This window comes from Arachis ipaensis, chromosome B6, assembly GCF_059453495.1.
Source record: "Arachis ipaensis isolate K30076 ecotype BB chromosome B6, ASM5945349v1, whole genome shotgun sequence".
Lineage (NCBI taxonomy): Eukaryota > Viridiplantae > Streptophyta > Magnoliopsida > Fabales > Fabaceae > Arachis > Arachis ipaensis.
The window spans coordinates 29,346,554-29,418,642 of record NC_142441.1 but is presented as its reverse complement, the minus strand read 5'-3'; the positions used below and the strand labels follow the sequence as shown (position 1 = coordinate 29,418,642).

Below are 72,089 nucleotides of genomic sequence, written 5' to 3'. Positions count from 1 at the left end.
TTAAAAATACTTTCGAATACATTGTTCATGAAAGATTCGAAAACTTGCGAAAAAACTACTTTGCAGTCTAGAAGAAAAGTTGAGCAACAAACATTCTTCAAGAGAGTAGCAAAAGCATAAATGTGGCTTTACTTCAATACAATTTCATGTTGAAGTAGATCATGTAGAGTTTTAAAAACAAAATGCACACAAGTTTGGCTAAGAGCTAAAATATTTCCCCAAATATTTTAGAAAGATAATTAGATGCACAACCTAACCAAAAGCAATCATAAAACTCGGAAGAAAATCAAATGCTTGTTCAAAAATTCTCAAAATTCATATTCAAACAAGCGTGTATAACATTTATAGCATGGACGAAAGAGGAAGTTAAACTCTCTTTAGAAAAGAAATTCCGAGGTAGAAATTTGCTTACAATTTGGTAAAGAAAATAAGTGGTGCGTTACAAACGAACCGGTTTCCACTAAATAAGGAAGCTTTTCAAAACCTCATTTAAAATAGCGCATGCCAACTTTAAAACAATTTTGCCAAAAATTGAACAATGGTTTCAATCTCAATCAAGCAACAGAAAATAAATTCCGTTTAATATTTCTTCAAAGAGAATTCAAAACTTCTTTAAAAAGTTCAAAACAAGACTCCAAAAGTGTTCTTGAAATCACCATCTCAGAAGAACATTCAAGAAGTTTAAGATGTACTAAAAAGGAGTCAAGCCATGCAAGAAAAGATCTTAAACCAAGATAGTTCAAACAAGATCCACTAGGCATGAGACATCAAACAAGCTTTCAATTGATTCAAAAGAATACAAAAGTCATAGGAAAAGACAACTCAATCATTAGTAATTTCTCAAGATAAATCTTTGACTAAAAACTCTGGTAGAGACAATGAGATGATAAATGATGCACTATTTTGAAACGAATCAAACTGACTCATATAAGAATGAGATTCACCAAAGAAAGGAAAGTTGAGATTGATTGTAGTGTTCCCAAAAGGTAGATGTATAATTAAAAACAGAATCACGTATGACATTCATAGAGGTGAAAAGCTTAAGAAGGAACGAGTTCGCTCATAAGAAAGCCATGAGTCCAACATTTTCAAAAGAACAACAATGGCATAAACCATGTAGTATGCTAAATGGTGCACGAAATTATGATCATCAACAATGGCGCCAAAGACTTGGAGCTCTCAAACGTGAATCACACTTTGTCATAATTCCGCACAACTAACCAACAAGTGCACTGGATCGTCCAAGTAATAAACCTTACGTGAGTAAGGGTCGATCCCACGGAGACTGTCGGCTTGAAGCAAGCTATGGTCACCTTGTAAATCTCAGTCAGGCTAATTCAGATGGTGATGGAGAATTGATAATTAAAAGATAAATAAAACATAAAATAAAGATAGAGATACTTATGTAATTCTTTGGTTGGAATTTCAGATAAGCGTATGAAGATGCTTTGTTCCTCCTGAACCTCTGCTTTCCTATTGCCTTCTTCCAATCATTCATACTCCTTTCCATGGCAAGCCTTATGTTGGGCATCACCGTTGTCAATGGCTACTTCTCGTCCTCTCAGTGAAAACGTTCCAAATGCGCTGTTACCGCACGGCTAATCATCTGTCGGTTCTCGATCATGTCGGAATAGGATCCATTGATCCTTTTGCGTCTGTCACACGCCCAACAATCGCGAGTTTGAAGCTCTTTACAGTCATCCTTTCCCAGATCCTACTCGGAATGCCACAGACAAGGTTTAGACTTTCTGGATCTCAAGAATGACCGCCAATAATTCTAGCCTATACCACGAAGGTTCCAATCTTAGATTAGAAAACCAAGAGATATGCATTCAAGCTTGTTCATGTAGAACGGAAGTGGTTGTCAGTCACGCATTCATAGGTGAGAATGGTGATGAGTGTCACATAATCATCACATTCATCATGTTCTTGGGTGCGAATGAACATCTTAGAGAAGAAATAGACTTGAGTTGAATAGAAAAACAATAGTACTTTGTATTAATTCATGAAGAACAGCAGAGCTCCACACCTTAATCTATGGTGTGTAGAAACTCCACCGTTGAAAATACAAAAGTGATAATGGTGTAAGCATGGCCGAATGGCCAGCCTCCAAGGTCTAGGGACTAAACGTCCAAAGATGAAAATACAATAGTATAAAGTCCTATTTATAGAGAACTAGTAGCCTAGGGTTTATAGAAATCAGTAATTAATGCAGAAATCTTCTTCCGGGCCCACTTGGTGTGTGCTTGGGCTGAGCATTGAAGCTTCCATGTGTAGAGACTTTTCTTGGAGTTAAACGCCAGCTTTTGTGCCAGTTTGGGCGTTTAACTCCAGCTTTTGTGCCAGTTCTGGCGTTAAACGCCAGAATTCTTGAGCTGACTTGGAACGCCTATTTGGGCCATCAAATCTTGGGCAAAGTATGGACTATTATATATTGTTGGAAAGACCAGGATGTCTACTTTCTAGCTAAATTGAGAGCGTGCCAATTAGGCTTCTGTAGCTCCAGAAAATCCACTTTGAGTGCAGGGAGGTCAGAATCCAACAGCTTCTGCAGTCCTTTTTCAGCCTCTGAATCAGATTTTTGCTCAGGTCCCTCAATTTCAGCCAGAAAATACCTGAAATCACAGAAAAATACACAAACTCATATTAAAGTCCAGAAGAGTGATTTTTATTTAAAAACTAATAAAAACATAATAAAAACTAACTAAAATATACTAAAAACATACTAAAAACAATGCCAAAAAGCGTATAAATTATCCGCTCATCACAACACCAAACTTAAATTGTTGCTTGTCCCCAAGCAACTGAAGATCATATAGGATAAAAAGAAGAGAATATACAATGAATTCCAAAAACAACTATGAAGATCAATATTAATTAGATGAGCGGGGCTTTTAGCTTTTTGCCTCTGAACAGTTTTGGCATCTCACTTTATCCTTTGAAGTCCAGAATGATTGGCTTCTATAGGAACTCAGAATCCAGATAGTGTTATTGATTCTCCTAGTTAAGTATGTTGATTCTTGAACACAGCTACTTTATGAGTCTTGGCCGTGACCCTAAGTATTTTGTTTTCCAGTATTACCACCGGATACATAAATGCCACAGACACATAATTGGGTGAACCTTTTCAGATTGTGACTCAGCTTTGCTAGAGTCCCCAACTAGAGGTGTCCAGAGCTCTTAAGCACACTCTTTTTGCTTTTGGACCACGACTTTAACCGCTCAGTCTCAAGTTTTCACTTGACACCTTCACGCCACAAGCACATGGTTAGGGACAGCTTGGTTTAGCCGCTTAGGCCAGAATTTTATTCCTGTGGGCCCTCCTATCCACTGATGCTCAAAGCCTTGGATCATTTTTATCACCCTTGCCTTTTGGTTTAAAGGGGTATTGGCTTTTTCTACTTGCTTTTCTTTTTTTTTCTTTTCTTTTTTCTTTTTTTTTCGCATATATCCTTTTTCTGCAAGCTTTTTACTGCTTTTTCTTTCTTCAAGAATCAATTTTATGATTTTTCAGATTATCAAATAACATTTCTCCTTTTCCCATCATTCTTTCAAGAGCCAACAATTTTAACATTCATGAACAATCAAATTCAAAAATATGCACTGTTCAAGCACTCATTCAGAAAAATAATAGTATTGCCACCACATCAAAATAATTAAACTGTTATAAAATTTGAAATTCATGCACTTCTTTTTCTTTTTCAATTAAAAACATTTTTCATTTAAGAAAGGTGATGGATTCATTTTCATGGCTTTAAGGCATAGACACTAAGACACTAATGATCATGTAATAAAGACACAAACATAAATAAACATAAAGCACAATTTTCTAAAAACAGAAAATAAAGAACAAGGAAATTAAAGAACAGGTCCACCTTAGTGATGGCGGCTTGTTCTTTCTCTTGAAGATCTTATGGAGTGCTTGAGCTCCTCAATGTCTCTCCCTTGCCTTTGTTGTTCCTCTCTCATGGTTCTTTGGTCTTCCCTAATTTCATGGAGGAGGATGGAATGCTCTTGGTGCTCCTCCCTTAGTTGTCCCATGTTGGAACTTAAATCTCCTAGGGAGGTGTTGATTTGCTCCCAATAGTTTTGTGGAGGAAAATGCATCCCTTGAGGCATCTCAGGGATTTCATGATGAGGAGTTTCCTCATGCTCTTGTCCATGAGTGGGATCTCTTGTTTGCTCCATCCTTTTCTTAGTGATGGGCTTGTTTGCAGAGGTGACAAATGAGATGAGGGAAGGCTAACCTTGCTACAGTAGAGGACTTGTCTGCCACATTGTAGAGTTCTTGGGATATAACCTCATGAACTTCTACTTCCTCTCTAATCATGATGCTATGAATCATGATAGCCCGGTCTATAGTAACTTTAGACCGGTTGCTAGTAGGAATGACTGAGCGTTGGATGAACTCCAACCATCCCCTAGTCACGGGTTTGAGGTCATGCCTTCTTAGTTGAACCGGCTTCCCTCTTGAATCTCTCTTCCATTGAGCGCCCTCTTCACAGATGTCCATGAGGACTTGGTCCAACCTTTGATCAAAGTTGACCCTTCTAGTGTATGGGTGTGCATCTCCTTACATCACAGGCAGATTGAATGCCAACCTTACATTTTCTGGACTAAAATCTAAGTATTTCCCCCGGACCATTGTAAGCCAATTCTTGGGGTCTGGGTTCACACTTTGATCATGGTTCTTGGTGATCCATGCATTGGCATAAAACTCTTGAACCATTAAGATTCTGACTTATTGAATGGGGTTAGTGAGAACTTCCCAACCTCTTCTTCGGATCTCATGTCGGATCTCCGGATATTCGCCCTTTTTGAGCTTAAAAGGGACCTCGGGGATCACCTTCTTCTTGGCCACAACTTCATAGAAGTGGTCTTGATGCACCCTTGAGAGGAGTCTCTCCATCTCCCAAGACTCGGAGGTGGAAGCTTTTGCCTTCCTTTTCCTCTTTCTAGAGGTTTCTCCGGCCTTTGGTGCCATTAATAGTTATGGAAAAACAAAAAGTTTTAGCTTTTACCACACCAAACTTAGAAGGTTTGCTCGTCCTCGAGCAAAAGAAGAAAGAAGAGAGTAGAAGAAGAAGAAATACAGGAGATGGAAGGAGCTTTGTATTTCGGCCAAGGGGGATGGGTAGTGTGTATGTTATGTGAAAATGAAGGAGTGAAGATGGGTTTATATAGGAGTGGAGAGGGGGTATGGTTCGGCCATTAGGGGTGGGTTTGGGTGGGAAAGTGGTTTGAATTTGAATGGTGAGGTAGGTGGGGTTTTATGAAGGATGGATGTGAGTGGTGAAGAGAATGGTGGGATTTGATAGGTGAGGGGTTTTTTTGGGGAAGAGGTATTGAGGTGATTGGTGAATGGGTGAAGAAGAGAGAGAGAGGTGGGGTAGGTGGGGATCCTGTGGGGTCCACAGATCCTGAGGTGTCAAGGATTTCTCATCCCTACACCATGTGGCATGTAAAACGCCCCTTGCTGCCAATCCTGGCGTTAAACGCCAGTCTGGTGCCCATTTCTAGCGTTAAACGTCCAAAATGGTGCCAGACTGGGCGTTTAACGCCCATTCTGCTACCCTTACTGGCGTTTAAATGCCAGTAAGTTTCTCCTCCAGGGTGTTCTATTTTTCATTCTGTTTTTCCTTCTGTTTTTGCTTTTTCAATTATTTTTGTGACTTCATATGATCATCAACCTATAGAAAATATAAAATAACAAAAGAAAATAGAAATTTAACATAGATAATTAAAAATTGGGTTGCCTCCCAACAAGCGTTTCTTTAATGTCAATAGCTTGACAGTGGCTCTCATGGAGCCTCACAGATGTTCAGAGCAATGTTGGAACCTCCCAACACCAAACTTAGAGTTTGAATGTGGGGGTTCAACACCAAACTTAGAGTTTGACTGTGGGGACTCTATTTGACTCTGTATTGAGAGAAGCTCTTCGTGCTTCCTCTCCATGGTGACAGAGGGACATCCTTGAGCTTTAAACACAAGGGAGTCTCCATTCACTTGAATGATCAATTCTCCTCTGTCAACATCAATCACAGCTTTTGCTGTGGCTAGGAAGGGTCTGCCAAGGATGATGAATTCATCCATACACTTCCTAGTCTCTAGGATTATGAAGTCAGCAGGGATGTAGTGGCCTTCAACCTTGACCAAGACATCCTCTACAAGTCCATAAGCCTGTTTCTTTGAATTGTCTGCCATCTCCAGTGAGATTCTTGCAGCTTGTACCTCAATGATCCCTAGCTTCTCCATTACAGAGAGAGGCATAAGGTTTATACATGATCCCAGGTCACACAGAGCCTTTTCAAAGGTCATGGTGCCTATGTTACAAGGGATTAAGAATTTCCCAGGGTCTTGTCTCTTCAGAGGTAATCTCTGCCTATTCAAGTTATCTAGTTCTTTGATGAGCAAGGGGGGTTCTTCCTCCCAAGTCTCATTACCAAATAACTTGGCATTTAGCTTCATGATTGCTCAAAGATATTTAGCAACTTGCTCTTCAGTAATATCTTCATCCTCTTCAGAAGAAGAATACTCATCAGAGCTTATGAATGGCAAAAGTAAATTCAATAGAATCTCTATGGTCTCAGTGTGAGCCTCAGATTTCCATGGTTCCTCATTAGGGAACTCCATGGAGGTTAATGGATGTCCATTGAGGTCTTCCTCAGTGGAGATCAATGCCTCTTCCTCCTCTCCAGGTTTGGCCATGGGAGACGTGTTTATGGCCTTGCACTCTCTCTTTGGATTCTCTTCTGTATTGCTTGGGAGAGTACTAGGAAGGAGTTCAGTAATTTTCTTACTCAGCTGTCCCACTTGTGCCTCTAAATTTCTAATGGAGGACCTTGTTTCAGTCATGAAACTTTGAGTGGTTTTGATTATATCAGAGACAATGGTTGCTAAGTCAGAGTGGCTTTGCTTAGAATTCTCTGTCTGTTGCTGAGAAGATGATGCAAAAGGCTTGCTATTGCTAAACCTGTTTCTTCCACCATTATTGTTGTTGAAACCTTGTTGAGGTCTCTGTTGATCCTTCCATGAGAGATTTGGATGATTTCTCTATGAAGGATTATAGGTGTTTCCATAGGGTTCTCCCATGTAATTCACCTCTTCCATTGCTGGGTTCTCAGGATCATAAGCTTCTTCTTCAGAGGAAGCTTCCTTAGTACTGCCTGGTGCTGCTTGCATTCCAGACAGACTCTGAGAAATCATATTGACTTGTTGGGTCAATATTTTGTTCTGAGCTAATATGGCATTCAGAGTATCAATCTCAAGAACTCCTTTCTTCTGAGCTATCCCATTATTCACAGGATTCCTTTCAGAAGTGTACATCAATTGGTTATTTGCAACCATTTCAATGAGTTCCTGAGCTTCTGCAGGCATCTTCTTCAGATGAAGAGATCCTCCAGCAGAGCTATCCAATGACATCTTGGATAGTTCAGACAGACCATCATAGAAAATACCTATGATGCTCCATTCAGAAAGCATGTCAGAAGGACATCTTCTGATCAATTGCTTGTATCTTTCCCAAGCTTCATAGAGGGATTCACCTTCCTTCTGTCTGAAGGTTTGGACTTCCACTCTAAGCTTGCTCAATTTTTGAGGTGGAAAGCACTTTGCCAAGAAGGCATTGACTAGCTTTTCCCAAGAGTTCAGGCTTTCTTTAGGTTGTGAATCCAACCATGTCCTAGCTCTGTCTCTTACAGCAAAAGGAAAAAGCATAAGTCTGTAGACTTCAGGGTCAACCCCATTGGTCTTGACAGTGTCACAGATTTGCAAGAATTTAGCTAAGAATTGATGAGGATCTTCCAATGGAAGTCCATGAAACTTGCAATTCTGTTGCATTAGAGAAACTAATTGAGGCTTAAGCTCAAAGTTGTTTGCTCCAATGGTAGGGATTGAGATGCTTTTCCCATAGAAGTTGGGAGTAGGTGCAGTAAAGTCACCAAGCACCTTCCTTGCATTGTTGGCATTGTTGTTTTCGGCTGCCATTGTTTCTTCTTCCTTGAAGAGCTCTGTTAGGCCCTCTAAAGAGAATTGTTCTTTAGCTTCTCTTAGCTTTCTCTTCAAGGTCCTTTCAGGTTCAGGATCAGCTTGAACAAGTATGCCTTTATCTTTGTTCCTGCTCATATGAAAGAGAAGAGAACAAGAAAGTAGAAAATTCTCTATGTCTCAGTATAGAGATTCCTTGAGGTATCAGAGGAAAAGAAGAATAGAAGGAGGAGGTAGATAGAAGAGAATTCGAACATATAAAGAAGGAGGGAGTTCGAATTGCACCTTGAGGAAGAGTGTTAGTCCTTTAAATAGAAGGGTGTGAGAAGAGGGGAAGAATTTTTGAAAATAAATTAAAAAGATTTTGAAATAATTAAAAAAAAAATTGAAAATTTGATTGATGATTTTCGAAAACTAAGATTGGGAAAGAAATAAAGTGATTTTTTGAAAAAGATTTTGAAATTAGAAATTAAAAAGATATGATTGAAAATTAATTTTGAAAAAGATGTGATTGAAAAGATATGATTGAGAAGATATGATTGAAGATCAAATTAAAAAGAGAAAGTTTCAAAATTAAAGTTGATTACTTGACTAACAAGAATTTAGAAGATATGATTCTTAAAATTTAAAATTTGATCCTTTCTTAATAGGCAAGTAACAACTTGAAAATTTTGAAGTAAATCATTAATTTTAGCAAGGATTTTCGAAAATAGTAATAAAAAAATGGAAAGAAATTGATTTTGAAGAGATATGATTGAAAAGATATGATTTGAAAAAGATTTGATTTTGAAAAATTATGAAGATTTGAAAAAAATTTGAATTAAAAATAAAATCTTCCCTCTTGTGTCATCATGGTATTAAACGCCCAGAATGGTATCCATTCTGGCGTTTAACGCCCAAAATGCTACCTTTTTGGGCGTTAAACGCCCAGCCAGGTATCCTGGCTGGCGTTTAAACGCCAGTTTTCCTTCTTCACTGGGCTTTTTGATCGCCCAGCTTTTTCTGTTTGATTCCTCTGCTGAATGTTCTGAATCTTCAATTCTCTGTATTATTGACTTGAAAAGACACAGTTTTGAAAATATTTTTGAATTTTTAATGATGAGAAACAAAAAAAATTGCAACTAAGATAAAATAAACAATGCATGCAAGACACCAAACTTAAAAATTTTCATATAAGAGACACTAACAAATTGAGAATGCATATGAGAAACAACAAAACACACAAAACAAGAGAATTTAAAGATCAAAGCAATGAAATCATCAAGAACAACTTGAAGATCAATGGAGAACAATATGTATAAATTAGAAAAATTCAAGAAGAAGAAAGTCATGCAATTGACACCAAACTTAAAAATTGATACTAGATTCAAACAATAAACATAAAATATTTTTTATTTTTATGGTTTTATAAATTTTTTTGTGATTTTTCAAAAATTATATGGAAAAGAAAATAAAGGGATTCAAAACTTTTAATAAGAATTCTAGGAATCATGCAATGTTAGTCTAAAGCTTCAGTCTAAACAGATTAGACATGGTTGGCCAAGCTTCAGCAGGACATTACATTCAGCAGCTAAATTGATGAGAATCAATCAGCTTTTGTGATGATAAGAACATCACCTTGAAACTCTAGAATTCATTCTTAAAAATTCTGAAAAATAAAAAGAAAAGTACCTAATCTAAGCAACAAGATGAACCGTCAGTTGTCTAAACTCGAACAATCCCCGGCAACGGCGCCAAAAACTTGGTGCACGAAATTGTGATCATCAACAATGGCGCCAAAGACTTGGAGCTCTCAAACGTGAATCACACTTTGTCACAATTCCGCACAACTAACCAGCAAGTGCACTGGGTCCTCCAAGTAATAAACCTTACGTGAGTAAGGGTCGATCCCACGGAGACTGTCGGCTTGAAGCAAGATATGGTCACCTTGTAAATCTCAGTCAGGCTAATTCAGATGGTGATGGAGAATTGATAATTAAAAGATAAATAAAACATAAAATAAAGATAGAGATACTTATGTAATTCTTTGGTTGGAATTTCAGATAAGCGTATGAAGATGCTTTGTTCCTCCTGAACCTCTGCTTTCCTATTGCCTTCTTCCAATCATTCATACTCCTTTCCATGGCAAGCTTTATGTTGGGCATCACCGTTGTCAATGGCTACTTCTCGTCCTCTTAGTGAAAACGTTCCAAATGCACTGTCACTGCACGGCTAATCATCTGTCGGTTCTCGATCATGTCGGAATAGGATCCATTGATCCTTTTGCGTCTGTCACACGCCCAACAATCGCGAGTTTGAAGCTCGTCACAGTCATCCCTTCCCAGATCCTACTCGGAATACCACAGACAAGGTTTAGACTTTTCGGATCTCAAGAATGACCGCCAATAATTCTAGCCTATACCACGAAGGTTCCAATCTTAGATTAGAAACCCAAGAGATATGCATTCAAGCTTGTTCATGTAGAACGGAAGTGGTTGTCAGTCACGCATTCATAGGTGAGAATGGTGATGAGTGTCACATAATCATCACATTCATCATGTTCTTGGGTGCGAATGAACATCTTAGAGAAGAAATAGACTTGAGATGAATAGAAAAACAATAGTACTTTGTATTAATTCATGAAGAACAGCAGAGCTCCACACATTAATCTATGGTGTGTAGAAACTCCACCGTTGAAAATATAAAAGTGATAATGGTGTAAGCATGGCCGAATGGCCAGCCTCCAAGGTCTACGGACTAAACGTCCAAAGATGAAAATACAATAGTATAAGGTCCTATTTATAGAGAACTAGTAGCCTAGGGTTTACAGAAATCAGTAATTAATGCAGAAATATTCTTCCGGGCCCACTTGGTGTGTGCTTGGGCTGAACATTGAAGCTTTCATGTGTAGAGACTTTTCTCGGAGTTAAACGCCAGCTTTTGTGCCAGTTTGGGCGTTTAACTCCAGCTTTTGTGCCAGTTCCGGCGTTAAACGCCAGAATTCTTGAGCTGACTTGGAACGCCTATTTGGGCCATCAAATCTTGGGCAAAGTATAGACTATTATATATTGCTGGAAAGCTCAGGATGTCTACTTTCCAACACAATTGAGAGCGCGCCAATTGGGCTTCTGTAGCTCCAGAAAATCCACTTTGAGTGAAGGAAGGTCAGAATCCAACAGCATCTGCAGTCCTTTTTCAGCCTCTGAATCAGATTTTTGCTCAGGTCCCTCAATTTCAGCCAGAAAATACCTGAAATCACAGAAAAACACACAAACTCATAGTAAAGTCTAGAAGTGTGATTTTTATTTAAAAACTAATAAAAACATAATAAAAACTAACTAAAATATACTAAAACCATACTAAAAACAATGCCAAAAAGCGTATAAATTATCCGCTCATCACTAAATCAGACTCAAATCAAAATGAATTAAGTAAAGTTTATCAAATGAAACTCAACCGGGATAAAAGCGAGAAATCCCCTTTTTTTCCAGAATTTTGAAAAATACCCCAAATACATAATCAATTGAAGATGTGCATTGGAACTATAGTAAAATTACTAGAAAGTCCATTTACTTTTAAAGCAAGTGCAATTCCGTAAACCAGTAAAAGTACAGGCGAGATATTAAAAATAAGTAGTCGTTAAATTGTGTAAGAAATCTTTAAAGTTTCACATATAGATAAGTATACATCTATTCAACAGCAATTTTTATAAAAATCTCAAAATTGGCTGTGATCACTGTCAAATAAAAGGAAAACTTAATCAACAAGTTCTCTAAGAATGAACTCGGAACCCGAAGTTAAAAGTCACAGCACATTAAGATAAGTTCAAGGCTATATCAAAGAATACTTGAATCAAGAAGAACTCAAACAGAGGAAGATAGATGCAACAAGGATCTTAAACCAGCATATGCACTTAAGGTCAAACAAGGATGTATATCGATAGAGGAATAGAGTTGAAAAATCAAACTACTTTTCAAAAGGACTAACAAACAAGAACTTCAAGTTAGGATATAAAAGAACAGGTCGACTCGAACAAAATTCAAGACACACAACTGAATAGCCTCGAGAAAAGTTTCTAACGTTCCCAAAACCCGCGATTCGCTTTACTCAAAACTCGTATATCATCTATGATAACCCATCAGTGCTTTCATATACATAATTCACTAGTATTAAGCCGGCCAAACTTAATACCAAGAATTATGCAATGCAAGACTAACATCGTTAATCAATAGATCGTCATGTGCATAAAGCTCTAATTCTTGTCATTCGACAAGACCTAATACATGACAAACGCTCAGAGTATGCAACTGAAGCATAGTCGGTCCATTCCACAGGCTCTTCAAGAAGGACTGCTCTGATACCATAATGTAACACCCTAACTACCAAAGCTCACGCTTCCGGCAGTGCAACTCTGATAGCTCGGACATTACGACGACACTGCTACTATTTAATACTAAAATATGAGCCTGTTTGAAACTTTAGACCGCAATACCGCTCCAAAAATACTTTCATCCGATAACATACATCCATAGATACCATACAACTTACAAAACTCATAAAGAGTACATCCATATATATATATATATTATAAGCATTACCCAATACAATTCCTATCCCTCTTACAGAATGTATCAAGATAAAGGCGAGGGAACAAAAATATACTAAAGCAATACAGAGCATCTCAACAACAACTAAATGAACTCTTCATAACTTCTGCGCCATATCCTGAAAGGGTAAAATGTAGGGGGGTGAGAACATCATCCTCGAAAGGGTTCTCAGTAGAGGGTTTTTGGGAATTACTGTAATAGGATACGTGAAGATAAACCGTACAAGTGACTAATAACCGTCTTATGCCTCTTTTCAAAAACAATGGTTTACAATAAGAGTAAAGTCGGAAATATTTTCTGAAAGAGGAACCATTCAATTCTCAAAAACTCAAAAGCCTTTCAAAACGATTTATCTATGCTGAAACAAAATAGCCTTTCATATTTTATTCCAAACCAGAAACACAAAACCGAAATCAACCCTCGGTTCATCTCATTCCAACCACGGCCCTAGGCCCAAAAAATTCAACCATCAACCAATCACCACAGTCCAACAGAGTCCCAGTAGCAAACACAAATAGGAAGATGCAAGTACAGACAAACAGTTATTGCAAGTAGAACAATTAGCAATTAATCACATAGGCAAACCAAGTATGATATGCACGCCTAAGCAATGTCACATAGATGCATATGATGCATGCCTGTCCCTAGTGGCTGATGATATCATATGTCAGTTATAGAGCCAACCCGACAAGTCCTGGTAGCTAACCATTGGACTGTCCCTCTGTCGCGCATCCCCAACTCGAGTTATACTCATCATAAACTTGATCATAATCATGATTCATATCCATCACCCTCACTGGTGAATATTTACGGGGGCGAGCTCATCCGGGACTTTCACAGTGCCCGGCCACACTTACGACATAGGGTCAAAAGAGCTTCGAGTCTCAACCTGGAGCACGTGGTGGCTAGCCACTGCTTCCTACCAGGGAAACTCTCATCTCCGATAGTGGAAGTGCAACATTCACATTTATCAATGATTCAGCATATACATGCATTCAATCTCATCCATGGATCAACATCTATCTCAGCCATCCAGCTCACGGTTCAGTCCAGAACCAGCCAATATTCATATCATACACAGCCATTCCAGCTCACGGTTCAATCCAGAACCAACCAGTATTCATAATCATACACAGCCATTCCGGCCCATAATAAAACAGCACTTCCACCATTCAAAATCATCAAATTCATAAAATCGGCATTTAAGCCATAAATCACTTTTTCTCAAATCATTTCACTTTGAAATCAAGTTTCAACTCTTTTCAGCCTTGGCTTTAAAGATCTCATTTCTCAAATTATCTCAGGCTCATAAGCCACTTTTACTCAAGGAAAATTCCCTTTTTAAAATAAGCCACTCTCGGCTTCCTCTTTCCAAAACCATGGAAAGTTAAAGATTCCTTTTGAAACATTCAAAATCACCCATCCAACAATGGAATTTTTGTAACAAAAGTTTCTCGGCAGAGTCCCAAGTCCTTAGGGGAGAATAGCATAACTCATTTCGCCAAATTCATTTAAAATCATTAAAACCTTGGCTTTCCAATTTGAGTAATAAAATAAGATCTAAGCCAAACCAAGTCACGTAATCATTTACTTCCTTCAAAGCCGTTTCCTTTACTTAGGCAAAACCAGCTTCAACCCCCCATGACAAATTCTAAAGCGTTTCAACTGTTCAAAATTGTTTGTCTTGCAAAAGTTCAGAATTCAAAGAGTACTTAAAATCTTTCTCAAAACATTTCAAAATAAAACTTGTCAATAGACATTTAGGTTCTTTCAAAGTCATTGAAACTCCTCTAATTGAAACCCTCAAGTCAAATTCAAAGGCATTTCCCTTGTCACATTTAAAACAGCTTTAAAACATAAGTTTCACCTAAATAACTTTCTCCTGAAAGAGATACAATGCCTTTCTCACGAAGCAAGACTAAATCACAATTTCCTCTTTAATAATTCATTTCAAAAGCATGAATCATCCTTTTCTTGATAATTCAAATGAAATAGTAGAAGTCTTTAACTCATCATTTTTCCAAACAACATTTTAATAAAGACTCGGATTTTATAGAAATTCCGGCAGCATCTCCCCTAAAACTTGGACTTTGCCACCCGGTTCGGGTCCCAACAAAACCATTCCACAATCCTTTTCAACAACCCAAAATCCAAAATCAGTTCAAGGCAAGCCAAATCCAACAGTCATCTCAATACCATATTTCCAAAAAACCGTTTCAAAATTAACTCATTATCAGCCGAATAAACTCATTTCTAAAGCTTTAAAGAAACGGTTCAGCAACAATCATTTATCAAAAACCAGATCATTTAAAGCCAGCCAGGCTGAAATCAAGAGTGTATTCTATTTTACACATTCTCAAGAAAATCCATTCAATTCAAATAAATTTCCAACGGATTTAACTCGATTTCAAAGCTTTAAAAGAATCAATTTCAAAAGCATTTTGTTTCACAAAGCCACACAACAGTCGAGTCAAACAAACACCCATAATCATACAAAATTGCCAAACAATACATAGGACTGATACAATCACCAAATACACATCCTGACATCAGTACCCATATGTAATAATTCCAATATATAAGAATATAGTTTTTGGAAAGCGCCCCTACCTCAAAACGCAAATCCATAACCCAAACGCCTCATCAAGTCCTTTCTGCCTCAACCCGAACTGACGGCAACCAAAACCTCAGCTCCCAGTCACGTTCGCAATAACCATAGTAACACTAATCGCAACATACAATAATCAGGACTCGACCCCACGTTATCAAAACTCATTCATTAACCGAACACAACAGAATACTAACGCGAGATTTTCCGAAACATAAATACTTACTGAACTAGCGAAACGAAGCAGCTGCGATTTCGAACAGGCCTCGCAACAGCTCCGGCGGCGACCAAAAGCTCTGGTAGATCAACTATAAAGACTGCGCAGCGTTAAAACCTTCTCGAAATACAAAAGGCAGAAACCTCAAATAAAACTCTTACCGGCATACGTTTCCGGCAACGGCAGCAAGGTCTCAAGTAGCAGAAGCTCAGCCCGGAGCTCCGGCGGTGATCCCGGAAGTCACAGGACCATCCCCGGCGGTCAGAATCACAAAGATGTGGCTCCCTTCTCTGGCAGCGACACCTGCGGCGGTCGAAACCCCTTTCTACCGCGGCAGCTTGGCTCACCATCATCAGCAGCGGCGAACTCCGATGGGGGCATGGGCGACCCTAGCGACGGCAACCACCACGATGACAACAGCGATGGCAGCAACGTTGCTTTTCTCTCTGGCTGTCGCGTTCACTCTCCCCTAGACCCGATCGGCGACTGACCACCTTCAACGGAAAAGGAGCAAGTGACAGCGGTGGCTGGGCGGCGATGGATCTGAAGCAGGGAGGTTCGGCCGCATGAACAGTACCTTCCCTCCGCCGATCTCCCTCACAGTCGCGCATTTCATGGTGGTGGCAGATGCTTCATCCATGACGACGCTGCAGCGCGGTGACAGATCGGCAGCAAGGTGTGGCTCTACGGGACGGCGACGCATGCGAAAACGGCGGCGGTGAGGCAGCAGACGCAACCGACTGGATGACGGCGCGGCATTGTGGCAAACTGAACGGCGGCGCCAAGCCCTTTCCATCTCCTTCCCTTCTTCTGGCTCGATCCCCCTTTCCTGATTCTGTTTCCTTCCTCCATGGAACAAGAAAAGAAAATCATGGGTCCTGCTATGGGCTTCAATTTCGGTGAACTTGCTGAAGGTGAAAGGGAAGACAGGGCAGGGTAAAGGGGAAAAACTGTGTTGAGGGAGGTGAGGCTGCTGCCTGATTCCTTTTTCCCCTACTGCTGCTGCGCGTGAATGGAGATAAGGGGAGAAGAGGTGCGTTGCTGATGGGGAAACCGGGTAACTGGATTAGGGTTTTAGGGTTTCATTTTGAAAATTTGGGTTAAGGGCATTATGGTAATTTCACATAAAATTGGGAATAATATAGTAATTGAAACCCAATGTAAATCCAACACTAATTGTATATGGAAAAATACTATTTGCTCATCAATTTCACAAATTATTTTCTATAAAATACCCAAATCAAAATAATTAGAAATAATATAATTAAACCCTTTATTTTTCTAAAGTAGCAGTATTAATATTTAAAATATTACTTATCTAATCCAAATCATATAAAATCCTTATTATTTCATAACTACCAACTTTATAATTTGAATATAGAAAATATTCTAATAATTATAAAATTGGATAATAATTTCAATTTATTTCAAATTCAATAAATCAAAACTTGCTTTAATTTTCTTTAATAGAAAAATTTTCAAAATTAAAGCTACAGAAATACTGAATTTAAAATTAACTAATGATGACCTTTTTTCAAAAATTTTGAGTCTTACAGAACTCCTCATCGAAGTGTATTCCAAAAAATCTCTATCAGATAACTCCATGTCCCAAAAATGAACACACATCTACATTTTATTAAAATACTAACAAATCATCACACAAATTAACATTTCACAAATTTATAGACTAAAACCATCACCACTAATTCAATAAAACTACATTTATGCATCTACTCTACGCTTATTACATGATCTCTTTTCAAGATTTTTGCACTCAATCTATTAACACTTATAACAAACTTATCCAATAATTTATCAATTAACTCACCAAGTATTGTTCGTTTATACCACCCAATATTCATGCAATCCACTTGTCATCATTGCACCGTGTCATATGTTTCGGTGTCTTCTAACCTTTTTTCTAATTCCCAATAATAATAAACTAATTTTTTTTTTTTTTAATTTTGTTTTTCTATCTACCGTAACAACATAAACTATATGTTTCTCTTGACGTTCTCTTGAATGAAACAAATATTAATAAATAAAGATGATATATAATTTAAATTCATAATAAATAAAAATAATATATAAATACAGAGAAAGAAAAAAAAAACATAAATAATTAAGATATATTATATCATATGTCATATGAGGTTGGTTATATTCTACACATTAGGCATACATGTTTATTTGGAGCTTTACAGATTTTGAAGAACAATAAATTGTATCCTCTAAAATCCTCTGAGACCAAAGCTAACAAACCAAATGGTTTAATTATGCTACTTCTTGATCCATTTTATTTTTTTCTACATACTATTTATATAGATGATCAAGACCATTTAGATCTAATTATTATGCAGTTAGTTTAGGTATCTCAAACATCAATTCTGCAGCAACCTTTACAGTGCAAATTAAAAAAAAATGTAGCATGAATTAATTAGTTAACTTTACCTGTGATGCAGTGATGCCCGAGACTTGAACAATTGATCCACTAAGGAGATTTTTTTTAGTAATGTTAATTTGTTTATCGTGTACCTTTGCACAATTGCATCTCTTGTTTATATCTAGAATCATAAAGTTTAAACAGGTACAAATAAATATCAATTAATGAAACACACAAAATAAAATTATATGTAACATAGAAATTGCAGAAAGAGCAGTGTCTGAACTTAAAGTAACACAGTTTTCAAGCATGAGCAAGTAAACTTCTTCATAAAAATTAAACGTTCTAGTAAAATTAAATGTTCCATTCACAAGTAACAAAACAACACCAAAAAATAAGTACGATTGCAAGAAGATAAAGTAAAAAAACAAAACACAACGACAACCACAAGACAACATCAGCAACTATAACAATAAAAAAGCATTTAGAAAAATAACACAACAACAAGTTAGGTGTTTCTGAATCAAAATTACAGCTAATTTTTTTTCAATTACCTATTTGCATTTCAATCAACTCAGTTCGAACAAAATTAAAGTATGTAAAGCTAAAAAAAAGATAGAACAAAAACCTAATCTCAGTAATAAAGAGGTTGCAGGGAGAGTCACGATAACAACAAGAACAACAACAACCACTGCGACGAGACTTCAACGACATCATTAAGGGATATCGACAGCAGAAAGAGAGACCGCGTGAGAGGGCAGGAGATAGCGACGACGTCGGCACTGCTTGTCAAGACGGCGGCGGCGATATTTGGAAAGACGGTGAAGCTACGAGCGATGGAAATTCAACGTCATTAGCGGATGCATGATATATTTACGGGAGAAAGAGAGACCGAGTGAGAGGACAGTAGATAGCGACAACGTCGGCGCTTCTTGCTATGACGGCGGTGGCGATACTTGGAAGGACCGAAGCTACGTGATGAAAAAATAATGGAGGAGTGAAAATGTGCTTCAAGTAACGGGAGAAGTGTTCTTTTGATTTAGAAAAAAAAATAAATTAATTTTTTAATATTTTAAAAAATTATACAATTATCTATAAATAATAACTTAATTATAAAATAGTCTTTGTAACACCCTAACTACCAAAGCTCACGCTTCCGGCTGCGCGACTCTGATAACTCGGACATTACGGCGACACTTATATTATTTAATACTAAAATATGAGCCTGTTTAAAACTTTAAACCGCAATACCGTTCCCAAAAATACTTTCGTTCGATAATGTACATCCATAAATACCATATAACAACTCATAAAGAGTACATCCATATATATATATATATATATATATATAATATTACAAGCATTACCCAATACAATTCCTATCCCTCTTACAGAATGTATCAAGATAAAGGCGAGGGTACCATGAATAATAATCTAAGGCAATACAGAGCATTTCAACAACTAAATAAACTCTTCGTGACTTCTGCACCATATCCTGAAAGGGGAAAAATGTAGGGGGTGAGAACATCATCCTCGAAAGGGTTCTCAGTAGAGGGTTTTTGAGAATTACTGTAATAGGATACATGAAGATAACCCGTACCAGTGATTAATAACCGTCTTATGCCTCTTTTCAAAAACTACATTTACAATAGAAGTAAAGTCGGAAATCTTTTTCTGAAAGAGGAACCGTTCAATTCTCAAAAACACCAAAAGCTTTTCAAAAAGGTTTATCTATGCTGAACCAAAATAGCCTTTCATATTTTATTCCAAACCAGAAACACAAAACCGAAATTAACCATCTGTTCATCTCATTCCAACCACGGCTCTAGGCCCAATCAATCCAACCATCAACCAATTACCACAGTCCAACAGAGTCCCAGTAGCAAACACAAATAGGAAGATGCAAGCACAAACAAACAGTTATTGCAAGTAGAACAATTAGTAATTAATCACATAGACAAACCAAGTATAATATGCACACCCAAACTGTAACAGCCCAGACCACCCGCTAGCACGATATTGTCCGCTTTGGCACACAAGGCCTCACGGTTTTGCTTTTGACGATAGGGATGCTAGTCGAAACCCCACACACTCACTCGTCAAAATGCGTCATGCTAGGGAGAGGTATCCACACCCTTATAAGGCATGCTTCGTTCCCCTCCCCAACCGATGTGGGACCTTACACAAACAATGTCACATGGATGCATATGATGCATGTCTGTCCCTAGTGGCTGATGATATCATCTGTCAGTTATATAGCCAACCCGACACGTCCTGGTAGCTAGCCATGGACAGAAACACCCATCGCGGAGCAAGTAGGTTTGAGCTACAACCCCATTGCTACTACCCGCTCAACCCAGAGCCAGTGGAATAACCACTACTGCGGCTACTACCCAGGCGGGTGTTTAAAAGCTCAACCTGGAGCGAGTGGAATCACCACTACCACCGCTACTACCCAGGCGTCACAGTTTATGACCTGGAACAAGTGGGATGAACCACAACCCTTGCTACTACCCAGTATCTCAAGCATATATTCATTCAGTCCCAGCCATGGATCAACATCCATCTCAGGCATCCGGCTTAAATTCATAATTCATAGTCAGCCATACGGCCCATCACAAAACAGCACTTCCACCATCCAATATCATCAAATTCATAAAACCGGCATTTAAGCCATAAATCACTTTTTCTCAATTCGTTTCACTTTGAAATCAAGTTTCAACTCTTTTCAGCCTTGGCTTTAGAAATCTCGTTTCTCAAATCATCTCAGGCTCATAAGCCAAATTTACTCAAAGTGAGTTCCCTTTTTAAAACAAAGCCACTCTCGGCATTCTCTTTCCAAAACTTCCAAAACCATGGCAAGTTAAGGATTTATTTCAAAGTATTCAAAATCACCCATACAACAATGGGATTTTATAACAAAAGTTTCTCGACAGAGTCCCAAGTCTTTAGGGAAGGTCAACCTATATCAATTCCTTAAAATTCATTGAAACTATTAAAATCATGGATTCTCGATTCAAGTAAATGAAACTGAATTTATTATGAAACCGACCATACAAAATTACAAGTTCCAATCCGGTCCAAAAATCAACTCATTTGAAAAGGAACCGGTTCATTTGAATCAAACCACTTTCAGGTTTCTTTTTGGAACCCATTTTTCTAACTCTTCCAAAATGCTTCAAACTTAATTACTCAATCAAAAGTCTAGATTCCTTTGAAATCACTAAAAGCTCCTTTTTATATTGAAATCAATATTAGGGCATCATTCTTTCCTTCAGTGATTCAAACGGTAAAAATAGTTCATTTCTAAATAATTCAAACTCAAGGCATAAAGTTCACTAAATAAATTAAGCTTGAAAATATAAATATTCTCTTAATAAATCAAATAATACAATTTCTCAAATCCAATCCTTTTTAAATAACTTTTTAAACAAGACTAGAATTTTGTAGAAATTTCAGCAACACCTCCCTTAAAACTTGGACTTTTGCCACCCGGTTCGGGTCCCAACTAAACCGTTTCTCATTCCTTTTCAACAGCTCAAAACTAGAAATCAATTCAAGGCAAGCTAAATCCAACAGTCACCTCAGTAGCATATCTCAAGAAAACCATTTCAAAATCAACTCAATGTCAACCGATTTAACTCATTTCCAAAGCTTTAAAGAATCGGTTCAGCAATAAATCATTTATCAAAACCAAATCAATTAAAGCAACCCAGGCTGAATTTCAAGAGTATTCTATCTTTCACATCATCAAAATAATCAACTCAATTCAAATCAATCCTCAACGGATTAAACTCAGATTTCAAATATTTAAAGAATCAGCTTCAAAACATTACATTTCACAAAGCCGCACAACAACTTAGCCAAACCAACATCTGTAAACATTCGAGTCAATCAAATAATACATAAAGCCGATACAATCACCAAATACACATTTTCTCACATCAGTATCCATATGTAATAATTCCAACATATAAAAATATAGTTTTTGGAAAGCGCCCCTACCTCGGCAAGCAAAACTTAACCCAAGCGTGTCAACTGCACTCTTTTCGCTCTGTCCGAAATCACCAGCAATCAGAACCCAGCTCGACTTGCTCTCTCGAAAGCAGAAACAGCTACAAGCGGCATAAGTAAACCGGATTCTAACTCCTAAAACCATTAACATCGCAAATAATTTATTACACGGAACAAAGCACTAACGCAGGGCTTTCGAAACAGAAATACTTACTGAAACTAAGAAAGAGCGGCTGAATCAAGCAGTGGTAGCTCCGGCGGTGGTTCCGGCAACAACCGTGCCACACCCGGTGACCAGAACGGCAGCAATCAGAACTCGAACCTATGTTACCAAACCTCAGAGTCTTTAACCACGCATAACAGAATACCAACTAAAAGGGCTTTCCGAAACGAACATGCTTACCAAAACAAGGGAAGAACAACTACACCGAGTGGCGGCAGCTCCGATGGTGTTTCCAACAACACCCACGCCACACCCGGCGGTCGAAAACGGAGAGACGCAGCTCCTTCGGCAGCGACAACGTAACTTATGACAGCCACTTCATTAAACACAACAGTTTCGGTGACAGCTTCAAAGTAAAATTGAATTGGCAGAACTAGGAAGAACTAGAAACAGGGCAAGCTCACCAAAATGGTAGCGATTCTAACGGCAGTCTCCGACGGCAGAGGCGGCGTGCAGCTTGACGGCAGACCACAATGGCTCCTCTACCTCGCGGTTCTGCCTCCCTTCCTCCACGCCTCCGGCAGCGACGACCAAGGCTCAGTGACGACTTCGTTCCTCGCTCCTTCTCTCTTGGTCCATCGTTCCCTTCTGTTCGCGATTCATGGCATCGGCGAGGGCGGCTTCTACGGCGACGGCAAGGAGGCTCGCGACGGCAATGAGGATGCACGGTGATGGTTTCTCCTCGCGCGGTGACGGGTTGGGACAGATGGATCTGCGGTGATGGGTCAGACCCGCGCCTCCCCTTCCCGCGGCTGAGCTCTCTCACGCTCGTTCTTCCTCTCCTTCCCTTCGTGCTCGCCAGCAGTGGCACAAGTGGCAGCGACAAAACCCTAGTGGTGGCGGCGGCGTCATGTCCTTCTTCCTCTCTTCTTCCCCTTCCTGATTCTGCCTCCCTTTCTTTTTTCTTCGTTGTTTTCTTTCCCTCAGGTAGCCGTGTGTGTGTGTGTGTGTTGCGTTCTGTTGGGGAAAGGGGGAAAAGGTCCTGCTGAGTGTGGGTGAAAGGGGACCGGGTCAGGTAATGGGTCACTGGGTTAGGGTTTCTTTATTTTGAAAATTAGGGTTAAGGGTAATTCAGTAATTTTAAATAAAATTGGGAATTATATAATAACTGAAACCCATAATTAAATCCAACACTTCTTGTATATCGAAAATACTATTTTCTCATCAATTTTACGAATTATTTTCAATAAAATGCCCAAATCAAATAATTAGAAATAATATACTAAATTTCTCTATTTTCCCAAAACAGTAGTATTAAGTATTAACATTTAAAATACTAATTATTTAATCCGAATCATATATAAAATTCGTATTATTTCATAACTATCAACTTTATAATGCAAATAAAGGAAGTAATCCAATAATTGTAAAATTGGATAATAATCTCAATTTATTTCAAATTTAATAAATCAAAACTTGCTTTAATTATCTTTAATAAAATAATTTCTGAAATTAAGGTTATAAATAACTATATGATTTGAGACTTGATCATAAAAATATTTTTTAGAGATTCTGGGTCTTACAGTCTTACTATAGTTAAAATATTAACTCATTAAATTAAAGTAATTTAAATTAAAAGTAAATATCTAATTAAAAAATAATACATTATAAAAAATAACTTATATATTACTTAGCTTTAAAAAGAATTGAATAAAATTTATCTATTTTTTAACTAGTTAATTGTTATTATTGTGTCAAATTCACCACGAACTAATCGTGTTTGGTAAGAACTACGAATGAACCGTCAATTATTATAACATCAGGCCAGACTAACATTAATTATTTGAAGATATTTCCATATTATCTATTACTATAGGAAAATATGGCGTGAATTTGGTTGTTTTTGTCTACTTTAGACACCTTTATTTTCTTTACTCTTGAAAATAAAATAGCTAACTTTGATGTAATTCTAATCACATGTTAAAGTCAACAGACCATCAATTCAAGCAAAAACTTGCAATAAAATAATAAATAATCTACGTATATACCAATCAAATTGAATTGAAGTCATGCGATTCATGAGTAAAATGTTGATTAACAAGGGCCAACCAACGTTAAATAATTCGATGACAAAATATTTCGAGTAAATGGTCAAATTAATTTTTAAAAAATTATTTATTTTTAAAATAGGTTTTTGAAAAATTTTTTAAATTAAATTTATTTTTTAAAGATTTTAAATTAATTATATTAATTATGGAAAAGTATAGATAACTAACAAGAATTTTGAACAATGTGTAAACAATGTAAATTAATAGGGTTAAAAGAGTAAATTTAATTAGTAGTATTAAATTAGGTTGTAGTGTATTTTCATTTGATTGGTGGTTGTTTATGTTGTTCAAAATTTTCATTGTTCCCCTAGTACTCCTCATTAATTATTTTGTCATTTTTCTTGTTAATGGTGTCCAAATTTACTAACATGGCATGTTAAGTGACATCCTAATACATACCTAAAAGTCTTAATTAACTAGTAACATAATAACTTTATAAAATCGAAAATGTGTGGTAACCAAAAAAAATTAGCCAAAAACAGCCATAACTTGCTTTATTTAGCATTTATTAATTGTTGCAACAATTAATGAATGTTAAATAAGGCAAGTTCTGGCTGTATTTTTTGTCTTCCTAGCATTACTCTTACGAAATTAGATCAAATTAAAACCTAATTGAGGAAAGAACTTGAGGTATTGAAATCTTTTAATTTGGAGTTGATTTAATCTAATTTCATAAACTAATCATATTAACATTCAATTAAGATTCCTAGGTGTCTGCTAAGGTGTCACTTAACTTGCCAATTAGTAAATTTTGATACCATCAACAAAGAAAGTGACGGAAAAACCAACATGACTAATTTAAAATCTTTAAAGGACAAATTTGATGAAAAAAATCTTTCGAGAACCAATTTAAAAAACGAGTGATCTTTCATGAATTAATTTGACCATTTATTCAATGTTTAAAGCATGTGAGATAATATGTATCTTAAAATAATATAGGGGTGTATGCGTGTGCCTGTTAACACAAAACAAACATTGATATACAGAAGTTATATTAACGATTGTTGAAAATCGTTGCAATCTTATTCTCTGTGTTTTAAAAGAACAGTAATTTTCAAACTATTGATAATCCATTTTGTGATAGTTTAAAACGGTCACAAAATTCTAAAAAAACCATTGCTAGTTCCCGCTTTTCTTATAGTGGTGGTGTGTGCAAACGAAATTGGTTATATTAGTATAAATCTACCAATTTTTTTCGGGGAAATTTTGATTCTAAACCACGATTTATGAATATAAAACAAAATACATATAAATCCTTGTTCTAGATTTATGACTAAACAGTAAATATCGATAAATTTTTGTTTATACCATGATTTATGAACAAAATGAGAAAAACATGCTCCAAACACACTTTATAAAGAATAGTACTTATAAATTCCAATGAACCTATCTTAGAAAGAAACAGAAAAAAAAAAAAAAAAAAAACACTGGCTGAAAAGGATGATAAAGACTATATCTCTCCTAGTTATTTTATATGTGTGAAAATTTTATATTTTACGACGGATAAAAAAAATTAACCAGGACAAATAAGAGAATAAAAGAGATTAAAAGAAATTGTTTTTAATCTCATTCACTCTGTTATTTCTCCCTGTTGATCAAATTTCTTTTCCATTTATAATAAAATATGAAGTGTTGTGCACAAATAAAATAACTAATTATTTGTCTTGGCTATTCTTTTTAGAAATTGTTCTTTCTTAATCTATTGTCTTGTTAAGCTAGGTTTATTCAATTTTATAGACTGTAATAGTAAATTGTGTTTGAAACGTACGAAGTTCATTATAATTAGTTTGTTCATATTGTTTAGAACCAAGATTTATAGAAATATTTTGTTTGGTCATAAATCGATTTATAATTATTTTTCTAAGTGGTTTTAAACTATAATTTACATATAAACATGATATATGCTTTGTTTTGAGACACTCCGGTAATGTAATTTTTTAATGATATATATCTAATACCTTTTATTAATTGTTTTATATATGCTGAATTTCTTTTTTTAGTATAATAAATATTAAACTCTAAATCTTTTGGTCAAATAAATTTTAATATTATGTCATAAAATTATTTAAAAAAAAATAAACTAATAAAAAATATATAAATAATTATATCTCTAACCTAAATAAAAACTTTAGTAATATATAATTTATGATTAAGTACGATTTTAGTTCTTAAGGTATAGGACGAAAATTTTGTTCGTTTCCAATTTTTTTTACATACAAAATTGTCGTAAGATTTAAAACCAAATTTTAAAATTTTAGACCAAATTATCCATAACAAAATAATTATAAAATAAAAAAATAAGAAACAAAGAGTGTTTTTGCTCCTACGAAGGGAGAAGGAAGGAAGAAGAAGCTGTTTATAATCCACTTATACCTCCACTTTCATCGTACTTCCGTACGATTTTAGTTTCTAAGATAAAGATGATTTTAAAATTAAGTTAAATGTTAGAGACAATTTTATATAAAAAAAGATTAAAAATAAAAAAAATTCCACATATACTTTAAAGATGAAAGTGGTACTTAATCCTAAATTTACAAGAGATTCAACCATTACACAACAGAATATTTTGCTTGGCGAATCTCAACAACCTCCTTTGAATTGTTTTTGTTTTTTCTATTTTTTAAGCGGAGGGAGAATTTTGTATTGCTCAGCATAGTGGGGTACGCCAATATGAATATATGATTTTTCTACAGTGGCCAAGATTTAAAAGATTCATTTTGTTCAATCATGTCGTATATATGGTTTATTTTGTTCTTGCCTTAGGGATTTTTTATTTAAATAAATATATTAATTATTAAAATAAATAATTTTAAAAATTATTACTAAAATCCGTCCATTAATTTTATCTCGTTTATACTCACGTATTTTGTTTATATATACTGTAAACGAGATAAGACACGCGCGTATGTCTCATTTACACTGTAAACGAGATACGTATAAAACTATCTCGTTATACTATAAATAAAATAAGGCTGGTGGACGGCTATAAACATATGTTGTTGATGACAACAAAGTTTTGGGCCCCAGGTTAAACCTTTCAACCACTTTCCCCTCTCTTTTACCCCTTTCTGTCTATATTATCGAGTAATACGAGGATGGCGCACGCAGAAGGTAATGATCGGGACATCAACTGGCTGAATGAGACTTGGCATTACGCTGGGGCAGAGGACTTTGAGGTTAATTTTGTAATCTTAACTTTTATGCAATCCTATAAAAATATATATGTATATATTTAGCCATGGTTAGGGTACTTGCCAAAAACTAAAATACAGTTTGTATCACTAGGAATATGTCACTGATTGAAATTTGGAACTCTAGTTTATTTTTCCTGTATTAGGTTGTTACTACATAATTATTAACTTAGTAACTAGTAAAGTTTGATAATTAGAATATTAAGTTAAGTCAGACTTTGTTCGTTACATTGTTAATAACTTTATTGAATGTTTGTAATCCACGTAACAAAATGAGAAAATGTGTATTAATTAAGATTGTACATAGTCACAGAGAATGCCGTGTTGGCATAAATCCAGCTAGTACATACGTGTAAGATTTTGTTAGGGTTATGTGTAGAATAGTGAAGACACTTTGCTATGTTAATGGACCTATCCAATTATTTATTTTTTAATAATTGTGAATATATATTTTTTTGTCAAAGGCCTGGCCTTATCCTCCCCCGACGAGTGAACCATACCCTTCCTCTACCCGACGTCATCGTCCCGTATCTGAGGAGGCTAGATTCGGCAACACGGTGCCTCTCAGGAATTTCACATTCAACAACTCCCTAATTACGGCATTCGTAGAGCGATGGCGTCCAGAGACCCACACATTCCATCTCCCGTGGGGTGAGGCCACCATCACCCTACAGGATGTGGCGTACCACCTTGAGCTACACACACACGGGGACCCAGTTGGAGGGGTTCTTCCATGACTTCTACAGGTGGTACCACACGAAGACGTGGGAGTTTGGTGGAGCAGCTACTCGGTGCCAAGCCTCCAGTGGTTCCACAGTAGGTGGCGCAGAGGAAGGAGTCGTTCTCGCTGAAGCTTATAAGGCTGCGGGACCGTGTTCGTCGGATACCACTGACAGATGACCCAGAGACCCTTCGACAGTATACTACGTGTTACATCATGTTACTGATCGAAGGCTCTCTGATCATGGACAAGTCGAACAACTTGGTCCATCTGCGTTGGCTGCCACTGCTTCAAGACTTTAAGTGATGCCGGGCATTGTCTTGGGGCTCGGCTGTGCTGGCCTGAAGGCTACTACATCCCACCTCTGCCACCGCATCAGTAGCAGCCCCAAGATCCTGCCATCCAATCCATGCCTCATGCAGACCCTTGACCTACTGGACCTCAGCGTCAGACTCAACCTCCGCCGTGTGGTACCAGGCATCAGCTCCACTATTAGGATCCTCACCACCGGTGATGACTTATGTTTGTTGTTAATTTTATTAGGCCGAGTTTCTTGTTTTCATATTTATGGAAGTTGTATTGTATACCCGATAGTTATATGCTAACATTATATGTAGTCCTTTTATAATGATATTGTTTTTATTATGAAAAAATTTGGTGGAACTTGTAAGGGTGCTATGCAACTGAAATTAAAATATGTTACATAAACAATGACCGCGGATAGTTTTTAGCACAAGTCTTACAAGAATACATAACTATAACAAAGGGTTACAACTAGAATTTAAGAAACCAACTGGAATAAAACGAAACAGCTACAATAAAAGAAAACAACTACTGTAAAACAAAACTACTACATTAAAATGAAGCAACAATAATAAACGGACTATCAACCCTAAGAATCGTCCGCGGGTTGATTAGGATAACCCCTTCTATTATGACCGACTTGCCTGCAGAGGCTACACCGCTTCTCCTGTCACTCGACCTCATCCATGTCATTCTGGAACCTAGTGGACTCGGGTCTCCCAGTAGCCTTCCTGCGCATGAGTGGGTTAGGACGGACCAGTGTCCCATACCACTTTGGTATCGGTGGAAACTCCATCTCGTACACCTTGAACACAGCCTCCTGCCTGTAAATTGGATGAACATACGGAGCCCACTTGATGCTAGCGGTGGCACACCTAGCAAGCGCATGGCGGCATGGGTAGTGGAGTGCCTGAAAGAGTCCACAGTCACACAAACCCGCTGATAGCCGAACTCGGAAGGATCCTTGCAACCAACCCTCAAACGACTCTAACTCCTCCACGACAAACACAGAATCCCGCCGATCACAATGAGTAACATGCATCTTCGGGATGCCTTCTCAGTTCTTCTTAATTGGCTGCTATCAGCCTCCGGGAGAACCGGTCTCCAGCAGCCAGCTGTGACTGCGCCTCCATGCCCTTTGTGACGAACAACTTCTGCAACCGTTCATACGTGAAGCACACAATGGTAAAACTCAGAAAGTACCGTGTACCCTTAAGAACTGCATTGATGGCACTCTGATAGATTTTTTGTCATATGACCAAACCGCCGACCACTATCGCAGTGTTGTAGCCATATCTCTGGGTTGAAACGGCCAGCCCAGTCTGCGATCCCAGGCGACAACCCTCTCAAGGCATTCATGTACCACTTGTAACCACCCTTGCTTGGACTATAAGCGGCATTCATAAGGTATCGCTTGCCCTCAGCTGACTTAAAATGAGTTATACAGTTGGTGGCCATGTGTCTAATACGATAAGCATGGAACGCTCTAGGAGGATGTCAACCATTATCATCGGCATTGAGTGCAGCCTTGATGGCTTGCGATCTATCGGAGATAACCAACAGGCCTTCTTGTGGGGTAACATGGCGTCTCATATTAGTAAGAAAGAACAACCATGACTCCGTACTATCGGACTCCACAATGGCAAAAGCAATAGGCAGGATATTGCTGTTGCCGTCTTGTGCCACTGCAATAAGCAACACCCCACCGTATCTGCCATACAGATGTGTGCCATCGACGGAAACAAATGGCTTGCAATGATTGAAAGCCTCAACACAAGATGAAAAAGTTCAAAATACTTTGTCGAAGTATGGTACGACCCGTAGCTCACAAATAGTTCCCGGTAAATAACTCTACAGCGCCTGAAGCAGTTTCGGCACCTTATTGTATGACTCATCCCAATCCCCGTAGATCTGAGCAATTGCCTTTTGCTTTGCCATCCACACCTTTCTGTAGGAGGGTTTGAAGTGATAGCTCTGTCAGACCGCACCTTGTAGGACAGGGATGCTGACGGATGGGTTAGACTGTATCAATGGCAGGATGACCTTGTAGATGAGACTGCTATGCAACTGTTGATGGTCTTCGGACATGGTGGGTGCTAAATAAGTATGCGCTCCACCAACCCTACGGACCTCCCTAACGAAATAAAACAGCCATGTTTGGAAACTACTTAATATATAGCAACCATAAATGAGTAAGTACGCCTCAATTAAACTTGAACTCACCAATATCCGAGGTTTTGTCAAAGGGCAACATGGAGACTCCATGGACACCCATTTGCAGCTTGACGGCAATGCACATGGTACTCTAACCGGTCCGATTCGATCACCCGGTACTTAGCACTCCTGTGAATACTGTAGTTCTTCATGCCCTGCATCACTGCATCTCAGCATTTGAATTTATGTCCGACCCAAAACTCTACACCACCGTCTAGGTTATAATCCTCTTCCCCCGTGTTGGAAAATAGAGTTCTCTCATGCATGGCGTCCAAATCCAATGTATTATAGTAACTTGGTACATCTGATAGCGCCGGAATTGGGTGGAGGGAGGCAAAACATGGCGCACCGTTGTCTCGGTGGACGTCTCCAGTACAAACTCTTCCTCATCGCTCCTTCAGAGGAATCACTATCGGCACTATCGGCAACGAACTCTTCGTCGGAGTCTTCCTCACCCACCTCCATGTCTTCCACTAGAATGGCGACATGAATGGGTGGTGGTGCGAGAGGTCGGTCATCCTGGACATAGGTCGAGTGTACAGAACCACCACCACCAACATCTCCAACCTCGGCCGACAGCCCCATCACTTTTTCCGCCATGATTCTTCCATGGATGTCAAACATGAGGCGCACATGCTCGTCCCTCAGAAGCCAAAATAATCAAAACCGGAAAATTCCATTACCCAACTGTGCTGGCAACCTATATCCCACCCTTCCGACCTCCCTCGTCCCTATTCCACCAAGGTTGCTCAATATCAAAATCTTCAACTTGGACAACAAACTTACACGCTGAGTGCGCAAGAGTATCAGATTCTCACACTCAAATATCACCCTATTGTCGTCATTTCTCATACAACAGTTGGGGTAAACACACACAACTATGTATACCCTATTATTGGTCATTTTTGCCTTCTTTTTGTGAGAAAAACGGGAGAGAAGAAGATATGAAATGTATGTGGAGAATGGCAAGGATTGCACATCTTTTTATAGCTACTAAAAATTTGTCTTACTATATCTCGTTTACACTGTAAACGCATTGACTTAACATGTATGTAGTTTACACTGTAAACGAGATAAGACTAATGGACAAATTTCGATAATAATTTTTAAAATACTTTATTTCAATAATTAATACATTTATTTAATTTATTTAAATAAAAAATCCCTTGCCTTAGCCTTCACTTCCTATTTTGGCGGTCCAAAAAGGAGCAACAAATAAAAAATATTTGTTATGATGTCTAAAAATTTGATAATTATTAAAAAAAGTTAAATAGTTAAAATTTAATTTTATAATATAAAAATTAATAAATTTTAAATATTTAAAATTTATTATAAAAAATAAATTCAATAAAATTTTAACATTAAATAATAGACTCCATAAAATTTGTCTAAATCAAACATACATTTAAATTTTAATTAAATGTGTATCTAGTAATTTATTATGCGACTAATTTTTTTATATATGGATAATTTCAATGCGAAATACGAGAATATTTAATTATTTTAATATCTTATATTGTTATAGTAGCATCACAAAATGACATTGACATTTTGTAAAATATTTTTTTAATTGCAAAAAGATAAATGTTATTGACATTTTGTAAAGACAAACGAAAAACACATAATTTGAATAATTTTACTCTTAATAATTCAATATCGAACAAAAAAAAAAGAGTCCACATCATGCGTGTGTTCACTATCCATTAAGAGTACATGTATCCAGCTATATTTTCAAACCAAAAGTCTCCTCTTGCACCTCACCTATATATATATATTTTCTTTGAAAAATATACTTTTTGAGTTTTGAGTACTATAATATGGACCACTTCTCCACAAACTAAAAGAAAAAAATGTTAGAATAAATTAATTTCAATAATCCAAATCATTCATATTGAATCACTAAAATATATTATAATGTGGAAGTATATTTTTATACATAAAAGTTAGAAATTGATGGAAGAATTTGGATCTTGTGGTTCTTTCGATCTTCTTCAACCAAAACCTTCTATATTCCTAGGTGGCTGAACTGCAACTCTTTTGATGGGGAAAGAGCAACAAAGGCGGCTTTAGTATATTGGGGAACGAAACCTGAAGGCCTATTTATATTTGAACACGGCACCCATTAAACCCTAAAGCCCAAATAAAATAGTATCTAAAGTCCAAAAGATAATATATCTAAAATCTAAAAGATAATTATCTAAGGAACAAAAGATAATATCCGATTTTATTCTCATTTAATTCCAAATCAAAAGTAATAATGACTTATTCAATTTAGCATTTATAACAATAAATGAGATCACCATTATATAAGTCATTTAATTTAAAATAGCATAATTTGTGATTATAATTAATATATGTATTGCCCACAAACAAATTAGGAAATTAAAATAATTTCCTAACAATCTCCCACTTGGGCTATACATATATTCTTTCCTGACATAATCACATTTTATAAACTTTATGCGCGCATTTGAATGCTATTTCTCTCATTACTTTAACAATATGGTCTGTCTCATACATTAGATATGGAACTACCGCAACTTTTATCACATTAATGTCGTGACTAAACCACGACAATCACCATCCTAATATACTTAACGACATAGATCAAATTTGGATGAGTAATATGGAAATTACATGCCAAGTGATCTCATGCATGTCTATTTCGAGCTGATCCAACTTTAAAACTTTATTGAGATCAAACACAATACAAATATTACAAAATGAACATTTCACATAACATGAAATAAACCATCAACTTAATTCTGTAGAAAAATAACTCAATATCTGTCATAGGCATATAGTATAAAATAAACTCCCACTAAACCAAGGCATCACAAATATTGACACCTATTCGAGCAGTGTGCTCATGAAAGACTTTAGGGATCAATCCCTTGGTTAATGGATCTGCTAGCATATATTCTGTTCCTATATGTTCTATGAAAATCTGTTTTTCTTGAATTTTCTCCTTGACAACTAAGAACTTGATGTCTGTATGCTTCGATTTTGTCAAGTTCTTATTGTTATTGGAGTATAGTACTACTGACTTATTGTCACAAAATATCTTTAATGACCTTTCAATGTCATCTACTATACGAAATTCAGTGACAAAGTTTCGCAACCATATGCCATGAAATCGGAATCAGAGTACCTAATGATCTCCAAATTTTCTGATCTCCGATAAGTAAGCACGTAATCCATTGTTCTCTTTAGATAACGCATTATGCGTTTAACATCTATCCAATGATCCATGCCCGGATTGCTCAAGTATCTACCCAATACTCCCACTATAAATGATATATCGGGACGTGTGCAGACTTGAGCATACATTAAGCTCCCTAGTGCTGATGCATAAGGTTTATCATGCATTGCTGTCCTCTCAAGATCATTTTTAGGGCATTGCTTGAGACTGAACTTGTCTCCTTTAGCTACGGGTGTGTCCATCGGTCTACAACCTTCCATGCCATATCTACTTAAAATCTTTTCGATATAGTTCTTTTGTGATAATCCAAGAATACCTTGAGAATGATCTCTTAGTATCTCAATTCCTAATACAAAAGAGGCATCACCAAGATCTTTCATTTCAAATTTGTTCGATAGAAATTTCTTAGTTTCATGCAACAAGCCTATATCGTCACTGGCAAGCAGAACGTCATCAACTTATAAGACCAAAAAAGTATTTACTCCCACTGAGCTTGCGGTATACACACTCATCTATGATATTTACCTCAAAACCATATGAGGTAATGACTTGATTAAACTTGTGATACCATTGACAGGAAGCTTGTTCGAGACCATAGATGGATTTTCTCCTTTCTCTATTGAATCTCCTTAATAACACTTCTTGAGGTTGTTGAGCTTGCTGTATGGGTTGGGATTGAGGATGATTCTCATTATTTTCCTATGTTGTAGCAGTATCTTGAGCAACAATAAAATTCTCATTGTTCTCTTGTATTGTAACTGGATCTACAGTAGGATTCTCATTGTGCTCTTGTACTATAACTGTATCTTGAACAATAATAGGCACAAAGACCTGATTATTGTCAGTTATAGAATCCTCATCAAAAGCAACATTCCTAATATTTTATTCTCCCCCCCCCCAAACTCAACATCCTCAAGAAATCTCGCATTTTTCGTCTCAAAAATAGACCTTGATGCAGAATTGTAAAACTTGTACCCCCGTGAATGCTCAACGTAACCAACAAAGTAGCAAATAATTGTCCTTGAGTCCAGTTTTCTTTCATGCGGCCTATAAGGTCGCGCCTCAGCTGGACATCTCCAAATATGCAAATGCTTTATACTGGGCCTTTTCCCAGTCCAAATTTCATATGGGGTTTTGTTAACTGCTTTACTTGGCACCCTATTAAGGATGTACACTGCGGTCTTTAAGGCTTTTCCCCAGAGTAATTCAGACAAGGAAGAATGACCAATCATACTTCTCACCATGTCTTTAAGAGTTCGGTTCCTTCGCTCTGCAACACCATTCATGCTAGGTTTGTCTGACATGGTGTATTGCGGAACAATACCACACTCCTCTAGGAAAAGAGCAAAATGCCCGGGACGTTGCTCACCTGAGCCGTCATATCTTCCGTAGTATTCACCACCATGATCAGATTTGACAGCTTTAATTTTCTTTCCAAGTTGAAGTTCAACTTCAGCTTTGAAAGACTTGAAAATATCCAAGGCTTGGGACTTTTCATGAATTAAATATAGATACCCGTAACGAGAGTAATCATCTATGAACATAATAAAGTACCGTTGTCCATTCTGAAAGACAGTAGGGAATGGGTCACATATATCGGTATGTATCAGTTCTAAGACATCATTAGCTCTCTCGGCACCTAATTTCCTTTCGTTTGTCCTTTTTCCCTTTATGCACTTAATGCAGAATTCAAAGTCTGCCAAATTTATGGGTCCAAGAATTCCATCCGACACGAGCTTCTGATTCTCTATTTAGAGATGTGACCTAGGCGTTTGTGCCATAATGTTGCTGAATTCTCATTTAGTTTTTATTTTGTACCCGTTTGTAGTATTTTATTATTATAGGAATTTAAGTCAAGCCTATATAGATTATCTACCAAATAACCAGAGCAAATATTATTCGAATTACAGAAGAGACAGACTTTATTGTCTCCGAATGAACAAAAATAACCTAATTTGTTCAAACGTGAAACAGAAATCAAGTTCCATCGAATTGACGGTACATAAAATGTCTCTAATAAATCCAAGTAAAATCCACTCGTGGAACATAATTTAAAGGTTCCTATAGCTTCGACTGCAACTATATTGTCGTCTGCCACATAGATGTATCTTTCAGCATCACTTGGCGGTCGGCTCCACAGGCAACCCTGCATAGTAACACTTACATGAGTAGTAGCAGCAGAATCTACCCACCAAGTATCAACAGGTGCATAACTTAAACTAGCCTCAGAACAAACGAAAGTAAGAATTATACCCTTCTTTACACGCCAGGTGGCATATTTGGTACAATCCTTCTTCATGTGTCCCACCTTCTTACAGAAGAAACAGGTTGAAACTTGATCCTATTTCTTAGCCTTTTTCTGCTGAGAAGGCACATCCGTAGTGGTATTACGCTTTCTTTTATACTGAGAAGACGAAGCCATGTGAGCACTTTTAGTCTTATCTTGCTGTAGCCTCTCTTCTTCTTGCACACAGTGAGATATAAGCTCATTTAAGGACCAAGTGTCCTTTAGAGTGTTATAACTCACTTTGAATTGTCCAAAGTGTGCAGGAAGGGAAATCAAAATGAAATGCACGAGTAAATCTTCAGACAACTCTAACTTTAGTGCTTTCAATTTTGAAGCAAGATGAGACATTTTCATAATGTACTCCCTTATGTTCCCTTTACCTTTATACCTCATGGAGACAAGTTTTCTCAAAAGACTATTTGCCCTCCGCCTTTTCATTCTTAGTAAAGAATTTTTCAACATCCTTTAGGAACTGTTTGGCATCTTTATCCTCAGTAATTGAGCCCCCGAAACGCCTCAGGAATTGAGCGTTTCATGATCATAATGCTCATTCGATTGGATCTCTCCCACTTCTCTATTTTAACCTCATTGAGATTTTCTGGAGTGGAAGTGGGTTTCTCCTCTCGAAGAGCTATATCCAGATCCATACAATCGAGGACAATCTCCACGGTATCCTTCCAAACTTTAAAGTTTGAACCATTTAGCATAGGAATACTGCTAATTTGTGCAGAAACATTGGTAGCTAAAGTCATAGTTTCTAGATTAGAACAAATAAACATGCAGTAAACATTAGTTAAATAATGGAAAAAATTCCATATTGAGATATCTAGAACAACATTAATTTTCAATCTTTAGATAGAAAAATTAACTGTAAGTGATACTCTCATTGCAATAATCAAATATTGTCAAAATTCCTGTCACACATGAAGCCTTTCTTTGAACTGACTTAATGCGCACATGGAGACTTAAACTTCGCAACCTATTTATTACCGCATATATTTTCTATTAATTGGCCAAACAATAACCTTCCTTTGGGTCGATTATTGACCGCATAATTAATAGAAAATAAACAAAAGTGTGTAATGCTTATTATTTGGCCAAACAATAAACTACCTTTGGGCCGATTATTGTTCGCATAAATAATAAGCATCACTTTGGGCTGACCAATATTCGCATGAATTATATATAACCATATTCCTAATATTTTAAATAAATTAATTTTCACAAAAGAGGCTACTTTGGCAGCATAATGTTCAATCAATTTATTCCAAAACCAAATTTTTTATAAAATAGATGGTATAATAATCCAAATTGTTACTAATTTCTTTATGTAACAATTAAATTTTTTTATTATTATTAATATGTACATATAACTTGGCCAAATATAAATCTTCTTTTGAGTAAATTAATATTCGCATAAGTGACATATACATAATAATCCTTATATTCTAAAAGAAATTATTAATCAATTATATACTAAATTAATAGTATACATAATTAGATCTGAAACAATTATAATTTAATAATACTCCATCAATATTTTAAAAGAAATTATCAATTTTATAAACAAAACAAAATGGAACATGCTTTACAGTAGCTGTACGTAAGAATGTATATATATAATCGAAAGAATAATATATATTATACATGTATATAAAATTGGCCTAGAACGCAATCTGACAATGCATATATATGGAAGCGTTTCATATACAAACCAATTTATATGTATGTATATAGGAACCAATTTATATATATTGACGCTCATACACAACGCAAAACAATTTCGTATTTATATACGGACCAAGTTCGTATGCGTGCAACAATTTCATAACGTATATATATATATATATATATATATATATATATATATATTGATTCGATGACAATAAAAAAAATAAAACTAAATATTTTGATGATTAAATTATGGATAGCTCTGATACCACTTGTTAGAATAAATTAATTTTAATAACTCAGATCATTTATATTGAATCACCAAAATATATCATAACGCGGAAACGTACCTTTACACATAAAAGTCAGAAATTGATGGAAGGATTTGGATCTTATGGTTCTTTCGATTTTCCTCAACCAAAGCCTTCAGTATTCCTAGGTGGTTGAACTGCAACTCTTTTGATGGGAAAGAGCAAGAAAGGCGGCTTTAGTATATTGGGGACCGAAACCCTGAAGGCCTATTTATATTTGAGTATGGCACACATTAAACCCTAAAGCCTAAATAAAATAGTATCTAAAGTCCAAAAGATAATATATCTAAAATCCAAAAGATAATTATCTAAGGAACAAAAGATAATATCCGGTTTTATTCTTATTTAATTCCAAATCAAAAGTAATAATAACTTATTCAATTTAGCATTTATAACAATAAATGAGATCACCATTATATAAGCCATTTAATTTAAAATAGCATAATTTATAATTATAATTAATATCTCACAAACAAATTAAAAAATTAAAATAATTTCTTAACAAAAAATAATTTAACACAGCGTAACAGATTTCACATAAATATTCAATATCATATATTATCATATTAATAAAAATGATTGACTCAATAACCATATATTGATCACGTCAAAATTAAAAGTCATATAAATAAATTCTAAACATTTAATTAAGATAATAAAAATAAAAAATCATACCTGTTCAGGAGCTAAAATTAAAATAATGTGGGGGCAGAAGGTGATGATTGAGATTTGAGAGGAGTCACGGCACCAATAATAACTTGTACTAGTTTTGGAGTTGGCCAAAGACAGCAAAGCTTAACTATAAAAGCTTCAAAATCATATTACTACAAAAGCTCTACACTCATTTATTCTCATTGAAAATCACGCCATCAAATTTCTATGAACGTATTAACACATGTATGGATCATTATATGGATGTCATGATGATGATTGCCAATATAATTTATCCCTTAATTCATGAAGAATTCTTACCTAATTATGGGTAGGCTTTTAATTAATTGCTACATATGCAACACCTTTTTTTCTTCCCCACTGATTTATTCATTGACCCGCCCACTACACTTCGTTGAAAAATGTCATTAGGTATGGAGCTTAAAGCCTGCTTTGTTAAAACATGTATAATTATAGGTTCTTGGTAACATGTGTTTTATTAAAATTTATTGATTTATTTATATTTTTAATACATTATTAAATATATTAAAAACATCAAAACTTTTATTATTATACTCTTAAAGCATATTCTTATAATACAAGTTAATTAAATTCATAATTATATTGTTTATATAGTACATTTGGTTAGAATTATATATAAAAATTATAATGGTATCGGAAACATGCTTTGGAAATTTTGTACTTTACTAATTGACGAATTAATGTTTAAATTAGTCTCAAAAAAGTATGCATGAGTTAATTTAATTTTTAAAAGACATTAATGTGAATCAATTTGGTCTTTATTAAAAAAATTTTATTAAATATTACTATTAAGTAGCACGTGACATGTTAAGAATGATAATTTTATCAGTTAGGCGGAAGTTAATGATTGGACTCATTTTTTTCACATTAGTATTTTTCAAAGACCAAATTAAGGCATTAAATTTTTAAGAGACCAAATCAATTTATACACTATCGTTGAAAAAGTATAACTAGACAATAAAAATACTAAACAATGTAAATAATAAATAGATCAGATGTTCAATTTATTAGGTGTGGATATAATTATTTTAATATTAAAATTTAGGTAGATAATTTGAAAATATAATATATTTTTATTTTATTGGACTAATTTTAAAATCTATTGTTCACATTATTCATAAAAATTATTGTTTACCTAGCAAAGTCAATAATATTAGAGAGATGATAATATAAAGTTATCTTATTTAATTTAATATTTATACTTTTATGTATGTAAAATTTATATTTACACATTTATATATCTAATATTATTCAATTATTCCAGCAGTAATTAAAAAAGAAAAAATTATCATAAAACACCATTAGCACATATTCATTAGTGAAAAAGAATAATTAAATTAAAATTATTCTAAAAGACCTAATAAAATTTATTTAAGAATAAGTCCGAAAGAAATTTATAAGACGACCATAATATCCCTTAGTATTATCATCGTTTTCCATTGTAATTGAGTTTTCTTTCCACCTTTATGTCCACCGACTCCACCAGATTCCCTTAAAAACTCTCTTTCTATGCATTAAAGAGTTGTAACAAGAAGATTCTGGCGAGGCTTGTTTGCATATATAGTTGCAATTGATTTTGGATAGCCTGATTCTATCGATCTAAAATCTCACGTAATTATCGATGATAATGAGTTCTGAATGAAAAGCTTATAGAATTTTACTAATCTTTTATAGAGTTCAACTATTAAGCCAATTTTTTTAAGTTAATATTAGAGTTAAGTACGATTTAGATTTTTATTGTATAGGTCAAAAAAATTTTTGTTTTTAATTTTTTTTGTATACAAAATCGTTTTTAATTAAGGTTTAATATAGTTTTAAAATTATCTTTTTGACCTAAATCTTAAAATTTTAGACTAAATTATCCCTAAAAAAATTATAAAATTTAAAAAAATAGAGAAACTATTAATGGAGAAAAAAAAACCACAAAAAAATCATTAATGGAACACCAACAACAACACACAATATTCAACAACAACATGGTATTCAAATTTAAGAATAACAACATTTCTTTTTCTTCTTCATCACAGCATTAGCAACAACAACAATGGAATCAAAAACAAAAACAGACGACATAGAAGAAACAAAAGCAGAAACAGCGATGACGAGCGTGGAACAATGGCAAGCACGCGAGGAGCAGTAGCAACAACAACTCTGTCTTCTCCACAACGCCATCTCCACCACGACCGCTCATGGACGTGCTTTTCTTCCGCGAACGGCAGATATCCTCTTCTTCCCTTTTCTAGCGGCGATCTCGTAACATAGAGGCAGCGGTGGCAGCGCAGCGGTTCCAACAAGCTCGTGCTCACACTCTCTCTCACTTCCCTGTATTCTCCCTCTTTTCTCAATTTCTCATATTTTTTTCTATCTTTATTTTAAAAAAATAATGAGATGAAGAAGAAGGAGGAAAAGAAGAAGAGATGTTGTGATGAAGAAAAAAAAAAGGAAGAAGAGAAGGGTATTTTGGTTCGAAGAACGATTTTAAAACTACGTTAAATTTTAGGGACGATTTTATATGCAAAAAAAAGTTGAGAACGAAAAAAAGATTTCGACTTATATCTTAGAGACCAAAATCATACTTAACCCTTAATATTATGAGAGATATTAAAAATTAGTTATAACTTCGTGCTATTATTAAAAAGTTGTTAGTACTGTTGTAACCGTTTTGGTCCCTTTTTTTTATCAAGACTAATAATAGTTAGCATAATAGAATATTAGTCTTAAGCATGTATAAATACTTGTATCAGTGAAGATTAAAACTAATGCAGTAATACACATTATTCAATTTTTCTTTCAATCTTCCTTTTTCTAATCTCCTCACTATTCTTACATGGTATCACGAGCTGTAATAATTCATTGTTGATAACACAAATTTTGTAATTTCTGTTAATAACTTAGTAATAGTTTTTCAATCTTCATTCACCACCAACAATGTTGCTGCCAACAAATCTCTCTTTTCCATTAGTTGAAAGCTTTCTGATGATAATTTTTTAACATGGAGATATCTTGTAACTCATAATTTGTGGGCAAAAACTAGAAAATCACCTTGACAAGAACAAAATTTTGTAACACTCACTATTAGAATGTCACGTTTTCAACTGCGCTACTCTTTTGATAGCAAAAATATTACAACTTTCATATATTTAATAATAAAATATGAGTCTTTAACTCGAAACCGTATCGTTGTTTTCTTAAAAAAACAGAAATACTTTTAAATTTTTACCAACATACATGTACATATATACAAAACTTCTTATACAAGTAACTTACAATTATTATATACATATATATCATACAATCACCATTCCTATCCCTCTTACAAGAATATAGTAATAAAAGTGAGGGAAAAACTATAACATATGTATACAAACAGAAATAGCATATCTAAGAACTTAGCAAAAATTCTGCAAACTTCATCGTTCGTCCTGAAAAGAGAAGTCTGTAGGGGTAAGAACATTGTTCTCGCAGGTTCTCAGTAGAGGGTTTAAGAATTATCATAAGAGGATACGTATAAAAAGAAGAATGGATTTTGAAAACAGATATCTTCGTTCGTCATATGAATCCTTTTTAAACCACAACAATTAATAGTACAAAAAAGCCAACTTCATATCTTTTCTTATAGAAAGTTCCAATCTCAACAATTTGCATAATATTTCAATACATACCAAAGGGTCAATCAATCTTTAAACTTACCCATTATGGCCTCCGTCCCAAACATAACTAATCACAGCCTCCAACCCAATATATAATCAAATCTTGGCCTCCGGCCCAACAAAACCCATCATCGTTACCATCAAATCACTACCAAATACTCAAAATAGAAATCAATCACAAGCACAAACAAATACAAGGCAAACACATTTAAAAAACAGTTACAATAAGTATCACAGTTACCAGTTAAGCAGAATTTATCAGATAGGCAAACCAAAATACTTAAGCACACCCAAACAAAACAAATAAATGCAACATGATACATGTCTGTCCTACTGGTCGTGAGCTCACGTGTCGGTAAATTGCCAAAGCCCGACACATCCGGTAACTAACCCGGACATTGTCTTTAAGTTGCACACTAACATATCTCAGCACATCGGCTGGCCATTAGAGGAAGAGTGCCCTGTCACCATTAGAGGGATTATGTGCCCTGTCACTATTAAAAGGATTATGCGCTTGTCATCATTAGAAGGATTATGTGTCCTGTCACCATTAGAGGGATTATGTGCTCTGTCACCATTAAAGGAATTATGTGCCCTATCACCGTTAGAGGGAATACGTACCCTGTCACATGCAACCAGCGAGAAATCATAGACAAATGGAATCAACCACCGTCCTTGCCAACTTATCACATTTATTGTCTTTTTATCTATTTCATTCTTAGTTTCAAAACACTCCCACTTTCTTTACAACACTCTATCCAACACCTTTTCCTCCGATCCTTGTTCCTTTAAAACCATTTAAAATTTAAATTCCTTTCAAAAGATTCAAAACTCATTTTACAGACTTCAATAATTTCTTAGAAATTCGCTAAAACGCCTCAAAACATACTCCTTCCTTTAGTAAAATCAAAATTAAATAAAATAGTTCTTTAATCAATTTTAACCAAAACAATAATCTTTAATTTTTATAAAAATTTAGACAGCATCTCCTCTAAAACTCGGACTTTTGCCACCTTTCAAGGGTACCAAATTATTTCTCAAAACCCTTCTAAATCATTTTCAAATAGCAAATCATTTTCAATAATCAAACCGTTTCCAAATATCAAATCCTTTTCAAATCTATTTTAAACCAGATTCCGATATCAAATCAGGTCTGATATCAAACCAAATTTTAATATTAAATATGTTCCAATAATTCAAGAAAGACCAATTCAACATCAGCCAACTATTCAGAATATTCAACTTTCTCAATCGATCAATCAATCAATCAAACAATTTCATTCATTCAAAATAACTCAATTCAATCCATAAGACTTACGAGATCACAAAAATATACTTTTCGCTTTAATATCAACATGTAACAACTCTTGAAAGTAAAATAAGTTTAAAAAATGCTCCCCTACCTCAAATTGTCAAACTCAGAGATTATTAAACACAGCGAACCACCCTTTTTCTTTAGGTTCATAGAAGCAGCAACACTTTTGACCGTTCCCGTGACAGCAGCAGCCATCAGACACCGCATGCAATCACAGTAACTCAACCTGTACCACTAGGAGGAAAGAACAGGGACAAGAGCACCTCCAACGGTGCTTCCAGTGACCACAGCGTCGTTCTCCAGCGACAAAGGCACGACAGCCATGGCAGTAGTAGCAGCGGAGCTCCAACGGCGGCAGAACCACCCCGCTATGCCGTTTCTCTCCTCTGCATGTGACACGACAGCTCTCCTCCTCCTCTGGTTCGTGCGACGATGGTGGCAGCAGCGATGGGTCCAACAGCATCTGCCGACTCCACAGACGCGAATGAATGATGGCGACGGCGAAGCAGGCTTGGCGGCAGGGCGTGGTGGCGCAGCTAGTTCCCCCTTCCTTTGTTCACATTGCAGCCCTCTCTTCTCTCCCTCTCTGCTTCTCTTTCTCTCTTTCTTTCGTTTCCTTCTTCTGCGTGTGTGTGTCCGTTTGTGAGGGAGTAAGGGGTTGGGGGTATGTGTGTGGGTGGCGGATGTTGAGGGTAGGGGTATTAGGGTTTGTGTTTTGTTTGTAAATTAAGGTTAGGGTTTAATTTGGGAATTACGGTTTGGGTGGAGCATTAATTTAAAATCAAATTTAATCCAATATAATTAACTTTAAGAATATTATTTATTTTTCAACTTACAAATTATTTTTAATTAAATACTCTAATTTAAAATTAGAAATAATTAAATAAATTTTCTTTTAGTTCATAAAATTCTCATTATTTTCAGGGTAATTTACTGAAATAAACCAAATGCACCCCAAAATTTCCCAGATCCCCCAAAACAAAATTTTCTTCGTGAATGTCCCAAGACACATTTCTATATAAGAAAATAGTACTAAATCGAATAAATAGATTTGAAATGCATGCAACTTTAGAAAGGCCATAAATCGAAACAATAAGTTTCAAACTAGGAATGAACATAAATCGAAATGATTGAATTCGATTTATGAATGCATGTAAATCGAACCAATTGAGTTCGATTTATAACACGTGAAGCAAGCCCATCATAAATCGAAGCTAATGGTTTCGATTTAGTGGTTTTTGTAAATTGAAATCCATAGATTCGATTTACAAGCATTCTGCATCTCAACTAGTTCTAATCCAATGGATTCGATTTATGCACATTTAGCCTATATAAGCAAATCGAATTTCATTCATTCGAACTACAACCAAAACGAACACCACACCCAACCCCACCGCCCCAAAGGCGAGATTTACGGATAGCCGCCACGGAAAGATCAAAGCTGGAGACATCGTTATATCGACTAGATGGAGTCGCACATATTGTTGGCGCCATCCACCTCGATGTTAGTGAAAAAAGTTTCCTTTTTTAAGCAAACAATAGTTATTTTATTAATGTTAAAATATATGGTGCGGTGGTTCATTAGAGTCTATAATTAGAAATTAGGAAGAAATTTATTTTTTAATTAAACTGCATGGTATAGACTAGTAAGTTATTAAGCGGTTAGATTTTGATAAGTGGAGTAGGTAACTAAGAAGGTTGTTTTGGAATTTAAGATATGTTAGATTTTTGAAGTTCTTATTCTTATGTGCGACGAGACATGGTTAATGAGTAGCGACAGAAAAAAGTTTCTTGATTTCTTTGACTTAGATAGTTATGAATAGAGATGTGATGAAAGTTTAGATTTTTTATTTTTTTAATAAGTTCTTTAATAATTTTCTGTTATGGTAAACAAGTTTTCCAAGAAAGATCATGCTGTGTTTATCGTTTTCATGTTTTTCGTTTGTTGAAGATTGTATTGTACATGTTGTGATAAGGAATTTTCTATCGTTGTGCAGCCCATCCCTACATCAGTAGCATGAGACGGCAACACGGTATGCCGTTAGATGTTAGGATAGTTCCGTACTTGCAGATGGCAGGATTATACCATCTTGCGAGACTGAATGAGACATGGTTTTGATTAGACGAGCCATTGGTTAGTGCATTCATGGAGAGATGACAGCCTGAGACACATACTTTTCACATGCCGTTCAGGGAGTGCACGATCACGCTCCAAGATGTGGCATACCAGTTAGGGCTCCCGATCGACAGTCAGTATGTCAGTAGATGCCTTACGGATTTTGCGCGATATGTTGAGGGTGGCCGGCCAGCGTGGGTATGGTTTGAGGAGTTACTGGGTGTTTTGCCTCCTGCGAACTGCATCGACAAAATCATGGTGAAGTGTACATGGTTTCTGAACCCGAAATGTGCCTCTGTGGCATTCTGAAGTACCTTGATCGAGACGGTAGCATCAGCTCTAATCATGGGCAGTATGAAGGTCGATATAACATGATAATCAAGCTTCCTATGATCACCAGATATCGATGTGGCTAGACATGTGTGAGGACCATTATATCGTTTTACCTTCCAAATACCTCTGCACTGGCGGAGGCTAACCCGAATGAGCCATGCACACCCGCTTCCAAACTCCTTGCACTTCCCATAGTACTTGCGATTATCGGACTCCAATACCTTGTACTCAACCCTACGACGAATGCTATATGTCTTCACGCTTAACAAGACTTCTTCTTTATCCTGAAACTGCTGACCCACTTGAAATTCAGATACAACTCCTGTATTCTGTGTCTCCCTAGCACCGAACCCAACAGGTACTCCCGGATCCGCCTCAGGTGCCATGGCATCCAAGTCTAAAGCTGAGAAGTGTGGGGGGTACTGATTGGTACCCGAACTAGATGCTCCCCCACCGACAATTGGGGTCGGCCATGGTATGTCGTCATCACTATCATCTGCTATTGTGGCAGGCTCCACATCATCTTCATCATCATCAAGCAGTGCATCCTCAACCCCATCGGGTACTCCAACCTCTCCAACGAGCGGGACCATTGCAGGAGGTCTGGGCGTCACAAATGCTTCCTCCCCCAACGGGCCAGTCTCACCAAATCCGGGGTCACCATCATGGTTGACATTGAATGCAAAGGAAGGAGAAGCAACTAAACCCGCCTCAAGTGCAATAAATGGTGCAGCCGAAAAGGAACGAACAGGCATGAAACTAGAGCAGGCTGGATGTCCTACGGATTCAGGATTCCAATTCGAACCTCCAGAACTAGATACCGCATCAACAAGCTTAGCCAACAGTTCTAGAGTCCTCACCTCGGGGAACTGACGGTGACAATGGTGCAGAACTTGCAAGTCTTCGTCACTGCCAATAATAAATGAATCATACTTCACATCATCGCGTAACGCGGATATCGGGATTCTGTAGAACAATTTCTCCACCCGTTTGATGCCAAGCAAACTTAGTTTCTGGAGTATAGTATCCTTAAACTCAGCAAAACTCATGGAAGGTTTGAGAAAAACACACAATGGGTCCTTATCAGTGAACTTAATACCTGATCGCATTTTTTTCTTAATGGACCCTCTATAATGCACAAGAGCTACAAAACTCTCATCACTAGCCATGTGAATCTCACTATTCTGAAAATTTCACGTTGAGCTCGTATACATAGAGATCAGTTATGTATAAATCGAATTAATTGGATTCAATTTAATCTCATATTGAAACAAACACTAAATCGAATCCACTTTATTCGAATTACCTTTTTGTTCTCGAGTCCTTATAAATCGAACTCAATTGGTTCGATTTACATGCATTCATAAATCGAATTCAATCGTTTCGATTTATGTTCATTCCTAGTTCGAAAAACTCATTGTTTCGATTTATGGCCTTTCTAAAGGTGTATGCATTTCGAATCTATTTGATTCGATTTAGTACTATTTTCACTAAATCGAATTTAATAAATTTGATGTATATAAAAATGTGTCTTGGGACATTCACAAAGAAAATTTTGTTTTGGGGGATCTGGGTAATTTTGGGGTGCATTTGGTTTATTTCAGTAAATTACCCTTATTTTCGATTACTAAAACTTTAAATTTCTAATATGAATATACTCAATTATATAGAAAATTTTATAAATCCTAATGGATTTTAAACTCAAAATATCATAAAATTTAATTTAATTATTTTTAAAAAAATAATTTTTTTTAAATAAAATTATCAACAAATATAATAAATTATAAATAACGTACTTATTTAATTTCTAAAAATTCAAAATCTTACAAATTCCACCATCCTCCCCTAAAGATGAAGCCAGCAAAACAGAATCAAAGAAATACAAAAAAAAAATGGCACAGAAATGACTACAATGTCACATCTTGGTTATTTGCATCCATAGATTCCTCCTTCAAGCATAGGGTAATCGGCTGCCGCTTTGCACATAAATTCTAGTCCAAAATTCACACACATTTTTCTTCTCAAACCAAGATAAGGGTTAGACAATTGCAGCTACAATTGGAAACTATCAAAGAAGGGTCAACTTTAGATTATCTTCTCAAGATTAAGAAGATTGTTGCTTTTCAAGCAGCTATTGGTGTTTCTTTAACCAATTTAGAATACATTAATGTTATTCTTGATAGGTTGAGCAAAGAGGATCATTCATTTATTACATTTGTCACTACAAAAGATTCACCATACACTATACCTGATTTAGAAGCTCTACTTATGGCACAAAAAGAGATCATAGAACATTTCAGAAATCAAGATGTGATAAATAATTTCTTTAAGAAACCGAAAATAATTTTTTTTATATGTACATCCATACATATATATATATATATATATATATATATATATATATATATATATATATATATATATATATATATATATATATACTTAAATACATCTGATCTTATCACACTTTACATTCAAAAGAATAACTTCTACAAGTGTATATGTATATACAAAACCATCAAATCACAACTCTTATCCCTCTTGATAAAAATATAATAACAACGTGAGAAAAAATTATAATCTAATATATATAAATATATATATATATATAGTTAATAGTCAAATTAGTCCCTGAAAGATACTTCGATCTCCATTTTCGTCCTGAAAAGAATAAATTAATCGATTTCATCACCGAAAGATAACCAACTTAGTCACGTTCGTCCTTCCATTATTTTCTTTACTAATGGTGCTAACAGAGAATGACGTGGCAGTTACATTTTTTTTTTTGCTAAAGCCTGGAACTAAACAAGCCCAAACTCGAAAAAACGAACCCTAACTACTACCCGACCCGATTCCCTACTAAAACCCCCCTCACTGATCGTCTTCTCCGGCTCCTTCATGGTGGAACACTGTGCGAATCCTCTATGGCAACGGCTCTGCCGCCACTGCCGCGGATGGCTCTACTTTTGTTGCCTTCGCCCATGCCTCTGCTCCCGCTACCGACGCTTCTACTCGCATTGCTACTGCTGATGCCTCTGCTAACTCTGCTTCTGCCGCCAATGATTCCGCTACTACTGCCAATGATGCCGGTGTGACCTCCAAAGTTGGGCCCCATCTCCGCTTCACTTCTACTGTCGCACTCACACAGTAGCTATGCTTCGAGCTCCTCCATGTGAAGAAGGAAGAACGATGAGGCAAGTGTCTTGTGAAATACCCCAGATGGAGATGACACCATTGTTCTTGTCGGAGATGACAGATTCGAATTGAAGCTACCTAAGGGGGTGGTGTGAGCCAATTCGAGAAGCCAGATTTATTTTCACTGCTTGTCTTGTTCTCTTCTGGTTCTGCCTAACCCCACTTCTTCATCCATATATCCACTTCCCATTGATAAATCAAGAGAAAAGAGGGACAACTTCCTAATTGATGAAATAGAATTCTTGTTGTTGGCATCATTAATTTCACGATCAATTGCTGTGTTAGGCCAAGCATCCATGAAAACCTTTGGTTTATCAAATTGGAAAGTTTCCATAGGAATCAGAACATGGTTAATGGAAATTTGAGAGCGCTTGTTATGTTGTTGATCTAAGCACATTCCAAGCTCCAGAACGGACACACTAACAATACTCTATGACTACTCTAATGGTTGCAGATGATATGGTGATCTTCTTCCTCTTCGTGATGGTAGGTCATGGGTTAGGAAAGCAAAGGGTGAAAATAAGAGTGAAGAAGAATCTCAGACTGTTTTAAGGGTAAAACGACATTGTTTAGTAAGCTGTGCTGTCACTTCACATTTTAGGTTAGCAAACCGTTAACGGTAGTGTCAAGAAACTAACGGAAGGATGAACGTGACCAAGTTGGTTATCTTTCAGGGACGAATTCGATTAAGTTATTCTTTCCGAGACGAAAATAGAGATCGAGGTATCTTTTAGGGACTATTTTGACTATTAGCTATATATATATATATGTGTGTGTGTGTGTGTGTGTGTGTGTGTGTGTGTGTGTACAAACAGAAATAGCATAGCTAAGGACTTAACAAAAATTTCGTAAACTTCCTCGTCCGTCCTGAAAAGAGAAATCTGTAGGGGGTAAGAACATCATCCTCGCAAATTATCAGTAGAGGGTTAAGAATTGTCATAAGAGGATACATATAAAAAGAAGAATGAATTTTAAAAGCAATGATCATCGTTCGCTTTATGAATCTTTCTCAAAGACCAACAATTTATTATCAAAAATCTAAATTCATATTTTAGTTTATAAAAGATTCAATCCAACATAATATCCAAAAGATTTCACCACATACTAACGAACCATGCTAGCCAGACTTGCCGATAATTCAATTAATTACGGCCTCTGGCCCAACATATAAGCAAACCACAGCCTCTGACCCAACATATAAGCAAACCACGGCCTCTGACCCAACATAAAAGCGAACCATAGCCTCTGTCCCAACATACATGCAAACCACGGCCTTCGACCCAACATATAATCAAATCACGCTACCACACTCCACCATAACCCGAACTAACAAGTGATAAGCACAGACAATTAAACAAACAATCAAACAATCACACATAGAGAACAATTATAATAAGTAGTACAGTTAGCAGTTAACAGAATATCAATTAGGTAAACCAAAATAATTATGCAAGCCCAAGCAATTTCAAACAATTGCAGTATGATGCACATGTATATTTCTAAAGAGGCCATGAGTTCACGTGTCGATTGGTTGCTCGCACCCAATAACATTCCTGAGATAAGCGTTATGTACTGTCGTTCCTATCTTAGAAAATATCTCCTCCATGAGCGTTACGTATCGCCATCCTCATTGGGATCATTCATCTGGTCTCTAAGCGTTACGTATCGCCGTCTTCATGGAGCCATACTCGTATATAGTCTCTTGTGGGCGTTACGCATTGCCGTCCTCACCGAGTTGCACCAACAATCTCAAGTCTAGTGGGTGTTACGTATCGCCATCCCCACTTATCAAATTTGTTTTCTCCATAAGTGTTACGTATCGCCGTCCTCATGGAAAACCCTCTTTTAAGTCTCAAGTGGGCGTTATGTATTGCCGTCTCTACTGAGCCTCACGCACGTATCGTTGTCCCCACGAGATTGTGCTCAAAATCATATCTCATTTCAGTCATATTCAGGACCACAATTCTTCATAATCATATTTCAATCAAACAGAATCTTAATCATAGTCAAATTCAACTTCAAAACCATAATTCTTCGCAATTCACAAATCAATTTCCTAAATTAACAAAACTATGAAGAGTCCAGTTTTCCTTAACCAAGTTGTTAAACTAACTTCAATAATTCATTCCTTCAAATTCATTTAAATTTCCAAGAACATAACTCTTAAATTAGATTTAATTAAATAAAATTCACTTTCAAATTCATTCCCAAGTTTAAAAACTTTCTAAAAGGACTCAAAAATTATTTTCTTTTACTCAAAAGTCCTGGGTTAGGATTTTTTTTCGGTAAAATGAATGAGACAATCCTTAATTTTATTACATCACAAACTTATATTATCTACACTACTATACACTTATTCAATACTTAAAAGATTCTTCTACTATTATTTGATTTTCATCAAGTTTCAAATTCGAGTGCAGCATATGAAAAAACACTTGATTTGTCACTTAAATTAAAGCCTCAGAAGAGTTTATTTAGGTTAATTAACATTAGTAACACTACAAAAAAAAGGGTTAAAATGGTAGTTTTTTAAGGTAATTACGGCAGTTACAACCACCATTATTGCCGAAAATGGTGCCTCCAAAAAACGCCGGAATTCTGGGCGCCATTCTGGTTATTACGGCAGTTTTCTGAAAACCGCCGTAATAACTAGTGGATAATACGGCGGTTTTTTGGCGGTTAAAATGGCAGTTTTGTTGTTGTTTAAAATGGCAGTTTATAACCGCCATTTTTACCTGGGTTTAATGGCATCTCCTCGTTTAAAATGGCGGTTTGTAACCGCCGTTTTTACCTGGGTTTAATGGCATTCTTCTCGTTAAAAATGGCGTTTATAACCGCCGTTTTTACCTATATTTAATGGCATCCTTTTCGTTTAAAATAGCATTTCTAAACGCCGTTTTTACCAGGGTTTAATGGCATCCTTTTCGTTTAAAATGACATTTTTTAACTGCCGTTTTTACCGGATAAAAATGATATTTTTTTATCTTTTAAAAATGCAGTTTTTACTATTATTTTTATCTTGCTAAATAAATAATTTTTTTATTAAAATTTCACAATAACAAAATCATAATCTATAGACAAAATATTATATAACTCAAAGTATTAAACATAATATATGATTTTTTAGTATTACAAATAAAAAATAATAACTCCTATACAAAATATCAAACTAAGAAATATTGTTAATTCTATTACATTGGGAGTTTTTCTAGAGATGCTCAACAAATTTGCTACAGATCATTCCAACATTTTCATTGTTCATGTCCGTGTAAATAAATATTACCTGCAAAAGAAAATTGAACGTTAGAAATAAATAGTTGCTCAAATAAATAGCAAATTACTAGCATTTTGAAGAATTAAAAACTAAACCAACAGTCTCACAAAAGGGACTAGATATTAAAAAAAAATATATATATATATATATATATATATATATATATATATATATAAATTATAAAGGTAAGAAAATTATTCTTGTATGCACATTTTGATTTTTTTAGTCAACTCATCATCATCCTCAAGATTTCTATCTAGGCCTCCATTTACATCTCGTCTCCTTTTAGTCAACTCATCTAATATATGTGATGATGAGACCTTCTGTCCAGTTAGCTTAACCAGTTCAACCTAAAAAGAGGCAATCAAACGAACTGAGAAATAGTGAACTAAGGTCTCTATCTCAAATATTGGAAGTTTGAAACTAACATAATTCCTTAAACTGGAAGGATGAAAATAGTAAATTTTATAGAAAGAAGATGCTTTCAAACCAATTGCTTTGCAATCTCAGTGACATATTTCTCAATAAAACTTGTGTTCTTCAAACAATTATCACATGTTTTCTGACATGTTAAAGAATCAAACTTCTCCCCAAAATGAGCAAGCTGCAGAAGACGCCTACAATCAACGTCATTTTCACAATAACTGACCTGAGACAGTTAAAGAAAAATATATTGTAAAATCAACAATAAAAAAAATTATATACAGCTAGATATCAACAGTGAAAACACCAACAAAATGGGAAGATCTGGATATCAATTATTACTTATTTCAAATAACTTGCCACTAATATAAATTTTGAATGATCTTCCAATTCCATACAATTTACTATTCAATTATCTGATACTAACATAATCACTGTAGCTATTAAATTATGATTCTACTCAAGCAAATCAATGCAATACATAGTATTTGAGAAGCATATTTTACCTAGTGGTGCATAGCAAATCATGTGGACAATATCACTGCATCAAATTAAGAGATAAAATTATGAAATAAATGTGAGTAATATAACTAGTAGATCAAATAAAGAAAATTACTTAAATTAAAAAGTCAGTTTGCCAAAAATTAAACATAATGAAATTAATAAAAGAATTATGTATTATATTGGCACCTAACCTATTTCTTTCTAATCCAATGAGGAATGCAGCTTCAGCCAATGCAGCAAAAAGGGTTGTATTTCTTGCATCATCATTCGTAACAGCATATTCACTAACAAACACATGCATTTAAAGCCAATAAACAAAGTTGATCTTTCATTTATCAAATTCATATATATAAATAAAGAATCCATAAATAATAATTCCACTAAAGAAATTAAAAGTAAGCAATATAATCAAACCTTTGGACCCGATCCTGATGTCTTGTTAAATACTCAGTATTTGGAAAATATGTCCATAGAATTATTTGGATATATCTAACAAATTTAAAAAAAATCACTAAATATGGCAAGCTAAAAGAGAATAAAGTGTAGTAGTTATAAATTCAAGTAAAACTAAAAATATAGTAGGACGAAATTGACCTACCCAATTAATAAATTGACAAATTAGAGAAAGCAGCTTGATGGCACTTACAAATAAAGTAGCGTTGAAACATTGACCTCCAAAGGAATGACATAACCAGATATCGTTTTCAAAGTCATACATATCTAACATAAGGCCTCAAAGCTCGAACATGGTGCACGAAATTGTGAATCACACTTTTACAACTCGTACCACTAACCAGCAAGTGCACTGGGTCGTCCAAGTAATACCTTACGTGAGTAAGGGTCGAATCCCACGGAGATTGTTGGCTTGAAGCAATCTATGGTTATTTTGTAATTCTTAGTCATGATATCAATTATAATTATCAGTTTGAATTGCGAAAAATAAAAGAGCATGAAATAAATACTTGTTATGCAGTAATGGAGAATATGTTGGCGTTTTGGAGATGCTTTGTCTTCTGAACCTCTACTTTCCCCCTATCTTCTTCTTCACGCATGCAAGGTTCCTCCTATGGCAAGCTGTGTGTTGGTGGATTACCGTTGTCAATGGCTACCATCCGTTCTCTCAGTGAAAATGGTCCAGGTGCGCTGTCACCGCACGGCTAATCATCTGTCGATTCTCACTCATGCTGGAATAGGATCCATTGATCCTTTTGCGTCTGTCACTACGCCCAACCCTTGTGAGTTTGAAGCTCGTCACAGTCATTCAATCCCTGAATCCTACTCGGAATACCACAGACAAGGTTTAAACTTTCCGGATTCTCAAGAATGCTGCCAATGGATTCTAGCTTATACCACGAAGACTCTGATTAAGGAATCCAAGAGATACTCATTCAATCGAAGGTAGAACGGAGGTGGTTGTTAGGCACGCGTTCATAGGTTGAGAATGGTGATGAGTGTCACGGATCATCACATCCATCATATTGAAGTGCGAATGAACATCTTAGATAGAAACAAGCGTGTTTGAATAGAAAACAGAAATAATTGCATTAATTCATCGAGACACAGCAGAGCTCCTCACCCCCAACAATGGAGTTTAGAGACTCATGCCGTCAAAGAGTACAAAGTTCGGATCTAAAATGTCATGAGGTACAAAATAATCCTCTAAAAGTTGTTTAAATAGTAAGCTAGTAATCTAGGTTTGCAGAGAATGAGTAAACTATGATAGATAGTGCAGAAATCCACTTCTGGGGTCCACTTGGTGTGTGCTGGGGCTGAGACTTAAGCTTTACACGTGCTTAGGCTGTTTCTGGAGTTAAATGCCAGGTTGTAACCTGTTTTGGGCGTTTAACTCCAACTTGTAACCTGTTTCTGGCGTTTAACGCCAAACTGCAACATGGAACTGGCGTTGAACGCCAGTTTACGTCGTCTATCCTTGAGCAAAGTATAGACTATTATATATTGCTGGAAAGCCCTGGATGTCGAATTTCCAACGCAATTGGGAGCGCGCCAATTGGACTTCTGTAGCTCCAGAAAATCTATTCCGAGTGCAGAGAGGTCAGAATCCAACAGAATCAGCAGTCCTTTTTCAGCCTGAATCAGATTTTTGCTCAGCTCCCTCAATTTCAGCCAGAAAATACCTGAAATTACAGAAAAATACACAAACTCATAGTAAAGTCCAGAAATATTAATTTTGCCTAGAAACTAATGAAAATATACTAAAAACTACATGAAATTAACCACAAAAAGCATATAAAATATCCGCTCATCACAACACCAAACTTAAACTGTTGCTTGTCCCCAAGCAACTAGACAAATAAAATAGAATACAAATAAGTCAAGAAGCAATAATATCTCAGAGTTTTTTGAGTGAAGCTCAGATTCTAATTAGATGAGCGGGAGTAGTAGCTTTTTGCTTTCGAAAAATTTTGGCATCTCACTTTATCCAATGAAGCTCAGAATGATTGGCATCTATAGGAACTTAGAATTCAGATAGTGTTATTGATTCTCCTAGTTTAGTATATTGATTCTTGAACACAGCTACTTTATGAGTCTTGGCCGTGGCCCTAAGCACTTTGTTTTCCAGTATTACCACCGGATACATAAATGCCACAGACACATAATTGGGTGAACCTTTTCAGATTGTGACTCAGCTTTGCTAAAGTCCCCAGTTAGAGGTGTCCAGGGTTCTTAAGCACACTCTTCTTTTTGCTTTGGACCTTGACTTTAACTGCTCAGTCTCAAGTTTTCACTTGACACCTTCACGCCACAAGCACATGGTTAGGGACAGCTTGGTTTAGCCGCTTAGGCCAGGATTTGATTCCTTTAGGCCCTCCTATCCACTGATGCTCAAAGCCTTGGATCCTTTTTATTACCCTTGCCTTTTGGTTTTAAGGGCTATTGGCTTTTTTTGCTTGCTTTCTCTTTTTCTTTTTCTTTTTCTTTTATTTTTGCCATTTTTTTTTGCAAGCTTTTGTATTCACTGCTTTTTCTTGCTTCAAGAATCATTTTTTATGATTTTTCAGATTATCAGATAACATTTCTTCTTTTTCATCATTCTTTCAAGAGCCAACATATTTAACATTCATAAACATCAAATTCAGAAGACATATACACTGTTCAAGCATTCATTCAGAAGACAAAAAGCATTGCCACCACATGTAAATAATTAGAATTTTTCTTATTAAAAACTCGAAAAATATTGCCTGCTTATTCTAAAGAAAATATGCTATTTTATTCATGTTTAATGGTGATGAGAAAAATAAATTATAGCTTAATTGGAGATAAAATTAAAATATAGATACTAATTACTACTACTCATATATAACTTCTAAGGTAAAACTCAAATAAGAACAATTATCACAGAGTTAAGGCTAAGATTAGAACTCAACAACCTTGAATTTGGGAGGTGGATGCCTCTTTAGTCTGTGGAGTGCTTGGCCCTTCAAGAGATAGTTTCTGATGCTTTAATTCCTTCAGTTCACGCCCTTGCTCTTCTTGTTCTCTAAGCAATTTGCAGAGCATGCTGTTTTGATTTTGCTGTTCTTCCTTCAGTTGATCCACAGCTTCTTGCAACTTGGTGACAGATGCTTTTAGGCGCTCCCAGTATTCAATTTGAGGGATTTCCGGGAGGAACTCCTCTGCTTTTCTCTTGATGGGGTCGTCCTGCACTTGTTGTCCTTCCATAGACTTTTTGGTGATTGGTTGCTCAACTGAGATATACTTATCTGCTCCCATCTTTATCCCAGCATCTTTACATAACAGAGAAACTGAGCTTGGATAGGCCAATTTGGCATCTTTGGAGTTCTTGTTTGCAATTTTGTAAAGCTCACAAGCAATCAGCTGATGAACTTTCACTTCTTTTTCCAGCATAATGCAATGAATCATCACTGCTCTTTTGATGGTGACTTCAGAGCGGTTGCTAGTGGGCAGTATAGAGCGCCCAATGAAGTCTAGCCAGCCTCTGGCGACTGGTTTGAGATCTCATCTTTTGAGTTGGTTTGGGACACCCTTTGTGTTGGTTGTCCATTTAGCTCCAGGGAGGCATATGTCCTCTAGGATTTTGTCCAAGCTCAAGTTTGATCTCATCATTCTCCTATTGAAGGAATCTGGGTCATCTTGCAGTTGAGGCAGCTTGAAAATCTCCCTTATTTTGTCAGGGTGGGTGTGAACAATCTTCCCTCTGACCAGAGTTCTATAGTCATAGAATGCGGTTCCAGCTATTCTCTGCCTGTCCTTCTACCACAGATTAGCATAGAATTCTTGAACCATGTTTCTTCCCACCTTTGTTTCAGGATTAGCTAGGACTTCCCAGCTCCTGTTTCGGATTTGCTCTTGGATCTCCGGATATTCATCTTCTTTCAGATCGAATTTAACTTCCGGGATCACTGACCTTAGACTCATTATTTTGTAAAAATGGTCTTAATGTTCTTTGGTCATGAACTTCCCTTGATTCCAAAGTGGTTTTGGAATATTCTCTTTCTTGCCTCTGGAGTCGGTTTGTTTTCCCTTAGGAGCCATGATCTCAGTGGGTATTGGTTTAGTGATCACGGATAAACACACCAAACTTAGAGGTTTGCTTGTCCTCAAGCAAAAGAAAGGAAAGGAAAGGGAAAGAGGGAGAGCTAAACGCAACTTGTGGAGGAGAGAGGGAGAGGCCGAACCAATAGTTAAAGGGAAGAGGGGGTGGGTTTCGAAAATTATTTGAAAAAGATATGATAGAAAAAGTGATTTGGAAAAGATAAGTATGATAGGAAAAGATGTGATTTAAAATTGAAAAGATATGAAAGATATTTGAAAAAGATAAATCTGGATTTTGAAAGAGATGATGTGAAGATTTGAAAAAGATATTGATGAGTTGAAAAGATTTTAGAAGGAAAAGAGATAGATTTGTTTTGAAAAGGATTTGAAAATAATTTGAAGAGGATTAAGAAAAAGGGTTTATGAATTAAGATACATTTGATATCTTTTGAAAAAGGATTTGAAAAATTAGGATTTGTAACATGTTTGTGCAAGAAATCATGAATTGAAACATAAAAAATGGAAAAAATTTGAATTGAAAACGAAATTGCCTACTCCCCACAATCCTGGTGTTAAACGCCCAACTGCTGCATGTTTTGGGCGTTTAACACCCAGTTGGTGCTTGTTCTGGGCGTTTAACGCCCAGCTGTTGCTTCTAGCTGGCGTTAAACGCCAGAAACCCCTTTGTCACTGGGCGTTTTTCTGAACGCCCAGGATGCTGTAAATCTGGCGTTAAACGCCCAGAAGCTGCTTCTTTCTGGCGTTTAACGCCCAGATGGCTATCTTTACTGGCGTTAAATGCCCAGTAGATGCTCCTTTTAGGCGTTTAATGCCCAATTGTGCCTCTTACTGGCGTTTTCTTGCCAGTGAGCTCCTTTTTCCTGTTTTGTGCTCTGAATTCTTCTGTAACCCTGTGGACTTATGCAATTGATTCTTTACCTTGTTAATATTAAGCTCATATATTTAAAAGTAAATAAAATGAAGAATAAAATAAAATAAAATAACAGAAAAAGTTTTGCTAATGGCTGGGTTGCCTCCCAGCAAGCGCTTCTTTATTGTCTTTAGCTGGACCTTGCTGAGCTTTTAATCTAGCCTCAGCCTTGAGCACTCTTGCTCAACATTGCCTTCAAGATAGTGCTTGATTCTCTGTCCATTAATAATGAACTTCTTATCAGAATCAATGTCTTGAAGCTCCACATAACCATATGGTGATACACTTGTAATCACATATGGTCCCCTCCACCGGGATTTCAATTTTCCAGGGAATAGCCTGAGCCTAGAGTTAAACAACAGAACCTTTTGTCCTGGTTCAAAGATTCTAGATGACAGCTTTCTATCATGCCACCTTTTTTATTTCTCTTTATAAAGCTTGGCATTTTCGAAAGCAATGAATCTGAATTCCTCTAGCTCAATTAGCTGGAGCAATCTTTTTTCTCCAGCTAATTTGGTATCAAAGTTTAGGAATCTGGTTGCCCAGTAGGCCTTATGTTCCAGTTCCACGGGCAGATGACAGGCCTTACCATACATAAGCTGGTATGGAGAGGTCCCTATAGGAGTCTTGAATGCTGTTCTGTAAGCCCACAGAGCATCATCCAAGCTTCTTGCCCAATCCTTTCTACGGGTACTTACAGTCCATTCCAGGATTCTTTTTAGTTCTCTGTTAGAAACTTCAGCTTGCCCATTTGTCTGTGGATGATATGGAGTCACCACCTTGTGGCGAATCCCATACCGAACCATGGCAGAGTAAAGTTGTTTGTTGCAGAAGTGAGTGCCCCCATCACTGATTAGTACTCTAGGGACACCAAACCTGGTGAAGATATGTTTCTGGAGGAACTTCAGCACTGTTTTAGTATCATTGGTGGGTGTGGCAACGGCCTCTACCCATTTTGATACATAGTCGACTGCCACCAGAATATAAGTGTTTGAGTATGATGGTGGGAAAGGTCCCATGAAGTCAATTCCTCATACATCAAACAACTCAATCTCCAAGATTTCCTGTTGAGGCATGGCGTAACCATGAGGCAGATTACCAGCTCTTTGGCAACTGTCACAGTTACGTACAAACTCTCGGGAATTCCTATAGAGTGTAGGCCAGTAGAAGCCACATTGGAGGACCTTGGTGGCTGTTCGCTCACCTCCGAAATGGCCTCCATATTGTGATCCATGGCAATGCCATAAGATCCTTTGTGCTTCTTCTCTAGGCACACACCTACGGATTATTCCGTCTACACATCTCTTAAAGAGATAGAGTTCATCCTACAAGTAGTACTTTGCATCAGTAATTAATTTTTTCTTTTGTTGCCTGCTGTACTCCTTGGGTATGAACCTTGCAGCTTTATAGTTTGCAATGTCTGCAAACCATGATGTTTCCTGAATGGAAAACAAATGCTCATTCGGAAAGGTCTCAGAGATCTCAATAGAAGGGGGAAACTCCCCTTCTGCTGGTTCTATCCGGGACAAATGATCAGCAACTTGGTTCTCTGTCCCTTTTCTGTCTCTTATTTCTATATCAAACTCTTGCAGAAGCAACACCCATCTTATGAGCCTGGATTTTGAATCCTGCTTTGTGAGTAGATATTTAAGAGCAGCATGGTCAGTGTACACAATCACTTTTGATCCTACTAAGTATGATCTAAACTTGTCAATGGCATAAACCACTGTAAGCAATTCTTTTTCTGTGGTTGTGTAATTTTTCTGGGCATCATTTAAAACACGGCTAGCATAATAAATGACATGCAGAAGCTTGTCATTCCTCTGCCCCAGTACTGCACCAATGGCGTGGTCACTGGCATCACACATTAGTTCAAATGGTAAAGTCCAGTCTGGTGCAGAAATAACTGGTGCTGTGACCAGCTTAGCTTTCAGAGTCTCAAACGCCTGCAGACACTCTGTGTCAAACACGAATGGCATGTCAGTAGCTAGCAGATTGCTCAGGGGTTTTGCAATTTTTGAAAAATCCTTTATAAACCTCCTGTAGAATCCTGCATGCCCCAGAAAGCTTCTGATTGCCTTAACATTAGCAGGTGGTGGTAATTTTTCAATTACTTCCACTTTAGCTTGATCCACCTCTATTCCCTTGTTTGAAATTTTATGCCCAAGGACAATTCCTTCAGTCACTATAAAGTGACACTTTTCCCAGTTTAAAACTAGGTTGGTGGTACGCGGAATCGTGATTACACTTTAATTATGTAAAATTCATTGCTCTTTCTTTCCCTGGAAATGGCGCCAAAAACATGATGCCAAGACCATGGTTCACAACTCCGTGTAACTAACCAGCAAGTGCACTGGGTCTTCCAAGTAATACCTTACGTGAGTAAGGGTCGAATCCCACGGAGATTGTTGGTATGAAGCAAGCTATGGTCACCTTGCAAATCTCAGTTAGGCAGATATAATTTGATAATGGTGTTTTCGAATAATAAATAATAGAATAGGGATAGAGGTACTTATGTAAATCATTGGTAGGAATTTCAGATAAGCGAATGGAGATGCTTTTCGTTCCTCTGAACCTCTGCTTTCCTGCTATCTTCATCCAATCAGTCTTACTCCTTTCCATGGTTGGCTTTATGTGATACATCACCACTGTCAATGGCTACTTTCGGTCATCTCTCGGGAAAATGATCCAATGCCCTGTCACGGCACGGCTAATCGTCTGGAGGCATCACCCTTGTCAATGGCTTCATCTTATCCTCTCAGTGAAAATGGTCAACGCACCCTGTCACGGCACGGCTATTCATCTGTCGATTCTCGATCATGCTGGAATAAGATTTACTATCCTTTTGCGTCTGTCACTAACGCCCCGCAATCGCGAGTTTGGAGCTCGTCACAGTCATTCATTCATTGAATCCTACTCGGAATACCACAGACAAGGTTTAGACTTTCCGGATTCTCTTGAATGCCGCCATCATTCTAGCTTATGCCACGAAGATTCTAATTAAGAGATCTAAGAGATACTCATTCAGTCGAAGGTAGAACAGAAGTGGTTGTCAAGCACGTGTTCATAGGGAATGATGATGATTGTCACGTTCATCACATTCAGATTGAAGTACGAATGAATATCTTAGAAGCGAAACAAGATGAATTGAATAGAAAACAGTAGTACTTTGCATTAATCTTTGAGGAACAGCAGAGCTCCACACCTTAATCTATGGAGTGTAGAAACTCTACCGTTAAAATTACATAAGTGAAAGGTCCAGGCATGGCCGAGATGGCCAGCCCCCAAAACGTGATCAATAGATCAAAAGATACTTAATACAATAGTAAAAGGTCCTATTTATAATAAACTAGCTACTAGGGTTTACAAAAGTAAGTAATTGATGCATAAATCCACTTCCGGGGCCCACTTGGTGTGTGCTTGGGCTGAGCTTAAGGGTTGCACGTGTAGAGGTCCTTCTTGGTGTTGAACGCTAGCTTTTGTGCCAGTTTGGGCGTTCAACTCTGGTTTTGGCTCCTTTTCTGGCGCTGGACGCCAGATTTGGACAGAAAGCTGGCGTTGAACGCCAGTTTACGTCATCTATTCTTGGCCAAAGTATGGACTATTATATATTGATGGAAAGCCCTGGATCTCTACTTTCCAACGCAATTGGAAGCGCGCCATTTTAAGTTCTGTAGCTCCAGAAAATCCACTTTGAGTGCAGGGAGGTCAGAATCCAACAGCATCAGCAGTCCTTCTTCAACCTCTGAATCTGATTTCTGCTCAAGTCCCTCAATTTCGGCCAGAAAATACCTGAAATCATAGAAAAACACACAAACTCATAGTAAAGTCCAGAAATGTGAATTTAACATAAAAACTAATGAAAACATCCCTAAAAGTAACTAGATCCTACTAAAAACAATGTCAAAAAGCGTATAAATTATCCGCTCATCACAACACCAAACTTAAATTGTTGCTTGTCCCCAAGCAACTGAAAATCAAATAGGATAAAAAGAAGAGAATATACTATAAATTCCAAACTATCAATGAAACATAGCTGCAATCATATGAGCGGGACTTATAGCTTTTTGCCTCTTGAATAGTTTTGGCATCTCACTTTATCCATTGAGGTTCAGAATGATTGGCATCTATAGGAACTCAGAGTTCAGATAGTGTTATTGATTCTCCTGGTTCAGTATGATGATTCTTGAACATAGCTTCTTTATGAGTCTTGGCCGTGGCCCTAAGCACTTTGTTTTCCAGTATTACCACCGGATACATAAATGCCACAGACACATAATTGGGTGAACCTTTTCAGATTGTGACTCAGCTTTGCTAAAGTCCCCAATTAGAGGTGTCCAGGGTTCTTAAGCACACTCTTTTTTTGCTTTGGACCTTGACTTTAACCGCTCAGTCTCAAGTTTTCACTTGACACCTACACGCCACAAGCACATGGTTAGGGACAGCTTGGTTTAGCCGCTTAGACCAGGATTTTATTCCTTTAGGCTCTCCTATCCACTGATGCTCAAAGCCTTGGGATCCTTTTTATTTGCCCTTGCCTTTTGGTTTTAAGGCATTTAAGAGAGGTGATGGATTCATAGGACATTCATAACTTTAAGGCATAGTTACTAACTACTAATGATCATGTAATGAAGACACAAACATAGATAAGCACATAACATAGAAAACGAAAAACAGAAGAAATAAGAACAAGGAATGAATCCACCTTAGTGATGGTGGCGTTTCCTTCTTGAGGAACCAATGATGTCCTTGAGCTCTTCTATATCTCTTACTTGTCTTTGTTGCTCCTCCCTTATTGCTTTTTGATCTTCTCTTATTTCATGAAGCATGATGGAGTGCTCTTGATATTCCACCCTTAGTTGTCCCATATTGGAACTCAATTCTCCTAGGGAGGTGTTGATTTGCTCCTAATATTTATGTGGAGGGAAGTGCATCCCCTGAGGTTTCTCAGGAATCTCTTGATTTGCAGCCACATGTTCTACCACTGAGCTATAGACCCTTGAGATGAATCTTTCCATCTCCTATGACTCGGAATTGGAAGCCTTTGTCTTCCCTTCCCCTCTTTTTAGAGGTTTAGGTGCCATCAATGGTAATGGAAAAACAAAAAGCTTATGCTTTTACCACACCAAACTTAGAATGTTGCTCGCCCTCGAGCAAAAGAAGAAGGAATAGAAGAAGAAGAAGATTGGAGGAGATGGAGGGATGTGTGTATGGATGTGAGTGGTGGATGGAAAACAGAAGGGATGGTCATGAATGGAGAGATAGAGGGTGAGGTGGGTGGGGATCCTCTGAGATTCACAGATCCTGAGATGATCCTGTGGGTCCACAGATCCTGAGATGATCCTGTGGGGTCCACAGATCTTGAGGTGTCAAGGCATTTACATCCCTGCACCAATTTAGGCATGCAAAATGCCCTTGCACACAACTCTGGGCGTTCAGCGCCAGGTTGGTGCCCATTTTGGGCGTTCAACGCCCATTTGTTGCCATTTCTGGCGTTGAACGACAGAACCATGCTTGTTCTGGGCGTTCATCGCCAGGATGTTGCCCATTTTGGGCGTTCAGCGCCAGAACCATGCTCTGTTCTGGCGTTGAACGCCAGGCAGATGCTTCCTCCAGGGTGTGATTTTTCTTCTGCTGTTTTTGATTCTGTTTTCAATTTTTATATTTATTTTGTGACTCCACATGATCATGAACCTAATAAAACATGAAAAACAAAAACAAAATTAGATAAATAAACATTGGGTTGCCTCCCAACAAGCGCTTCTTTAATGTCAATAGCTTGACAGTGGGCTCTCATGGAGCCTCACAGATGTTCAGAGCATTGTTGAGACTCTCCAACACCAAACTTAGAGTTTGGATATGGGAGTTCAACACCAAACTTAGAGTTTGGTTGTGGCCTCCCAACACCAAACTTAGAGTTTGACTGTGGGGGCTTGGGTTGACTCTGCTTTGAGAGAAGCTTTTCATGCTTCCTCTCCATGGTTGCAGAGGGAGATCCTTGAGTTTTAAACACAAGGGAGTCCTCATTCCATTGAAGGACTAGTTCACCTCTGTCAACATCAATCACAGCTCTTGCTGTGGCCAGGAAAGGTCTTCCTAGGATGATGGATTCGTCCTCTTCCTTTCCAGTATCCAGGACTATGAAATCAGCAGGGATGTATAGGCCTTCAACCTTTACTAACACGTCCTCTACTTGTCCATATGCCTGTTTTCTTGAATTGTCTGCCATCTCTAATGAGATTTTAGCAGCTTGCACCCCATAGATTCCCAGTTTCTCTATTACAGAGAGGGGCATGAGGTTTATTCCTGAACCAAGGTCACACAGAGCCTTAAAGATCATGGTGCCTATGGTACAGGGTATTATGAACTTTCCAGGATCCTGTCTCTTCTGAGGCAATGTCAGTTGATCCAGATCACTTAGTTCATTGATGAACAAGGGAGGTTCAACTTCCCAAGTATCAATGCCAAATAATTTGGCATTCAGCTTCATGATTGCACCAAGAAACTTGGCAGTTTGCTCTTCAGTAACATCCTCATTCTCTTCAGAAGAGGAATACTCATCAGAGCTCATGAAGGGCATAAGGAGGTTCAATGGAATCTCTATGGTCTCTAGATGAGCCTCAGAGTCCTTTGGTTCCTCAGAGGGAAGCTCCTTATTGATCACTAGACGTCCCAGGAGGTCTTCCTCCTTGGGATTCACGTCCTCCTCTCCTTCTTTGGGTTCGGCCATGGTGCTTATGTCAATGGCCTTGCACTCTCCTTTTGGATTCTCTTCTGTATTGCTTGGGAGAGTACTGGGAGGGATTTCAGTGATCCTTTTACTCAGCTAACCCACTTGTGCTTCCAGATTTCTAATGGAAGATCTTGTTTCATTCATGAAACTTACAGTGGCCTTAGATAGATCAGAGACTAAGTTTGTTAAATTAGAAGTATTTTGTTCAGAGTTCTCTGTCTGTTGCTGAGTGGATGATGGAAAAGGTTTATTATTATTAAACCTGTTTCTTCCACCATTATTAAACCCTTGTTGAGGCTTTTGATCCTTCCATGAGAAATTTGGATGATTTCTCCATGATGAGTTATAGGTGTTTCCATAAGGTTCACCTAAGTAATTCACCTCTGCTATTGCAGGATTTTCAGGATCATAAGCTTCTTCTTCATAAGAAGCCTCTTGAGTACTGTTGGATACAGCTTGCATTTCATGCAGACTCTGAGAAATCATATTGACTTGCTGAGTCAATATTTTATTCTGAGCCAATATGGCATTCAGAGTATCAATCTCAAGAACTCCCTTCTTCATAGGTGTCCCATTATTCACAGGATTCCTTTCAGAAGTGTACATGAACTGGTTATTAGCAACCATGTTAATGAGTTCTTGAGCTTCTGCAGGCGTTTTCTTTAGGTGAATGGATCCACCTGCAGAAGTGTCCAGTGACATCTTTGATAGCTCAGATAAACCATCATAGAATACATCCAGGATGGTCCATTCTGAAAGCATGTCAGAAGGACACTTTTTGGTCAACTGTTTGTATCTTTCCCAAGCTTCATAGAGGGATTCACCTTCTTTCTGTCTGAAGGTTTGAACATCAGCTCTAAGCTTGCTCAGCTTTTGAGGAGGAAAGTACTTGGCTAAGAAAGCCGTGACCAGCTTATCCCAAGAGTTCAGGCTGTCTTTGGGTTGAGAATCCAACCATAATCTAGCTCTGTCTCTTACAGTAAAAGGGAAAAGCATGAGCCTGTAGACTTCAGGATCCACTCCATTAGTCTTAACAGTATCACATATCTGCAAGAATTCAGTTAAGAACTGAAAAGGATCTTCAGATGGAAGTCCATGAAACTTGCAGTTCTGCTGCATCAGAGAAACTAATTGAGGTTTCAGCTCAAAGTTGTTTGCTCCAATGGCAGGAATGGAGATGCTTCTTCCATGTAAATTGGAATTAGGTGCAGTAAAGTCACCAAGCATCTTCCTTACATTATTATTATTTTCGGCTGCCATCTCCTCTTCCTGTTCGAAAATTTCTGAAAGGTTATCTCTGGATTGTTGTATTTTAGCTTCTCTTAGTTTCCTTTTTAGAGTCCTTTCAGGTTCTGGATCTGCTTCCACAAGAATGTTCTTATCCTTGCTCCTGCTCATATGACAAAGAAGATGGCACAGAAAAATAATAATAATAATAATAGAGATCCTTTATACCACAGTATAGGGGTCCCTGTGTGAGTAGAAGAAGAGGGGGAGACAAAGAATGTAATGTAATGGAAGAAACACAACTGTGAGGAGGGTTGAGATGTGAGATGAGATGTTAGTAGATGAATAAATAAATAGAATAAGATGGGAGAGGGAGAATTTTCGAAAAATATTTTTGAAAAAGAGTTAGTGATTTTCGAAAATGGTTTTTGAAAAATGTTAGTATTTTTCGAAAATTTTTAAAATCAAAAATAGAAATAAGAATAATTAGTTAATTAAAAAGAAATTTTTGAAAAAGAGGGAAGATATTTTCGAAAATTAGAGAGAGAGAGAGTTAGTTAGGTAGTTTTGAAAAAGTTAAGAAACAAACAAAAAGTTAGTTAGTTAGTTGAAACAAATTTTGAAAAGATGAGAAGTTAGGAAGTTGGAAAAGATATTTTGAAATTAGATTTTTGAAAAAGATAAGATAAGAAGATATTTTGAAAAGATATGATTGAAATTAGTTTTTGAAAAAGATTTGATTTTTAAAATCACAATTAATGACTTGATTCACAAGAAATCACAAGATATGATTCTAGAACTTAAAGTTTGAATCTTTCTTAACAAGCAAGTAACAAACTTGAAATTTTTGAATCAAAACATTAATTGTTATTGTTATTTTCGAAAATTATGATATAAAAATAAGAAAAAGATTTTTGAAAAATATTTTTGGAATTTTCGAAAATAACTAAGAAATTTGAAAAAGATTTGATTTTTGAAAAAGATTTTGAAAAAGATAAGATTTTCAAATTGAAAATGTGATTTGACTCATAAGAAACAACTTGATTTTAAAAAAATTTTTGAAAAAGTCAATCCAAATTTTCGAATTTGATGAGAGAAAAAGGGAGAGATATTTTTTTGATTTTTGAAATTTTTTATGAAAAACATGAAAATTATGCAATGCATGAAATTTTTAGATCAAAACAATGAATGCATGCAAGAATGCTATGAATGTCAAGATGAACACCAAGAACACTTTGAATGTCAAGATGAACATCATAGACACAATTTTGAAAAAATTTTAATGCAAAGAAAACATGCAAGACACCAAACTTAGAATTCTTTAATGCTTACGCACTAGGAATTCAAGAATGCATATGAAAAACACCATACAACACAAAACAAAAAATCATCAAGATCAAATAAGAAGACTTACCAAGAACAACTTGAAGATCATGAAGAACACTATGAATGCATGAATTTTCAAAAAATGCAAGATGCATATGCAATTGACACCAAACTTATGATATGACTCAAGACTCAAACAAGAAACACAAAAAAATATTTTTAATTTTTATGATTTTCTAATTTTTTTGGATTTTTATTTCGAAAATTATATGAAAAAGAAAAAATAAGGATTCCAAAATTTTCAACATGAATTCCAGGAATCTTGCCATGTTTAGTCTAAAGCTTCAGTCCAGGAATTAGACATGGCTCACTAGCCAGCCAAGCTTTCAATGAAAGCTCCGGTCCAAAACACTAGACATGGCCAATGGCCAGCCAAGCTTTAGCATGTAAATCAGGAACAGTAGCAGGTGGATTAACAACAACTAGCTTGCTCTTGATAACAAATTGCTGCCTCAGTCCAAATAAATTTAGACATGGCTTTACAGCCAGCCAGGCTTCACATGCTTCATGAAACACTAGAATTCATTCTTTAAAAATTTTGAATAAAATTTTTTTCGAAAACAGGTGAGAAAATTTTTGAAAGATTTTGAAAAATTTTTGAAAAGAAAATAAAAAGAAAATTACCTAATCTGAGCAACAGGATGAACCGTCAGTTGTCCATACTCGAACAATCCCCGGCAACGGCGCCAAAAACTTGGTATGCGGAATCGTGATTACACTTTAATTATGTAAAATTCATTGCTCTTTCTTTCCCTGGAAATGGCGCCGAAAACATGATGCCAAGACCATGGTTCACAACTCCGTGTAACTAACCAGCAAGTGCACTGGGTCGTCCAACTAATACCTTACGTGAGTAAGGGTCGAATCCCACGGAGATTGTTGGTATGAAGCAAGCTATGGTCACCTTGCAAATCTCAGTTAGGCAGATATAATTTGATAATGGTGTTTTCGAATAATAAATAATAGAATAGGGATAGAGGTACTTATGTAAATCATTGGTAGGAATTTCAGATAAGCGAATGGAGATGCTTTTCATTCCTCTGAACCTCTGCTTTCCTGCTATCTTCATCCAATCAGTCTTACTCCTTTCCATGGCTGGCTTTATGTGATACATCACCACTGTCAATGGCTACTTTCGGTCATCTCTCGGGAAAATGATCCAATGCCCTGTCACGGCACGGCTAATCGTCTGGAGGCATCACCCTTGTCAATGGCTTCATCTTATCCTCTCAGTGAAAATGGTCAACGCACCCTGTCACGGCACGGCTATTCATCTGTCGGTTCTCGATCATGCTGGAATAGGATTTACTATCCTTTTGCGTCTGTCACTAACGCCCCGCAATCGCGAGTTTGGAGCTCGTCACATTCATTCATTCATTGAATCCTACTCGGAATACCACAGACAAGGTTTAGACTTTCCGGATTCTCTTGAATGCCGCCATCATTCTAGCTTATGCCACAAAGATTCTGAATAAGAGATCTAAGAGATACTCATTCAGTCGAAGGTAGAACAGAAGTGGTTGTCAAGCACGCGTTCATAGGGAATGATGATGATTGTCATGTTCATCACATTCAGATTGAAGTACGAATGAATATCTTAGAAGCGAAACAAGATGAATTGAATAGAAAACAGTAGTACTTTGCATTAATCTTTGAGGAACAGCAGAGCTCCACACCTTAATCTATGGAGTGTAGAAACTCTACCGTTAAAATTACATAAGTGAAAGGTCCAGGCATGGCCGAGATGGCCAGCCCCCAAAACGTGATCAATAGATCAAAAGATACCTAATACAATAGTAAAAGGTCCTATTTATAATAAACTAGCTACTAGGGTTTACAAAAATAAGTAATTGATGCATAAATCCACTTCCGGAGCCCACTTGGTGTGTGCTTGGGCTGAGCTTAAGTGTTTCACGTGTAGAGGTCCTTCTTGGAGTTGAACGCCAGCTTTTGTGCCAGTTTGGGCGTTCAACTCTGGTTTTGGCTCCTTTTCTAGCGCTGGACGCCAGATTTGGGCAGAAAGCTGGTGTTGAACGCCAGTTTATGTCATTTATTCTTGGCCAAAGTATGAACTATTATATATTTTTGGAAAGCCCTGGATGTCTACTTTCCAACTCAATTGGAATCGCGCCATTTTGAGTTCTGTAGCTCCAGAAAATCCACCTTGAGTGCAGAGAGGTCAGAATCCAACAGCATCAGCAGTCCTTCTTCAACCTCTGAATCTGACTTCTGCTCAAGTCCCTCAATTTCGGCCAGAAAATACCTGAAATCACAAAAAAACACACAAACTCATAGTAAAGTTCAGAAATGTGAATTTAACATAAAAACTAATGAAAACATCCCTAAAAGCAACTAGATCCTACTAAAAACATACTAAAAACAATGTCAAAAAGCGTATAAATTATCCGCTCATCACAACACCAAACTTAAATTGTTGCTTGTCCCCAAGCAACTGAAAATCAAATAGGATAAAAAGAAGAGAATATACTATAAATTCCAAACTATCAATGAAACATAGCTGCAATCATATGAGCGGGACTTATAGCTTTTTGCCTCTTGAATAGTTTTGGCATCTCACTTTATCCATTGAGGTTCAGAATGATTGGCATCTATAGGAACTCAGAGTTCAGATAGTGTTATTGATTCTCATAGTTCAGTATGATGATTCTTGAACATAGCTTCTTTATGAGTCTTGGTCGTGGCCCTAAGCACTTTGTTTTCCAGTATTACCACCGGATACATAAATGCCACAGACACATAATTGGGTGAACCTTTTCAGATTGTGACTCAGCTTTGCTAAAGTCCCCAATTAGAGGTGTCCAGGGTTCTTAAGCACACTCTTTTTTTTGCTTTGGACCTTGACTTTAACCGCTCAGTCTCAAGTTTTCACTTGACACCTACACGCCACAAGCACATGGTTAGGGACAGCTTGGTTTAGCCGCTTAGACCAGGATTTTATTCCTTTAGGCCCTCCTATCCACTGATGCTCAAAGCCTTGGGATCCTTTTTATTTGCCCTTGCCTTTTGGTTTTAAGGGTTATTGGCTTTTTCTGCTTGCTTTTTCTTTTTCTTTCTATTTTTTTTTCGCCTATTTTTTTTCTGCAAGCTTTGTTCTTTGCTGCGTTTTCTTGCTTCAAGAATCATTTTTATGATTTTTTAGATTATCAAATAACATGTCTCCTAGTCATCATTCTTTCAAGAGCCAACATATTTAACATTCTTAAACAACAACTTCAAAAGACATATGCACTGTTCAAGCATACATTCAGAAAACAAGAAGCATTGTCACCACATCAATATAATTAAGCTAAGTTCAAAGATAAATTTGAAACTCATGTACTTCTTGTTCTTTTGAATTAAAACATTTTTCATTTAAGAGAGGTGATGGATTCATAGGACATTCATAACTTTAAGGCATAGTTACTAACTACTAATGATCATGTAATGAAGACACAAACATAGATAAGCACATATAATTAGAAAACGAAAAACAGAAGAAATAAGAACAAGGAATGAATCCACCTTAGTAATGGTGGCGTTTCCTTCTTGAGGAACCAATGATGTCCTTGAGCTCTTCTATATCTCTTCCTTGTCTTTGTTGCTCCTCCCTCATTGCTTTTTGATCTTCTCTTATTTCATGAAGCATGATGGAGTGCTCTTGATGTTCCACCCTTAGTTGTCCCATATTGGAACTCAATTCTCCTAGGGAGGTGTTGATTTGCTCCTAATATTTATGTGGAGGGAAGTGCATCCCCTGAGGTTTCTCAGGAATCTCTTGATTTGCAGCCACATGTTCTACCACTGAGCTATAGACCCTTGAGATGAATCT

General features: G+C 36.7%; 3 protein-coding genes and 2 non-coding genes across 5 annotated transcripts; 2 read left to right on the top strand and 3 right to left on the bottom strand.

Annotated features, from left to right (window-relative positions):
* Positions 1 to 7,476: 7,476 nt before the first annotated feature.
* LOC148555007 (small nucleolar RNA R71) lies at positions 7,477 to 7,584 on the top strand. The gene has a single exon (XR_015887169.1). It is a non-coding gene; the product is annotated as a small nucleolar RNA R71 (small nucleolar RNA).
* Positions 7,585 to 28,950: 21,366 nt separating this feature from the next.
* Positions 28,951 to 29,322, bottom strand: LOC107646737 (uncharacterized). The gene has a single exon (XM_016350901.1). It carries the CDS (start codon positions 29,320 to 29,322, stop codon positions 28,951 to 28,953), a length of 372 nt encoding a protein of 123 aa, XP_016206387.1.
* Positions 29,323 to 45,873: 16,551 nt separating this feature from the next.
* LOC107646736 (uncharacterized) lies at positions 45,874 to 47,241 on the bottom strand. Its single transcript, XM_016350900.1, has one exon. The coding sequence runs from the start codon at positions 47,239 to 47,241 to the stop codon at positions 45,874 to 45,876; it is 1,368 nt and encodes a 455-aa protein (XP_016206386.1).
* A 5,494-nt stretch (positions 47,242 to 52,735) lies between these two features.
* LOC148555006 (ATP-dependent DNA helicase Q-like 4A) lies at positions 52,736 to 54,182 on the bottom strand. Its single transcript, XM_088490576.1, has 4 exons — positions 54,115 to 54,182; positions 53,883 to 53,957; positions 53,032 to 53,158; positions 52,736 to 52,891 (listed from the first exon to the last, which is right to left on the bottom strand). Exons 1-4 carry the CDS (start codon positions 54,180 to 54,182, stop codon positions 52,736 to 52,738), a joined length of 426 nt encoding a protein of 141 aa, XP_088346702.1.
* A 12,221-nt stretch (positions 54,183 to 66,403) lies between these two features.
* Positions 66,404 to 66,511, top strand: LOC148555005 (small nucleolar RNA R71). Its single transcript, XR_015887270.1, has one exon. It is a non-coding gene; the product is annotated as a small nucleolar RNA R71 (small nucleolar RNA).
* Positions 66,512 to 72,089: the final 5,578 nt, after the last annotated feature.

Excerpts from the sequence above, each read along its gene's own strand:
- LOC107646737 (XM_016350901.1), bottom strand. The coding sequence starts at position 29,322 with ATGCATGTTACTCATTGTGATCGGCGGGATTCTGTGTTTGTCGTGGAG.
- LOC107646736 (XM_016350900.1), bottom strand. The coding sequence starts at position 47,241 with ATGGCTAGTGATGAGAGTTTTGTAGCTCTTGTGCATTATAGAGGGTCC.
- LOC148555006 (XM_088490576.1), bottom strand. The coding sequence starts at position 54,182 with ATGACTTTGAAAACGATATCTGGTTATGTCATTCCTTTGGAGGTCAAT. Across the intron at positions 53,958-54,114 it reads GTTTCAACGCTACTTTATTT|ATATATCCAAATAATTCTAT; the intron begins GTAAGTGCCATC and ends TAAATTTGTTAG. Across the intron at positions 53,159-53,882 it reads CATCAGGATCGGGTCCAAAG|GCGTCTTCTGCAGCTTGCTC; the intron begins GTTTGATTATAT and ends CGTTGATTGTAG.